Source organism: Poecile atricapillus, chromosome 3 (assembly GCF_030490865.1).
Source record: "Poecile atricapillus isolate bPoeAtr1 chromosome 3, bPoeAtr1.hap1, whole genome shotgun sequence".
Taxonomy (NCBI): domain Eukaryota; kingdom Metazoa; phylum Chordata; class Aves; order Passeriformes; family Paridae; genus Poecile; species Poecile atricapillus.
Window position 1 is genome coordinate 101,859,687 of NC_081251.1, and position 60,948 is coordinate 101,920,634.

Genomic DNA, 60,948 nt, shown 5'->3' on the forward strand with positions numbered 1-60,948 from the left:
GTAGGTAGAAATCATGAAAGGCAAAGCAAAAAGTCAATGCATTTCATTGCATGACACTTAACACAAGGATGTCTGACTTACAGAGCCTCATTCTAAAAACCACTTTATATAGATGAAAGTTTGGTTTGTTTTTTTTTTTTCATTTCTCCATAGGTTATTCTTGTTCATCTTCCTCATAATGATTGTCTCCTTCAATTTCCATTGTGTGGCACATGATGTGGTTCTTGGGGGTACCCTGTGCAGGGCCAGGAGTTGGACTATGATTCTGTGATTTTATGTATTGCTATTTTCGATTCAAGTGAAACAATTTTGTACCGTGAGGTCACAGAAACAAATTTACAGCTGCTATATTTTGCCTCTTCCTCATTTCCTCCAGCACAGCTATGTACAGTGATAGCTTGGGGTCTGACTTCTTGTGTGGTTTTCTTAAAGCATATTACATTAAAAAAATCCATCAAGTGTAAGTCTAAACACAGCAGCAAATTGTTCATTAGGGGCTTTGGAGATAAGTAGCTTTCAACAACCTATGCTATTAATACAACTTAGAATCACCTTTGTGCAGTTCTGTCATCAATAAATGCAGAAGGAAAACCAGTTTCCAGTCAATTTTTCATGTACAGAAACACCTGAGTTCAAAATTATGAAACTGTGATTTTACATATACAAATGCCAGTGGTTTTATCTGAAAGTGCCAATATTACATATTAATATCAGGATATAAATGATACTTTTACTTACTAGCTTTAGAAGGATTAATGCTCCTGATGATGTTTTGTTTTCTGAGATACAGAATTGAGGGAGTTCAGTAGCTATTTTTCAGACATAAGCACTCTGGTTGAAGTTGATTAGTTCAGCACTTAGAACAAACGGTCTTAACATTGCCCTAATTTTGTGTGCACCTTGTGTTAGAGAAGTTGCTGATCAACAGCTGATAGTGCAGCCACCATATCAACACGTCTGATCTTGCTCCCCCAGAAAATAAATGGACATTTTTTTCTTCAGTGGTTAGAAGCAGCCCAAATCTCCTGTTTTCCCACACTTCAATGTCTTGCTCTGCTTCTATGTGGGGGGAGAACCTCTTACCAGTGTGACTTTTGTGCACTCTTAAGAGTGTCTTAGCCTTCAGTTTCTCTTATTTGCAGTCACATCTTGTACATGTAGCAATTACAGCCATGGCTTATTCTGTAGAAAGTATGTTGGGGAGGTGTGTAATTTCTGACACTATAAATATGGGGAGAACCTTACCATGATCAGATGATCAGCTCCTCAAGGGTTATGAGCCACAACAGAGTTTAACAATTTTGTATCCATGGTACTTTACATGCTTTTTTCTGGAGACTGTATGAATGTCATTTTTCATCTTTAAAGAATTTTTACTTTGAAGTTAGTTGCATTAAGATAGCAGATGTCAAAAGCTGTGCACAGTGAGCTATGGCTTCACTTGCTCCCTTCCTTTTTTTGAGGAGGGTGATGTCTTTCCTTCTACAGAACAGGGAAGACTCAACACAAGGCAGAACCCGGGGAGAAATGCATAGCCAGAATAACTGTAACTAATACCAAGCTTAGCATTTGGCCTCTGCTGAACAACCCCTCTTCTCAGGCTTCCTAAGCCAGACCTTGCCTGTTGGTGGACCAGCAGCAGGATTTGGACCCATTGGACCCAGAGGAAGGAGTGAAGAGGAGTGGTACAGGGGGTGACAGCAGCAGGTGACAGCCCCATGTACCAGCAGCTTCTCGCCTCTGTTCATTTCTGCTCCTCTGGCCAGCTTCCAAATGGGTCAACCCCAGCACTGGGGTGGATTTCAATAGCACTGTTACCTAGAAACTACGTCTGTCTCTTCCTTCCACCGCTCACTGACTGAAGGCTCAAGGGTGAAAGTTTTGCATGCGTTAAAAAAAACAACTGAAGAAACAAGAGAGAGAGAGAGGAAGCTTGGTTAGCATTCCTAGACCACTGATAGTGCTGTCAACTGGCCTGCAAGCTACAAGGGGCCCCAAAATCTCCACTTGAGCAAATGTGGGCACTGCAAGACACTGATAGCTAGTATTTGAGTCAGCACTTCCCAGTGTGTCCCGCTTGTCCTCTCTTCCAATGAAACACATACTGAAATATGAGACCTAGATGTCTCCTTTCCTGGTCTGAAGCAGGGCAGAATACTCTCATTGACTTGCATCTGTGACAAGATCTGCACGGTGGCTGACAGCCACGACAGCAAGTGCTATTTGCCTTTTTGTTGGTGTCAGCAGTGTTAACTCTTAATGAGCACAAAAAATCCTGTTCTCTTCCAGTATACACATCTCCCTGCCTCACTGCTGCCAAGTGAGCCATGGTACCTATTGCTATGAGCAATCCTGGCTGTGCTTCAGCTGCTCTTCAGCTGCAGCTCAGCAGCAAAACCTTTAAAGGGTGTTTTCTTTCAGACTGAAGGTGTTTGCTGCAGTTCTTTCCTCTTAAAGGTAGATTAGAAGCCGTAGTGCCTATGGTTACTTTAAACAGTGCCATTTATAGGTCAGGTCTGGGGAAGGAGGGGTAGCTTTGGTCACAGTCTGTCCTCTGGCAGCAATCTGATTTTGTAAGGTGGGATTAGGTCACATGAATATTTTAAAATAGCTGTTTACTACATCCTGTGGTCCAAGGGTTTGTGCGTATGTGTAAGAACTTTATTTCTAATAACCATGGCAGTTTATATGTGCATTCTGAACAGCTTGGTATGCCTGGCACAGTTTAACATGGCTTAAGTCTGTCCACAGCTGGCCTGTTGCTCGGTGCTTCCTTATACTGGAAAATAGAAGGAAATTATTTTCCTCTCTGTGGCAGTGCATGTCGTTAATTATCCAGAAATCATCTGAGAAATCTGAACTCAGAGAGACACAGTTTGATGTATGTGTGCTGGAAACAACAGAGCTTCTGCAGAGACACTTAGCATTTATGGAAAATCCATTATGGTCAATACATATTCTTCTAATTATATCATCAGGAGCCTGTGAAAAGTGAAAGTTCCCCATCTGGTTCAGTTAGAGATGCTTTTTCTATTTTTTTTTTTAATTTCTTTTTTTTTTTAACCTTGCTGCTATTCAATTTTCTGTTTATTTTCTCCCAGCTGGACTCCTGTTTCCCTTTGCTGTTCCATTCCATGTCGGCTTGCTTCCCACCTTTTATTCCTTCCACAGTTACAGGAGGCTCTGTCCTGCAGGTCTTGCACTGGCTTCTGACATGTGCTGACACCCATGTCTCTCCTCCAGGAGCTCTCCCTTTTCTGACCTGTTCCTGTGCCCATGCCCTCAGCTGGCCTCGAGCACTGACCTGCCTTTAAAATTGTATATTGTTTCCCTGGGTTCATTTTCCTTTTATTTTTTTTTTTTTTTGTTGTTGACTCAGTCATGATGGAGTAATGAGCAAAGTTTAAGGATGCAGTTCCAGAATTCTTAATTTAGTTCCTTGATTTCTTAATTCTTATAGGTTTTAAATTATTTTTTTTTTGCTATGCTTTGGATTTTATGGCTGACAACAGTGTTGAAACAAGTGAGGTGTTATAAATTTTGTTAAGCCCTCACAGCATTTTGAGAGTAGCTCAGGAATCATGAGACTGTTTTTAAGAGATTAGAGCTCTTTTTATTTTGTCTGGGTTTTTAAGAAGTCCTTTGGCTATATTTGGGTCACATTTTCAAGCTTTGTTCTGCAACCATGAAGGCTAAAACTTTATATTTTATAATAAAATTAGAATTTAAAGGGGGCATCACTTCAAACAACCAAATACTGCAAGACATATAATTTGAGAGATGCCAGTTCTTCTGATATTCTCCCAAAATGTGTTTTTACTGTGACCCCTTCACTGCATTGGAGGTTTCTGTGTTTTTATTTATTCAAGCCACTGTTTTTTATTTGTTTTCATCAGTAGCTTTTGAACACAGCACATATATACAACCTGGAACAACTGTCAATTTCGTGATGGATTGGGAGTAAATATTTCCATACTTAACAAGAACTGTTTCTTGAATTGACATTTCACCTCCCTTCCCTGGGCTATAGGATCTTTCCCAAATCCTCTCTGTGTGCAGCTGATTTAAATGGTATGTAATCCTTTTGATGCAGTTTGGTTCACTCTGAATCAGCAGAGCACTTTGTGTGTTTTTAACCTCCATACTGCAGCCACACCTGTAGGAGGGCTGCTAATCTAATTTTGATTCACAGTGGTGGCAACAAACAGGTCACTTATGGAGTTAATGTCAGCTGCTCCACTAATTACTGCAGGAAAGTGATCCCATCATCCCGGATGAAAATGTCTAACTCCAGCCTACAAAGCACTTTCAGTGCACTAATTCTGTTAATGCTCCATTACTGCTGCATTTGAGCTGTGTAGTCCATCTCCCAAAGTGAGGTAGTAAATCCCCAACCGGTTCCAGAGCTGGGAAAGTGTACAGACTAAAACAGCATTGATGACATTATTGGGCATTGTTTTCTGTTGGGCACTTCTTGAAGTTTATCTAGACAGATCTTCCCTGCTAACTATTAGGTTTTGTAGCCTTCATCCTCCACTTTACCTTGAAGGGAGTTGGATGCCAAAAAATACCCTGTGGTCATGGATCTGTTCTCTCTGCTCCTTAGATACTGAAATATGAAATGAGAATATAAAGCCACACAATTGCAATACCTTAAAGACTATTGAGGTCTCAGGAAACCTGACTGTGGGAGGTTTATATATATATATATACATATATATATATATATACACACACATCAACCCCCTCAACACTGAAATAAAGAATGCCTTGAATTCTTGAATCTGGGTAGGTATCCTTGGGCTTGAGAACTTGCTTCTCTTGGTGTGAAAAGCTCCACAGCAGTCTCAGTCCATGAGAAATAACCTGGGCACTGTACCATAGCAAATGTTATAAGAACAGCAGAGACAGGACCTTATGGTGCCCTTCACCCAAAGCCCCCACTAAAGACATAGCTATGTACAAAGGGTGTTATCTTCCTAAGTTTGGAAGGCTTTAATATTCTTTTTTCTTAAGTAAGTGGGGATCCTCACTCTGGCATCTTTAGAGATTCCTTAGGTTTCTTCCAATCATCCTCACTGTCATTCCTCCTCCTGAAGCCCACTTGTATGTCTCCTTTGAGATATACAAATTGCTTTGGAATTTGTTGTCAAGCAAAGTGCTTCTGAAGAGCAGAAGAAAATGTGTTGTGCTGGCTTGCTTTTGAAAGGAGCTCTAAATGAGGTGTGTTTACAGCGACAGATCAATAAATATGCCCAGATGCCTGAGCTGCCTTTAGGCATTCCCTGTTCACTTCTCAGATGAACTGCAAAGACCCCTGAAAACTTTCTTGGCAGTTGTAAGTGAAAGGCAAAGTGAAATCTGTTGAGCTCATTGTAGCTCATGGGATAGCAAGGATTGGATGATGGTGGTTCCTGCAGGTACTTCTTGTCTGATACTCCCTGCATGCTCCATCCCTGGGATGTCTGTTAGTCAAAATTCCCTTGCACTGAGTCTTACAGAGTTCATGCCTCAGAAGTAACTGTTCCTCTTGTTTTGAATGGATGAGCTATATAAAAGTATTATAAATTGTGATATCATGACTTAACCATATTGCACATCCTGCAGTGAGCAGAACCTAATGCTCAGAGCTCACTAATCCTGTATATAGGAAGAAACGTTTCTTCAGCCCATTTTAAGTTTTAAAAAAACCCCCATGGTTCTAAATAGAAGCCAAATATAAAAAATTGCTGCCTGAGAGGAACTTTTTTGTCAATGCTTAGGAACCAGCGAAGTGAATGGTTACGGATGAGGTTGGAATGTATGACAGGATGGATTAATGACAGGATATGCTGATGTGCATTATCTTGCTATGAAGTGGGTTTATTTGTACAGATACAGTTAAAGCACCTCATGTGAGAAGGCGAGTGATTGTCAGAGGAAATCCTGTGATTTGGTCTGAAGGTGTGACTACATCTTGTTTGGCTTGATTATGTCTAACACAAGGTGTTCAGTGTCTCCCGGAACTCAGACTGCGACTAACGCAAACTTGGAAAACTGCATCTCTGTTCCCCATAGGGCACAACCAGCCTGGCTGGTACACCTGCACCAGCCCAGCAGATGACACATCTTCAAGGAGCCAAGGCTGACAGGGAGAGCGTGGCACGAAGCTGTGCCCCCTCCTGCTGAACAAGGGCTCATGCCTTTATTTCCCACCGTTTCCCAGGGCTCCTTGGCTCTGCTCTGCTCTGCCAGGGGCAGATGGCTGATTTCCATAACGAGGGGCCGGGCTGTAGTGGCCACTGTGTGCACACCCCGTAACCAGGCACAGCGCAGCTGTAGCTAAGCACGTGAGAAACGCATTCGTCTCCCCACTGACGCCGGCTCTGACCTTTCCTGAGGAAAACTGGTGGTGTGACTTGGAGCAGATGGTGAACAGGAGCTTGGTAAAACATCTGTGGTGTTATTTCTGAAGAGTCCTGTCAGGCTGTTTGAGGACTGGGGCTGTGGAAGCAGGATATCGCTGTTTCTCCTCATTCCAGAGGTGAGCTGCTGCTAAGGGCAGCACCCCTGACGTGGGATGGGAAATGTGATGGTGCTTCCATACAATAAATTGCCAGCATTCCTTGTGATGTCCCAAGCTAGGTGAAATATAGACTGTCATCTTCCACAGTGCTGGACCTGGCCAAATTATCCGGCCAAAAATGTTCAAAGCACAGTGGTTGTGAGGGACCTGTTGGACACACTCAGGCAAGAGGCTGCAAGTGTGGGTTACTCACTGACCGTGGAACAGCTGCAAATGGAATTCTGACAAACCCACACTTGTCAGCACTGCAGCCATTCTCAGGAGCCTTTGAAATCCATTGTGTTGTATTTAACTCAATATTCAGCAAATTCAGCCTGACTGAAGAACCAGTGTTGGTTCTTCTATTTAATCTGCCAGAGGTAGGAGGGGAAGATATCTAAAGAGAAAATGGCCATGACTCTGTGATGGGCTGGGGAATCTGGGAATCACAGCTGATGGGGTATGAGCCATTGCTGTGAAAACTGCTGTGTTAACCACTGTGTCACCCATACCTGTTCAAGGACATTTCTGTGCACGTCTGAGGTGGGTCCTGGCTGTATCAAGGCCCACAAAAGTAAGTGGTGGCAAGGGCTGATTTAGGCAGGTAATGGGACCTTTCTCTGCTCCAAAGGGAAAGGGATGGGAGACATCATAGAAACAGATTGCCCAGAGAAGCTGATGATGCCCTGTCTCTGGAAGTGTTCAAGGCCAGCTTAGATGGAGCTCTGAGCAACCTGGGCTAGTAAAAGGTGTCCCTAGCCATCACAGGGTGGTTGAAACAAGATGTTCTTTAAGGTTCCTTCCAATCCAAACCATTCTATGATTCTGTGAAACTTTGAGCAACAGGAATGGCTGAGGGGAGTGTTTAGAAGGGTTATGAGGAAAGACTGAAACCAATGGGAAGTTTTGATCAGGGCAGAGTGTCTCACGTTGCTGGGATAACTAAGCCATGTGAGAGAAAACAATCTGTGTGCTCAACATCCCTAGACACTAGAACAGGCACTGTGAATTACCAGGGCCAACACAGCCTTAGATTTAGGGAGTTTGTGCTTCTGCTAGTGCTTTCTCAGCCTGCATTGATTTCCCGGTTGTGTGAGCTGGTTGGCATGTTGTTTGCACCTGAAATACAGTTTGTGAAGTGTCAAGCCTCTTTCAGGCAGCTCAGATGCTCTGGGTAATCACTTCTACCAACAATCTGACGTCCTCCAATATTTCCTGGTAACCTGACAGATTCCTGGAAATCTTGGCTTCCAAAACAAGAGTGCCTTCTCATTTTGTGTGTGGTGAACGGGGCATGCTGGGGGTGCACATGAGATGGACAATGCTTTATAGATGCAGAAGCATTCCTGTGCACTTGCAGTGGGTGCTGCTTTTTTGTGTGCAGATTTTAAGAGTTATGCCATAGGTGGGTGCCTGGAAGAGACCCAGTTTCAACTTCAGAGAATACTTTGGGACTGAACTATCTCTATCTGAGGGAAGTGGTGACAGATAGGCTTGTCACCAGCAAGTGTCCTGACAGGAACAGTGTTGGCAAGGGCAGGTATTCCTCCCAGCAAACCATGTGAGAGGCTGAGGAAGAGCCAAACAAAAGCATGAGGTAGTTGTTATTCCTGTTATCTGGTTTATTTCTCAGTGTAACAACCCCATGTTTACCAGTGATGTCTACACAGCACCTCTGTGTGTTTCATTGTGGCAACAAAAAAGTAACATGGGGACGTGTCCCTTTTCCGCTTCCCTTAGGCATAAAGGGAAATCAAAGCTGGCAAACAGGTCCCAGTTGCCTAAGGGGTACTCCTTCCCTTCAGTGGCTCCCTGGAACTGGCCCAGGTCAAATATACGCATGGCTGTAAAAATATGAATGGAAAGAAGTGAAGCACGGTGACAGTAACTCAAACCCTGAATTGTCTCTGTGAAGAGTGGGATAAAGGATGACTGGCTGGTTTGGGTAATACCAGCTGCCTGCAGCAGTGGGAATGGGATTGCAATGGGGTTAGTTCACTGAGTGAATCGCACATTCCCAGAGAACTGGGTGGATCCTCCCAATGGATAGCGTGAGCATCCATGACAGTTTATTCTCTTTGGGATCTCTGAGAATTGCTCTCATAGCAAAAGCACCTTTCTCATACATTGGTGGTCCTTCTGCTGCCTTCTTCAGTGGGGACTGCTTTGAGTCCCCCAAGAAACCACAACATGTGCCAAGGACCTTGCCTGGGCCCAAGTTCTCACATGCCCAAGCCTGCACCTAAACTGCCATGTTCCCTTTGCAGCGTCTGTCTGCCCCATATTTGCTTCTCTCTTCTGTGTCTGGTGCCACTTGGCTTCTCCACAGTCATGGGATGTCTGGCCCTAAAAACACTGAGCCCTAAAACCTGCTGGAACAGTTAAAAAACAACACTGGAACACCATGCTCAGCACACTACTGCTTTTGCCTGTTTTGTTCTTCATCACCGGTTCTGCTGTGTGCCTTTAGGAAAGAGCTGTTTGTCTCTTCAGTGTTAACTGTGGCTGTTAAACACTATCCTTACAGTACTCAATTAGCTTGACAAATTCTTGTCCTTAAGATGAGCTGGCCATAGCAGGGTCTGCAGAGCACAACCCCACCAGCAACAGGCACTGCTGGGAGCTGCTGCTGCTCCAAGTGACGCAGGTACTCTACAGGCGATACTCGGAAGTGATTATTTTGTTATCAAATATAAGGTATCCAGACTGACTGTTAAGTTTCATCTGATCACAAGGCAGGCTTTTATTAATCCCTTATCAATGTAGTGCTTTTGATTGAAATCTGTCTCTCTCTTTCTGTCTCCTCCCCCCTTTTCCTTGCAGGACATAAAAGACAATGGAAGGGATAGGGCCAAACTGCTCTTCTGCAGACAAGAAGCCAATTGTCTGAAAACAACACGTCATTCAAGACCACGGGAGACTGAGGACAGTGGCAGGAGCATGAATATACAAAAGTGTCTACTGTTAAAGCCACAGCTTTAAGTGTTTAAATTCAAATCACATTTCCATTTGAGGTTCGAATTTATGGCAAGAACGTACACACAAGGGTTGCAGTGTTCTAAATAAATCTCATCTGACTTCTCAGGGTATTCCTCATGGCAGCACATCAGAGCTGAGTGCAAGGCAGACTCGCTTTCTTTGCTCTATGAAGCAAAAATATCGAAGTAGGTTATTTTGGTTTGGTTTGGGTTTGTGTGCTCTGTGTTAGTAAATAAGGCAGCCTGTCATATCTAGGCTCTGGTTTTCTGATTGTGAGGTTAGTCTTTGGCTCGAAATGCTATTGTTCTTGGACCTTTGCCTTGAGCTGGAGGGCTCATATGTGTGGAGGAAGAGGAGGAACCGAGCTAAAAATAAAGTGGGACAAAACACTGCTTATTGCCATGGAGTAGATAATGTTTTCCTAGATGTCTCGGCAGCCCTGTCCTTGCAGGCAGTGTGGACTGGCACAGTCTGCTTTCATCACATGCGAGGTGTGATTATCTGTATCCCATATCACCTTCCTCATACTCTGCTCTGTGCTCTATCTCATATTTTGCTCATGCTGGTCACAGCAACAGCAAGAGAAACAGGCTCCACTTTCCATTACACATCAAGCAAGGAGCATTTGCATTGCAGATGTAAGAGGCAGGTCGAGTTCCTTCGCTCCTTCGTGTCCCTCAGCGTGACCCTGTAGTGTCTGCTCTTGCCACAGCCCTGAGCTGATGGAAGATGTTGAGAGCTGCAGGGACTGCAGCACAAAATACCTGTGTTTTCACAGATCCTGGACCAAAAGCACTCTCTGCCTCCCTTTGTGGGGAAGCACCGAAGGCAGAGAAGGAGGGACTTCTGCACCAAGGGCCACAGCACTCTCTGTGACAGGACTTGGTACATGCAGGAGCTGAGCAGATGTTAGATTGCTTATGGGAGCAATGAGAATATCCCCAATTACCTCAGTTGAGCTGCAAACTAAATGTGAAAAAACTGCCATTGGTCAGGATTTAGAAGAAAGCTTCTGTTGGACTGGACATTCCCTTCTTGCCCACTTTCAGGCATTGAGTACATGACCCTAAGCCCTCACCCATGAAACCCTGTTGGTGCTGGGTGCTTGGTTAAAAGCACAGGATTGACTCAGTGCACAAATTGCCTTGTTCAGTATAGATGCCAGAGAGGCAGGTAAAATATTCAGATGTTCAAATATTTTCCATTAAAATCTCCCAGCTGAGGTTATCTTTGACCAGCTTATCAACATTCACCATCACACAGATAAACAGTGACCAAAGAAAGATCACAGAGGCCACATCATCCTCTGCTTGTCCAGCCATGCTCCTCTTGCACTGATAAAACATTCCTGCAGCCTTACAAGTTCAAAGGAATGGATAAAGGGTTTCTATCAGCAATGTGGTTTTAATCAGATTGTTGTGAATATGCACATTACAGTTTATGCACGAGGTGCTCAGCTTCTGAAATATTGGTACAAGCAGAATATCATTTAAAATTGGGGTGTCTCAGTACTGAGGCACGGTGCATTTTTAGACATTTTAGAAACCAATCCATAATAACATTTCTCTGTGTGAGTAAAACACAGAGCACTGGTGATGCCTCTGGTGTCCTTTCCCAGCACGTACTGCCTGTGCTCAGTGGGCCAGTGGCTGTCTCTTGAGGATCAAACCAGGGTATCTGCATGGAAAATTCCCAGGTCTGGCATTCAAGTTTGGTTATATTATTAGCACACCCTGTTTCTCCTTTTAGGGCAGCTAACTGAGAAGCTGCAGCAGAGCTGTCTTTTCCTGAATCCCCAAAACCATGGAGGTCCCTTTTCCCTTTGCAGCAGTAAATGAGAACATGTAGCTGGATTGCCTCTGGGAGTGGTGAGTTATTAAAAATCAGGCAATTGAGTACCAGTTTTGTGAGCTGGAATGATGGTAAGGGGAAGACAGACAAATCCCTTCTGCAGAAGCTTCAGGCAGGTCATGACCTGTTGCCAAAGGCAGCTGTGTGGTGCTTCAAGTGTCTTATTCTAAAGCCTTTTTCATGCCTAGGAAAGGGGTTTGTGCACCCAAAGTGATGGGTAATTTTCTTCCCGTGTGGGCAATTAGTTGCTTTAGTCAAAGATGTAATCTCTTCTTACAAACTTTGTTTCATTTAGTGGGAAAAACTCAACAGTAATTTTAGTGTTGTGGGTTGTAAAGTGCAGGAATTGTCCATCTGCATCCCAGTCCTGTGTCTATGCCTTACCCCTCCACGTATGTGGGTGCTGAAAAAAAAGACCCTGCCTCCACCATCAGTTTTTGCAACAATTAAGGCATTCTTTCTTTCTCTTCCTAGTACATTGGGTGCCTCACAGATTACTAAACTTTAAACCTTTTCCTCCCCTTGGCTGCTGTGCATTTTATCCATGCTGGTTGCAGTAGGAGAGGGGTGGCCAGGTGGAGCTCCCATGTCAGCCCCATCCCTGCAGCCACTGGAAATTCAGGTTGTGTAGACAGTATCATCATAGAATTATGGAATGTTCTGAGTTGGAAGGGACCCACGAGGACCATTGAGTCCAACTCTGGCCCTACACAGGACAGCCCCAAGAGTCACTCCATGTGCCTGAGCATGTTCAAATGCTTCTTGAACTCTGTCGAGCTTGGTGCTGTGACACTGCCCTGGGGAGTCTGTTCCAGTGCCCAACCACCCTCTGAGTGAAAAACCTTTTCCTGATATCCAACCTGAACCTCCCCAGACACAGCTTCAGGCCATTCCCTCAGGTCCTGTCACTGGTCACCAGAGAGAAGAGACCAGTGTGTGCTCCTCTGCTTCCCCTCGTGAGGAAGTTATGTTGTTTGCACATGGCCTGGGACAACTCTCCAAAGACTCATCTGGATGCAGGACAAGGATGTGGCCTGTGCCCCAGCCTTGCTCCCCACTGCTGACAGGTTGAAGTGACTCATTCTTCCAGCCCATCACTACAACAGAGCTGGGTTTTGGTTAGTCCTCACCTTGTCATTTGAGGGTTTTGGAAAAAAAAAAGAAAACATCAGCAAGGCTGCCTGGTAGTGCCATCTGTGCTGAACGCTTGCCACTCCTCACTGGCTGGGATCTGCAATACAATCTGCAGCCAGCATCTGCTGGGGAAGCTTGTGAGCTCCAACTTCAGTATTAAGGGGAGCTAATTACTATTGGAAGGAAAAATCCTGTATCAAAGTAGCCTCAAATCCAGAACAGGAAACAGGGTGTCACCTGAGGCTGAGTGGGCTGGACATAAAACATCCAAGATGAATGGATGGAAGCTGGCAACTCTGCCTTTTTTTGTGCTAGCTGAAGGTCTTGCCTTGTCTCCCAAAAATACAGATCCCTCCAGCTCAAAGTCTCCAAAATGTGACTCTAGAAAAATAAAGGCAGCAGACTTTGTTCCTTCTGTGAAGTGTCTTCATGGCACCTCTGGAGGTACAGCATGGATGAAGTTGGCTCTTTTGCTTAAAGTCTTCACCTTGCCATTAAGATTGTTATAAATCTCAGTGCTAAATTAAGTGTTGTGTTACTCTTATTCTAATTCTGTTTCCTTCAATGGCCATTTATTTAAAAAAAAAAATAAAATAAATTTGTTCAATTCTCCTTGCTCACCATTCACACACTGCACCAGATCCAGCTCGTTCCTCTGGTTATATTACTGAGCACCACTACAGGAAGTTTTTGAGGGTTTTTTTAACTGTCAGCTACAGAAGTATCACTTTAATTGCATGAAATGTGTAATGGATATTGAGAACACATTCAAACAGTTGTTTGCCTTGTTTGATTTGTGTTGCACCATTAATGTAATACCATCTTTACAAATTACCTTAATTATGACTTCCCCTGTGTTATGGAAACAGAATGGAGAGCTTTTTCAAAATATAACAACCACACTTTCTCATGTCCCATACTTTGCAATATTCAAACCAATAATCCCATCAGTAATAACATGAAAAACAGTTTCACTGTTACAGTCATAATTGAGAATACATGGCTGTAGTTGTTGAAAATTTGCTATCTGCATCTACATACATCTTAGTGAGTGCCAAAAGACTTTACTTAAAAGGATCTTGTCTTTTTCAAACAACCACAATGTTACAAAGAACCACAGTGGTGATAAACAAATGTACTTGCTTCTGTTGTCATGGCTCAAATTGCTCTTTCAAGATGTATGTCTGAATATTATCAGATTGATACAGATTTTAAATCTGTATTGTCATAAGTGTGAATAAGGTTTGCCTCAGCAGCTGGGAAAACATATTTAAAGCTGTGAATAAATTAATATGAATAAGAGGATGTGTGGGGAGCTGTTTAATACTGCTGGGAGCAGAAAGACCATGTTTTTTCAGTTAATTCAAACAGAATACTTGCATCCACATCTTAAGATGCAGACCCAGGAGTGACTGAAGTCTGCTGTAGGGATGTTTTTGTTGGTAGGATTTTGTCAGCAAAGATTACAGTAGAGACAGCACCTTTAATGGTAAAACTTCTTCCTGGAGCGATAAAAAACCCCCAATCAATGTGATTAATACAGAAAAAAAGACTCTATTGCTGCTGTCGGTTCTGCATGTGCTGATGGCTTATTTTGCCACTGTTGCTTCATCAGAGGAAGAGCATTTTTCTTATCCTTGTGGTTCCATTTTTGGTTTCAAACTGTGGCTTTGGCCATGGATGGAAGCCTTCACCAGAGCAGCCAGGAGGTGGCTGTGGGGAGTGCTTGTATGGTCACACAGCTGAGAGGAAAATATCACTGCCCTGAGTCTGCAACATTATTTCACATTCAATGAAGCATTAAGCCCTGTTCAGTTATAAAACTTAATGAAACACTGCTATAGAGGTGTTTCAGGAGCCCTGCTGGCTTCCCTTGCTCTTCATAAAGTTGCTAAACAACCTTTTGCTGTGTTTTGGTTTAATTCTCATGGGAAAATGTTACACTTTTGTTTCTTTGTAGCTCACTAAACATTGACAGCCAGCATCACATTGTGCAAGACATGGGAAAAGGGAAAAAGAAAGGAGGGAAAACTCAGAAGAAACATTACAGAGGATGTGCCCACAAAGGTAATCAGAAAGCAGCTCTAAGTAGCAAAATAATGTGACTTGCATCAGCCTGGTGTTTCGTGGATAAATAAAATGAAGCTGATTTACACTGATGAATTAATTGCACTTCTGCAGAGTCCAGCTGCAAAGTTCCCACTTGCCATCAAGTTCAGCATCTTGGAGTTGTACATGTGACATCCCCAGAAGAGAGGGACTCGGATGAGGCACAGCAAGGTCAGCCTTGTTTCTCTTGGTGAGCTGCCAGCCTGTTGTTTCCCACCACGCTCCCAGTGGTGCTGGCGAGGCTGTGGTGGCTCAGGGGTGCTGAAAGCAGGCCCGATGCACATCGATAGTGTTGATGCTACGCCTGGTTTGTCACACACACAAGTGACTCTGCCCTGCCTGTCCCTGCATCAAAACAGTCTCTTAGAGTGACATTCCGGGGCTCTTTTTCAGACCCCTTCATCCATGGAAGGAGTAAGCAAAGGAAGCTGGGAGACAGATGTGCAGCTGATGCAAACACAAATCCTCCTAATGAGCTCAGTGGAGCTGAACCAGTTCCATCAACAGAAGAAATTTCCCTTTTTCCCCAGGTGACCTGCAGCCTGGCTCACTCATACTGAGCCTGAGCGCTGTCATTTTCTCCCAGGACCCTGCTTCCTGTATGTTCTGAAAGGGATGGTGAAGGCCCAAGGGAAGAGCTGAGGGCACAGAGCTGGAGCACCAAAGACAGTGTTGTTGATTAACCACCCTGGTGGCTGCTGGGTTTCTTCTTGGGTGGCTCAGTTTGGTGGAGTGTGAGGCACTGACCTGGTGTCCTTCTGCATGGCAAGGATGCATTCTATCAGCCAGCAAAAACCTGGATATGTGTAATCCTTTACAGCTCGCCCACCCTCTCCTTAGCAGACACTTTGCTTTTTTATTATAGGGGGTAATAAATAAATAAATTAATATTTTTTCATAATCAGCAACAACAAAGCTTTAGGGACTTCCTGAGAATCTGAAAATTTGATTGTAAAAACAAGCAAAAAGACATCTCCAGCATTTAAAACTCAGGGCTGTGCTTTGAACTTTTGCCACGTTTTTTAAACAAAGTCATCAGCTGTGATTGCATCCAGTTTGAGATCATTGCCGTAATTAATTTTAATTAAAGTATACTTAACTTAAATCTTATGAAGGTTTCTTTCATGTCCCTGTATAGCACCAATATTCACGTATGATAGGACATCATTCACATGCAATTTTGCAGTTCGATGTTGACTCACACAGCACCTGCCAGCTTAGCCATGCTTTGAAAATTCAAAATATGTTTCTGCAAGCAGGTTGTAGTGAATGCCAATACGATGATTACATAAACAGAGGAATCTACTGTCATGCATAACCACAATTTTGTAAATACCATATCACACGTGTCCTCGCACGTGCCGATAGGTTTTTATAGCATACAGGGGATTGATTTTGCTGTGCCCTCATCAATCTATTCCATGTGTTGATCTCAGTTTGAGGTGATGATGTGCTGTGGACAGGGATTTGATCCACACTTTCAAAATCTCTGTAACTCTGGTGGTTTGACTGACAAATTAATCTCCTGCTCCCCCAAACTAGAGCCAGCCCCAGCTGCTGTGTTGTTCACTTTTGGGAAACTGTGAAAAACAGTGAGTGTAGCTACAACTGACTTGAGAGTCAGAAATGTTTGGTATGGATATAAAAGTGTTCCTGGGAGAACAGGAGAGGCCATCTAAATACCTAATTGGCTTTATTCTCACTATACATTCCTTTGGCAACCGCCTGCTGGGTCAAAGCAAGTGATATAATTCCCTTCAGACCTCAAATAAAGACATTCTGACACAGAAATCAGAAAACCAGCAAGTATATAAAGGTGGGATATTATTCATTAGCTTATGAAAATATAATTTAGATTTAGTAGAAAATTAACAGAAGTATTTCTTTCATATATTTGAAACAAATGTATGGAGAACGTAAATTATTTACCATACAAATCTCCGTATAAGCAGGTCCCCAAGTTTAGGTAAGGCTGGAAATAGTATTAATTGAAAAGGTGTTGATTGAAAATTGCTTGTCTTCCTGAGATTTACTGCCACCTTGAATTAGTATTCCTCATGGTAAGTGCTTGTCAAGCACATGGCCAATAAATAATGCGGTTGGTATAAACACAGCTATGTGATCAGGAAGTTAAAAAATGTTTGCTAATGCCTTTTGGGGGGTCTTCCTGTTTCCCAGATGAAGAGTTTTCCTGCCCAGAACATTCTCAGATATCTGTATGAGCCCGTGCTGGCTCAGCCAACAGTTCACCTCTGTTCTGCAGATTCTAGCCACAGGAATCGTTTCCAGTTCCGCTTCCCCATTGCCTCGTGTTCTCAAAGGGGAGCGGGTGCAATCAGGAATACCCAGCGTTACTATTGTTGTTGCTAAACCAAATGAGAATAAAGTGGAAAAAACTCTTGAATGGCCTCCTGGAAGCCAGTGTTTAACTCCTGGTGCTGGGATGAAAAACACAGGTTTTTCTATACCCTGGGAAGCATCCAACACTAGCCTGCATCAGAATTGCTGAACAGACTGGACTTTGAGATTGAGCCAGGAGATTAATTCCTACTTTCCTGTCACAGCCTTTTTCCTCTGGAAAACAAGCCAGAAACCCCTAAAGCAGTGTGTCTGGCCTTTGCTGTTGGCTGCCAGGGCCCTGAGTGCCCCCGTTGTCTGGTTCCTGGGATCCCCATGCACCCATTCCCACACTTGGCTGCTCCTCATGTGCCTGCTGGATGTCCCCATCTGGTCATGGACCCAGCACGAGGTCACCTCAGCTGCCACCAAGCTGCTCCCTGGCATGGGCACCTGCCTCCATCTCTTGGGCAATCCATCCATCCATCCCTCCTAACTCTCCTCTGTTAAGGGACAAAAGCTGTTTCTGGAGCTGGCCAGCCTTTGTCACACAGAGATGGTCTTTACCAAGAGAGATATTGGAATTTCACACAGGGAACGGGGTGACCTCTCCTGCTGCCAAATTATAGGGAGGCAAACAAGTAAACCAGGATCAGGACAAAAGGAGGTGGCGCTCCATGGAAGCAGTGGTGGAGCTTAGGACCTCAGGAAGTCTTTCCCAAAGGGTGGTGTTTGGATGGTGTTTCATGAGTTCAAAGGGAAGATGGCAAAGTGCCTGGGGGAGAGGCCCTTTGATTACTGAATGACAAAGTGCAGCAGGCTCTGGAAGCCCCAGAGCTGAACATTAGGAGGTGCTGGGAGAATATTAGGGACAGAAGGATAATGTTACATTTGTGCTGCTCCTGCCCCCACTTCCCTGTCCACCTCTGGCCATGGCTGGGCACAGAATGATGGGCCAGAAGGGTCCTTGTCTGGAGTGACCGTGGCCACTTTGTCATCTCATTGGTGGCTTTCAGGAACAGAACACAGCCTCTGAACGATGGCTCACAGAGATCACCTCTTGCTGAGGTCCTGCCTCTGCAGAGGGACAATTATTGCATTTTTGTAATTAATGATTTAGTCTTCAGAACAGGAGGGTTTGGGGCAGCACTACTGCCTTCTTGTGTGGATCCTTGGCAACATGAAGTGCTTTTATGGTGATCAATTTGGATGGATTTCCATATTGGTGTCTCAAACCTGTGGGCACAGGAACAGTAAATACCACTAAAAATTAGTTCTAACATTATTTGACTGACTTTTTTTTTTCTTAAACATTAAGTAAATTCATCATCTTAATTAATTAGATGTGGTCTTTCAAAGTTAACAGAGCAAAATCACTTATTGCTGGTAGGCATAGTTATAGATCTGTGTCTAAGGTCCTACATGGAAGCCTAGCCCTACATTCATTTTAATTGTACTCGTGCAACGTTTCTCTAGGTTAGAAGTTATACAATATAAACTTGGTTTGTCTAACTTACCTTTCATGAGTTCTTACAATAATCAAATGAGCCCCCAAGTAAGGAGTAGCAGTTTCCATGCTTCATTCTGATCCATTGAAGCTCTAAAATCCAAGCTGCAGTAAAGAGGAAAAAACAACAGCGTGGTTTCATACTACCTCAGACATGCCAGTGGAATAATTAATTTGGTCCTCTTGATGATCTTCTTCCATGTTTCCAAGTCAAAACTGATTTGAGCAAGACATCAGTTCAGAGAGAATTAAATGCAATTTTTGCTCATTGTGATAATTAAAAAAGCCTGTTTTTCTCTCAGTCTCCTGAGTTTGTCTGATGTTTTTTTTCTCAGACAAAGGGGTCAGTGCCAAAACGGATGTCAAACAACGTAACATGAAACATTAACGATGATTTGCATTTTATTTTGTTTCTCATAATGTTTCTCATCAGGTTCCTGTCTCCCCACTGACTCTCTCAGGATGAGTGTGCTTTCCTCAGCCCCCAGGTTTTTGCTAAGGCACCTGCAATGTCTGGAGGTTGTGGGCTTTCTCAAGAAAGGCAAACAATGCAATTTTGTTCATACAACATCCTTTATGTGTAGATTAAACAGAAATAGATGGATCCTCAGCTGTTGCAGAGGCTATCCCCATGCAGATGCCAGAATGTATGAGTCCACTGGACAGCTGTAATCAGGTCCAGGCAGTAATCTCTGCCAGCTGTTGCACAGATGTGCACATCAGAAGCATTTATAGCTCAGGAAGCTTAACAGGAACCACCTAAGAAAGCCCTCTTTTCCCACAGCACAACCCCTTCAGTGGGCTGTAGTACCAAGGTCTGTTGATTTCAAATTAACTATCCAAATCATTTGAATCTAAAGATTTCTGGTGATAAATTGTAATTGTCTATGGCAGTGAATAGCTGGTGCACACCTCAGAGCCTGATTTTGATCTAATTTACCCTGTCCAAGTTATGCTGCTGTAAATCAGGGGTGGCTTTCAGAAGAGAGATACAAAAGAGAAATGAGGCAGGAAACAATGCTCTGAACAGGCAGAGCTTGCAGGTTTGCCAGCAGGATTGCCAGGAAGTGCAGGTGATCTGCAGAGTGGGGTCACAGTGGCAGCTGCTTCTCTGCAGATGAGTTACAATGGGTTTTATAGCAACTACAGCTCCAGTCCCAGGGGAAAAAGTCATCTAGAAGGTTATCCTGTAACCATCCTGGGACCACAAGCCTAGGATGACTGGGAGAAAAGGTGCTGGAGCCTGACCTCTGGTCCCTTCTGCCTCCTTGGAAGGAGCGGGGAAAGCTCCTCCTGTTGCATTGGCAGAGGCATTCCCTATCAAATATGGAAAATAGGTGTGCAGAAGGTGCTTTTGACTTTGTGCACCCAACTGGAGATGTTCCCACAGACTCCAGAAAGGAAAAAAAATTGCTCTCAGGCAGATTCTGTCATTCCAAATCAAGCAAAATGCCCAGGAAAATCCCAGGAAATTGACTCAAATGAGGATAACTGTGTTTGAGCCATTTGTCACCACTCTTCTTCACCTTATTGTAATCCCAGATGTTCTAACCTGAACATAGCCCATCCTTTTGCTGAAAGGATGCACATGCACATCTGTAACAAAGTGGATTTATCTTGAATATTTAGTATAATCTTACAGTTCAATTATGTGTACACAAAATACACATATATTCACACATATGAATAAAATACATATATACACACATATATATGCAGTAATTTCAGCTTCAAAAGACAAAGAAAACGTAGAGGTAGAATACAACCAATAACTCATACTGTTTCTGAAAGCCTTTTATGAGGTAACCCTGAATAAATTAAACAGTCCAGTTCAGGAACACCAGCTTGGATATTTTCAGGGGCATATGGAGAAAATTCCTTGCGATGATTACAGAGCTGTAAACTGCTGCTGAGTGGTAACCAATGCTACATGCAAATACGGAAATTGCTTGTTAAGTGTAGTGTTCAGTGATAAGTGCTTTGATTACAGTCGTTTTAGGGAAATCTGATATATGGCAGCAGCAAGATCGAAGGAATATTAATTCCACCTTGGATCATCTCAAGCCTTGGGACTAGCGGAAGATAGAGAAATTTTTTCTCTCCTTGATAGCTTTAAGTTTTAGACAGCTCTGAATTATTAGGGTTTTTACAGGTGAGAGAAAGATCATGACATCAAGGTTGTTATAGTCTGTCAAAGTCAGAGTGCAGAACCACCCCACTGACAGTCACAGAAGACACACCACCAGTGCTCCAAAACTCATCAGGCAGCTTCATTGGCCAAAACCTAATCTTGCACTGGAAAAAGAAAAGGAAATCCTGGTCATGAAACCACAACTTTTTCCCAAGGACGTAGGAATAATATTTGTCATGAAACTAATTTTTTTTCTGAAGACATTGGAAATAAGATGTGGAGAAATGCCTTCTGGTGAGGGGCTGCATAGCTCAGAGACCAAGTTCACTGGGACAAGGTGTTGGATCTTCCAACCCAGCATCAACTCTGTGCAAAGTGGCCTCTTAAAACTGGCTCTGCTTATAGATCATGCCCTTGAGGACAGCCTATGTCTCTTCCCACCCTATTCCCTCTCTAACCTTGGATTTGGGCTTCGGAGCCCCTCATCAGGCATATCCACGTTATCAGATGCATTTGCATCTGCGCTCTAATTTTTTTTATTTTTCTTTGATCTCTGATTCAATCCTCTTCTTTTTTTCCCTGACAGATTCATATGAGGGAAAAACATTTAATTTTTGAAAAGTACAAATAAAAAATAAGTAACAGAATGTGGGGAATATATGCTGCTAATTCCTGACATTTTAATGAACTCTGTGGTCTCGTTCTGGCACCGAGCACCTCTGGTCAAAGCAGCTCCCTTAAGGCAATGACAGGCTCATAAATGAATCTCAGAGAGAATTTTTGTAGATTTTCTCCATTGCATATTCAACACAGACTTGTGCTTGGTGAACAAAACAAACAGTTTGAGGACTATCTTTAACTGGACACCAAAATTTTGTTTGTCCCAAAAGAGAGCCAACAATAATAACCTGGGGAAGGAGAGGCAGGATGACTATTCTTTGGTTCCTGACCAAAACCAGCATCAGGTGGGGATCAGGACATTTTCTAGACATACATGTGCAGACACACAATTTTGCAAAGCATTGCTTTTTGTCCTTCCAACATTTAGCCCATCCACTATTTTATCTGCTTTCTATCAGTTTGTAAATTCCCATTCAAAAAGGGAAACATCCCTGGGGAGCTTCCATTGTCTGCTTGCAGCTGGGTGCCATGGTGATATGAGTCTGAGAGGTGCTGTGCTGTGCTGAGAGGGACCTGCCAGCCCTGCTTGGGCTGTGGCAGCTGCCAAAGCCACCCAGCTGAAGGGCTGGAGCATGTCAAGGGCCATTCCCCAGCAGGATGTGTCAGGCTGTGTAGAGGTCTACACCCCCAGCCATTATTGGCACAACTGCTTCAGATACCTGGCAGATCCATGACCCACAGGCTTCATGTTGGCAAGCCAGCTGTTGGCACTTTGATAGTGAAGTGGATTAAAACCTTGATAATCTGTGAGTGATGGGTATTGTGAATGTGCCTAAAAGGACTGGCTTGCAGAGAAAAGGCTTCCTACACTCAACCCGGACCATTAGCGACATACGGTTTGCTGGCTGCAGTAAGTACATGAATATATCAACCAAACAAAATTCTGCAGGATCATTATGCTGCCCTTAATCAACTGGAAAGCACCTTCCTGAATGAAGAAATGCACCAGCTGCTGTTGAATAGGCTTTCTTCCCTCCAACTAAGACCATAACCAACAGGACATCTGAGTCTGGATCGTTTTCCAGCACCTCATCCACCTCCTGCTCTGACTCATGAGATTACACCCAGCATCAGTGCACTGAAGAGGACAAATTTTATTCCACAGCCAGGAGTTTCAACACAGTTGATCCTTTTTCCCAGCACATCCTGCACAGGCAATGAGAGAATGAAATAGTATTTTTTGTCTACAGAATAAAGAAACCATTTCAATCACCCTTCTCTCCCGTGCCTTTTATCCTCTGAGTGATGGCAATGTCACAGGTCAGTATCTTTATCTACTTGGTATGCCTTCATCCCATTTCTCCCAAGTCAGCCGCTCAGAAATAGCCAGCAGGAGCCATACCAGCTCCCAGCATGTGGGGATAAAGGTTTCAGTGTTCATCCTGAAAAAGAATGTTTAACGAAAGTGTGGTTTTGACTGTCAGAGACCGTGCAGCAACCAGAGACAAGGTCCTTGACCATTATCTTTCTAACATTTCCAGACAGGGAGCCTGTCTGAAATCATTGACTGGAACAGGCTGTGACTTTGCACTTTATGATAGAATATGATCCATGTGAGAGTGAATTTCTTAGCTTGCTTGAAAAATTCATTGGGAATTGGTTTGTACCAAACCAGCCATTGCTATTTGCCTCACACAAGGATCACATTTCCTGAGTTTCTCTTTTATGGAGAGATTATCAAGCAACTTCAGGAATGGGAGTTGATTCAGACAAAGGGTAAATTCCCTGCTAAACCAGGCTGCAAACCCACAATTTTCAATGTACCTGGAGTCTGAAACCATGTTGGCCAGTAAACAGGAAGGATCAGAACTCCACACTACTCTTCTTATGAGCTCATATCATATCATATCATATCATATCATATCATATCATATCATTAAGTCACTGGAACTAGTAGATTGTGCTGCCTGAGTCAATGCTTCGATACCACTGATGCCATACCCTATATAAATCTCTTCACATTAAAGCTTTGGTTGTGGATTAAGCCCAGCTGGACGTTAAGCCACTCTCACACAGCTGCTCTCTCAATCCCCTTCTCTCCCCCCTCCCCACCCCAGTGGAATGGGGAGAAGAATCAAAGTAAACCTCGTAGGTTAGAGAGATAGAGAACAGTTTAGTAGAGAGATAGGAACAGCTTAATAATGGAAAACAAAGTAAAATTCAGTAATTATGGTGAATAATAATGATAATTGAAAGGGAAAAAAACAAGTGGTGCACAACACAATTGCTCCCCACCTGCTGGCAGACGCCACACCCCACTTCCTGAACCCAAATCCCCTCTTCCAGGTAACTCCCCCTAGTTTATATACTGGGCATAATCTTCTATAGTGTGAAATATACCTTTGGTCAGTTCGGGTCACCTGTCCCAGCTGGCTCCCCCTCAGATTTTTTGGGTATCTCCTCACTGGCAGAATGTGAGACCAGGAAAAAGTCCTTGACTTAGGATAAACCTGACTTAGCAAAACCCAAAATATTAGTGTGCTATCAACACCACTCTTATTCCAAATCCAAAACACAGCACTGCAACTGCTACTGAGAATAAATGAACTCTGTCCCAGTGGAAACCATTGCACAAAGTACCCAGGAAGACACAAGGAGTTGGTAGGCTGATCATTGCCTTGCTTTGTGTCGTGCCAGGTGCTCCTCAGTTTATAAGTGCCATGTGCAAAGGGGATATTCGGACAGCATGTCCCAAACCTGTCCTCCCACACCTGGAAAGCTTGTGCATTCCTCTTGCTGAACATGAGGATGGCATCACCTGTAACATGAGTCCAAAGCCATCCGACAGCACAGATCTTCTGTGCTGCTCCTAATTCAGCCAAAACACATCCTGATGGCAGGAGGAAAGCAAATTTCTCTGGGGATTATTTCAGAGATGCTGAACCCCAGCCCACCACTGTAGAATGGTGAGATGCTGTTCCCCTCCCAGTCCCATCTCTCCCACCCCACCCCGTATGAACTCGTCTGTATTAGAGGAGATTATAGCAACCAGCTGCCTCAGTTGGTGTTTTGAAGCTAAGCACTTGTAAATGCTTGAAGATATTTGTATTAAAGATAGGCTAAGCAAAAGCTGGCATGAGAAGTAAAGCTTATAATGTGCAGGAAGATTGGGGGTTAGCTTTCAGGTTTTTCACTGGGCTTTAAGTCATATCTTTTCTTTTGAATAATAATGTAAAACCATAAAACTTTGTTATTGAGAGGCATATAATGAATACTTTGCATTGAAATCAAAATAGTTTATTTTAAAAATACTCAAGCTCTCTTCAAACTACCAAGTCCTTAGTCAGATATTTAACCTCAAATCAGAAATTGAACTACTGCCATTTATCTTAACATATTAAGCATTAGCATCAAAATAAACCACAAGTAAATTAATTTCAAGTACTGCTGAATACAAGTTGAAAGCCAATTGTTAAACAAGCAACAACTCTTCTAATCACAACAAAAAGAGAGTGCCATAACACAAGGTGAAAATAAGCAGAAAGCAAACAGAACACACCATTGATTGAGTCCTTCATTATCTAGGATAGCTTTTAATGGAGGAACCTGCCTGTGTGTCACTGCTCTTATCTCTCCAAAGGCAGTATGCACACACTGTAAAAATCAGTCTCTTCATTTTCTGCTTGAAAAGATCATTGTGAAAAAAAGTGTCAGGGAGTGTAGGTCATGCTGATTTATTGGCAATTAAACCTGCAGGATTTCTGAGCTCTTTTCAAAACAAAGTATCTCCGGGTAATTCAGCCTGGCATGTTACATAGTGGGCTAGATACTAAAAGGAATCTTTTTGTTTGTGCACAACAAAAACAACTGACTTGGTCTTATTTAGGAAATTGCTATTATTTTTTGTAAGGTATTTGTATTGCCCGTAAAGAGACAGAGGTAAGTTACTTCTTGACAATGCATGATTCTTTCCAATAGGGAAGATGCTGATTTTATTCCTCATCTTTTGTTGAGGATAGCAAGTCTACAAACTTCTCCTGCTTAAGAGTAAATAGATTACAATGCTAAATATATGACATCTTGCTAAGGTAGACCACATTTGCTTTGGTCCATGACTGATTTGTCCATTCTTGAGTAAGTTCTTCTGCTCAAGCTTTCAAACGAGACTGCATCTTGTATGATCTCCTTGTGTGTATTTTCCAGCTGTATTATTTAGAAGATTAAAGAAAAAAGCCACCCTCAGATTGCAAGGCTAAACTGGAAAAATATTCACTATTCGGTTTTTGCAGAACCATCACATGCAGGTTTAGGCTCACATCATTTACTGAGTCAGCATAAGCTATACCACACAAACAGGTGCTATTAGGATTGATAGTCCCACTCAAAGTGTTTCCCAGAGTAGCAATATTCCCAAATTCTTTCTAATAAAGGTAACTTCTTAGTCTGCAAGCATTTTTGGAGATCCGGTATTGAAAAGTCCTAATGTTTTGATGCTAATTCAATACATTCAATTCAGTTCTTGGACATATGACATGGGAGGAATATTGCAACCAACACTGCACATTTTTCCAATCGGTGGTTGTATGGTTGAGAAATCATCTAAATATTAGTTTTTACAGTCAACATTACCCCTATAACTTCCTTTATAGTTTACCTGCTTGTCTGAGGTCTGGATCTACACTGGTGAGATGTTCATGGAAAGGTGTATCTCAGCAGATGTTAACAGACCCTGAGTCCTAGGGGGAGCAGCTAAGGGGAAAAGGAAAAAGCTGAGGGCATATTCAGTCCCTAAAATGAGTGACTGGACTTGTCTGTATACAGCTACAACAAGAACAAGAAGAACTTCAGCACTGACTCCCAATCAAGACATAGAAAGAGTTGAGAGACAGCAAGCATGGCAGGCAGCTGGGTGGTGGAAGTAGAAATGCTATGAACCACAAGCTGCACAATGTCCCTTGTGGCTTTGCCTAGGGCGAGGGAAGAGATCAAATGCTAAACTAGGCTGGTGGTAGGAGACAGCAAAGCAGGAGATATTGCCAGGTAGAAACCGCAAGCAGAAAGTTACGGTGTGGGAGCTGAATAGGCAGACGCACCAACCTGGAGTAATAGGAAGTCCCTTTGAAGTTATTACTTCAAACGGGGCTGTCAATGTAAATCAGAGATGCTGCTTGCAACAAGAATTCCTAGAAGAAGCAGGTGTCTGACCAGTGCTGGGCCAGCATTTCTCTCATAGCATCCCTGAGCAAAAGAAAAGTTAGCCAGAGCCATGAACAGCAGCCTGGTTTGCTCCCATGGAGGAGACAATTCTCTTCCCAAATGGATTAACCTGTTAACTCTTATGCCAGGTATTTGTAGGGTGATACACCAGGTGTGGATCACCAGGATCAAAGGGCTTGTGGTTTCATGAGGAGAAGTGCTGAGACACTACGAAGCCTGGCTGACTGTTCACGTATGTGGCAGAAATCCCAGCACAGAAACTGGGGCTCGCTGGCTCTCGTGGCACACACCCATGGCATTGCACCTCCAGCACCTGCCCCTCTGCTTTGCAGCAGTTCCCTTCTTTCCCTTCCCTGCTCCCCAAGCTCTCAGTGCACGTTCAGTGTGACCTAGGAGTCCTGAACATGCACTGAGCTTTAGATGACAGCTTGAGCGAGGAGGTGATTTCATGGCGATGGGTGGCACAGGACAGCGGATACATCCCTTGGAGGATCCCCAATGTGCTCTCTCCTCTCAGGAGGAGGAAATTGCAGCTGCCAGGAGGCAGGTATTATCTTCCCAGTGGGCTTGTCCTCCACATAACAGATTTGGATGACTGTTCTCTGTGCTCAGAGGGTCTTCTCCCAGGATACCCTTCCCCATCTCTATCTTGCATTGCAATGAGTGGAGATCTGAGGATATTGACCCTGACACGGGAGAGGTGGAAGGCCCGATTTTCTGCCCATAGCAGAAAGCAACCCAAACAACAAAAATGATTTGTGTTTTTCGAAGTTTTTTTTTGCATTCAACCACCTGTGGTGATGGCAAATCACCCAGAAGTATGGCTGTGCCCTGAAGGGGAGAGGACAGCCAGCCTCTGGTAGAATCCACACAGGAGGCAGGAAGGATGGCTGCAGTAATGACAGCTGCCTTGGCAAAGCAGGCACGGCTGTCCTTCAGTGGGCAGAACATTCAAGGACAGCCTGGAGCTGGGCCAGGAGGCACCAGCAGCCTCTTGGCTGAGTCTGTCTTGGCTCAAAGCAGGAGGTGACAAGGGTATGGTGGAGGGCACCTCCTCCCACCTCCTCAGCACCCTGACTTGGCCTCTGCAGCCCATCTTCCCCATACCTCCTGCTTCAGAGGGGCTGGGGGAGATGCTGCATGGACATCCTGGGGAGCTGGGCAGAGACCCACAGGGAGTACCATGACTAATGTCTGTCCCACCTATTTTAAAGTTCTGTGCTGGAAAAGAGCACCATGCCATTGTCATATTTATTGGATGAGTTCTGCTTTGCGTGGTTGCTGTCTTACTGTAGGTTTCCCACTGTAGCTCTGAGTAGAAAACTAAGATGGCACAAGAGGGAGACCAAGGAGGTGTGTGGGCTCAGACAGCCAGCAGCCACACTATGGGACAGGGGACATTGCAGGAAAAAAAAGAGTTAATGCCTTCAGGCTGAAATGTGGGAGCAAGCAGCTTTCAGGGATTCTGCCCAAAGCCTTGGCAGGGCATCTTCCACACTGTGGCTCTCCAGCTTCTTGGAGGTGATCTAACGCATGGCAGGACCACACCGGTAGCCTTGGCTCTGTCCAATGCCATTGCTCCCAGCCCTCCACCACCTGCTCCCTCTTGCTCTCACTAAGCACATTCAGAATTCAGTCAGGAAAATGGATCATGGTGAGGAAGCACGGATCAAATGTGGTGTGGACACTGAGCAGAGACAAACACAGTTCCCTTGATCATCTGGTTGCTGTCTGAGCACTAAGTGAGGCACCCTGATGCTGACTGAGGCTGCCAGGCAGGAATCAGTACAGGCAGGGACAAACATCAGGAGAGGTGTGAGTGTAGACCTGATAACCCAAAAGTTCTCTGCACCCCACTAGGCCAGGCCAGCTACAGTTCCTCTAAACCTGCTCAGACAAGCTGTTACAGCACTGCAACTGTACATGGGTGGCTGGGAGGCTTAGCTCTGCCTACTGAGCCTTATGGAGATGAGTAGGATATGAGGCAGAAAGTTTGAGTCTCTCTGAGAGGCTGGACTTTCTTTTGTGCCCTGTCCTAGATGCACTGCTGCAGCCGCCAGTGAGTTCACAGGCTGCCGAAGAGTGAAGGTGACTGTGGCTGGACCTGGAGATAAGGGGGAGATGCAGAAGACCCTTCAGAAAACCTCAGAACTTGGTCTTTAGTGATGAAAAATTGGTGATTTGGAAAACATAGTACGATTTAAAGCCAAAAAGACCTAGCACGGATATGCTGAGGAGTAGAGAGGACTGAGGAAGATGAAGGTGACAATGTTTTTCAGGAGATGTAAAAACACTTTATTTCATTTGAAGTGTTGTGCTCCAAGTTGGTTTAAATAAAATGCCAGTTCAAAGGCCAAGTTTTGTTTCTTTGAGGGGGTGTCAACTTCAGGGCACTTACAGATTTTATCTTTTTAATTCTTGCTTGGCATTGCGGTGTTTTTTTTCCACTAAACTCTAAAGGGGGAGAGAACGTGTGTTCCTGGTGAACTAAGTTGCCTTTTTAAGGGGTAAGTGGAAAAAAACTGTGAGCAGCCACACTTTAAAGGCCAGGGTGTAAACGTAATCAAAAGTTGAGAATAGACACCACTGTTGGTGGCCCAAACTGAACCTTCCACAAAATAAATTGAAGCTGGAGGGATCCTGGATTCAAACGTCTCTCTTTCAGGTTGCCATCTCGCAGGGCAAAAGTCAGAGCAACACACCCCGATCCCAAGGGGCAAACAATGCTCCCTCGGCTGAGCCCTGCTCCTCCCTCTGCCAAGGCAGCTGAGGTGCGGAGGGCACACAAGGCACGCTGATGTGCACTTTCAGAGGGATAGGGATTAAGGCAAAACAGTCCCTTATGGGCAAAGCATTGCTGGTACCAGCAGTGCTAGGTCTATTTTTAATGATTTGGGAATGGAGGATGCTTTCACCAATACATAATTAATACAGAAGTGCACTTTTGTTGCCTGCTGAGAGGGTAGGAAGGCTCTGGCTAACTTCTGAGGCTGTAAAAGGAAAAAGAAAAGGTTGAATGAATCATAACACATTCCATCAGTGGAAAATAGGTAGGAACTATATGAAAGTTGCTTAGAATAATTGATTCTGATCAGAACTCTGTGGTTGGGCTCTGTTTCTGAAGCTGGTCATGCTTCATGGTGCAGCGGAAGGAGCCTCCCTGTCACTGGATTCAACCCTCTGCCCTTGGGAGAATATTCTGCCTGCTATAAAACCCTGAGCCTGATCTATCTCTACTCTTAAAAAAGCCAAGAGGTTGTTCTCTGAAACTGTTTCAAACAAAAAAAGGAAACAACCCAACCACTGGTTCCTCCTAACGTGGAGTGGGGGAATTTCCCTAAAACGCATTCCCACCGATCCTTAGAAATAAAACTACCAGAAGACATCACGAGGCAGGCTTCAGGTGTATCCTTCAGAAGGTGAGGAAACCTTGGGAAAGTGATTAAACTTTTTTTTTTGTTGCAGTGGAAGATCGTCTCCGAAACAAGACTTCTTCCTGCAAGCGACTTCCCGAGGTCCTCCTTATGATGTTGTAAAACTAAAAGTGTGCGTAAGGCTGTCCAACACGGGTGAGCAAAGAGTTCTTGCCCTGGGAAGGTGGAAGCCAAAAGCATGACAATGCGCTACAAGGTAGGGCAAACACGGCAGCGGCGTTTTTGTCAAGAGGGTAAAAAAAAGAAAAAAAAAAAAAGAAAAAAAAAGTGTATATATGTATATATGAAGAAGGTGAGGAAAGAGAAGTGAAACTAAAAGGAGGGTTTACCCATTTCTATTTTCAAATTTTTAAAATTTAGTAAGTATGGCATTTCTGGGGGGGAAAGGGGAGCTTTTCCGAGGCGGCGCGGATGCTGTGGGCGGGACGCGGAGCCCGGGCGCCGCTCACAGCCCTCAGGCAGGGCCCCGGCGGGCGCGGGGCGGCGGCGCTGCCGCGGGCGGCGGAGGGCGGCAGCGAGGAGGGACGCGGCCGGGAAGGAGGAGGCGGCGGCGGGGGGCCGAGCCTGCTCGCGGTTGCCATGGGGAGCGGGAGGGCGGCGCCGCCGCCGCTGCGCAGGGAGCAGCTGCTCCCTGACACATCCCCCCGCTGCCATATTGTGTCCGCCGCCGGCCGCGCGGCTTCATGACCGCGGTGAGTGCCGCCCCCGCGCCCGCTCGGGCTGCTCCCGCGCCTTTTTTTTTTTTTTTTTAGTTTAGCTTTCGGCTCCTCCGTGGGTTTGGGGTGGGGGGGGTGAGGTTTTTTTTTGTTTGCGGCGCTCCGCGAGGGTTTCCGTGGGGGAAGGGGGAAAGCGCGGGGAGTGTGGCGGAGGGTCCCGCCGGTGCCGGGCGGCGGGGGGGGTGGTGCGGCCGGTGTCGCCTCATTCCCCGCGTGGGGACGAGGCGCGGGGGCGGCGCTTCCTCTCCAGCCGCTCTCGGTGGCGATGCGTGGCAAGGGGGGCTCCCCACGCACCCGCTCCCCGCGGGGCCGTGCGCCCGCGGCTCCTCCTCCCGGCGCGGCTCCCGGCGGAGCTTCCGCCCGCGGGGCTGGCGCGGGTGACCTCCCCCCTTCACCCGCTCCCCCGGCCGGGCAAGCCCGCGCTTCCTGCGCGCTTCCGAGCCGGGATGATGGAAAACGCGGCCGGCCGGGACCTGGGAGCGCGGCCCCGACGTGCCCCTCACCGCCGGGTCACCCCCATCAAAGTCAGGCGCTTCCTCTGGTGAAATAAAGACGCTTTCTGCCTTGTGCCGCCGCGTCCCGTTGTCCCCGAGGCGGCGGGGAGCCCCCAGGGATGTGCAGAGCGTCTGTGGCTCGCAGAGGCGGGGGCAGTGCGGGAGAGGCGCTCCGGGGTTCCCGCGTTTTGGGGTAAAATCCAGGAAGCGGCTGGCGAAGTGCTCGAGGTCAGGCTGGGATCTGCACGTGGCCCTTCGGAGTTTTTCCATCTTTTTCGGGATTTTTTGGTGAAGTTGGGCGATGCGTTGGTGGCGGCAGCGGAGCAGCATCCCACTACCTTCCTGCCTTACTCCTGCTTGGACACACCGGCGTGCTTGGTGCTCAGGTTCTGTGGGAGCGGAAACTGGCTTTTGTTGGTAAGGGTTTGGATTATGACAAGGCCCAAACAAAGAGTAAAAGGAACAAAGAAATAAAATAAACCTTGAAGAAGACTCAATAAACTCATGTTCCCGCCGTAGTGGCTGCCTGTGGATGGATGCTGTCTGCTAAATGTGGAGTTAAACATGCTGAATTATGGTGGACTTAAATGCTGAGAAAGCAGTTTGATCAGCTTTGTGCCTAATCTATGAAATCAAGATAATTTTATATAAAATTTACCATGTATATAGGCACACATACACTCTGCAAATCTTGTTATTGGTGGGCTTACATTTAGACAAATTTAGTAATAGATGGATTGTAATATATTGGCATGTGAATAATTTGACTTCAATTGTGTTTCTTCGATTGGGGTCTTTTATCCTCTCCATAAAGTCTGGTGTGATGCTACATCTATGCAAGAAAAATTCAGCTGGCGTTATGCCAGGAAACTTGAACTAGTTTGAAGGTTCCTGTTTTTTTTTTTTTTTCTTGGCAGGTGCCAACTCACATTTCCCAAGCTCTGCAGAAGGTAGTTGGACACAAGTCTGAACTGAAAGCTCAATAGTAGCAATTAGTGCAGCACAGGGCTTGAGCTGATGAACTTAGCCGGGTGCCAGGGTGTGTTATCTCTGAGCTCAGCCGCGTGCTGCTGCAGCGGATCAGCTTCTGCTGGGGGCTCGCTTGTGTCCAGCTGTGCCACTTTTGTAGAAATAGAGAGGAGGTGGTGATTCTCACTTTGTGTCTTTGAGTTGCCTGAAATACGTATAGGACTTTTCTGTGCTTTTAGTATTTTTTTTTTTTTGTTAGCAGATGTGCCCATAAACTGAGCAGTGCTGCTGTACATGGTGTTTACACTTGCAGAGTGTGGTGGAGATGCTGTGTTGGCTGCCCTGCAGGTCCTGAAGGGAGCTGGAGGCACTGGTCCTGTATCAATCCAGGCATGTGGCCCTGAGCACCCTCAGGGACCTTGCTGGGGTAAAACTTGGTTGATGTCTTTGTTGGCAGTGTCTAGACCAGAGGATGAAGTTGTGACCTGCTTTGGGTACTGCTGCTGGGGCTGTGCTGAAGGACCTTCTCAGGGATTTTTCAGGCCAGAAGTAAGATAATTTTGTCTAAAAGGGGCACCAAACGAGGAGTGTGTTGCCTTAACAGCTCCAGCTTCCACAGAATTTCTGCTTGAGGGGCCTTTTAGTGTCCTCTAGAGAGATCAGGATTGAAGGCACCAGCATTGCCAGCAACTCTCTGTGTCAGGATGTGCCAGTCCAGTAAGTAATGGAGCAGATAGAGGTGTGTGTAATGGTCCTGCTGAATGAGAAGTACTGCCTGGCAAGTGAGTGGAGTGTCTTGGAAAGAAGACAGAGGCTTAGGGATGTGTCAGGTTGATTTCTGCCGTCTTTATTAACCACGGGCTCTGTTCCAGTCAGTACAATAGGCTTGAAAACCTGACATATTGAGCAAAAGCAAACTCTTCTGGTGAAAGAGATAGTTTGGCATCTGAAGATGCTGTACATGGTTTGAACTGGTGAGAAGGCTATGCAGTTCTCATGCAGAGCTGTTGGTTCCTGTAACGGCAGCGGAAGTTTCTATGTTGGCTTCACTAGAGTTCTAATTCCACCTTCCTGCCCTGCCATCTCTCCTTGCCTACTCATTGTTGGGGTTAAAAGGAGCTGGAATTTATGAGAGGAAGTACCCGGGGCACTCAGAATACTTTTTCCATGTGCAGGTTTGTGATACCTTATCAGAAGGAGCTGCACAGAGGGATTATAGCCAGCGAGGTGGCAGAAAGGATGGGCGTTGGGAGGAGTGATAGTGTGCCCACAGCCACCGCTGCCATGCATCTCCTGGTGCTGTTCCCTGCTTTGGGATAGTCTTACTGCACTACTGTGGTGCAAAACAAGCTGTGGGAACAAATGGCTGAAAAGCAGCCTCTAGTCCCCATAAGTAAATGGATGTCAGCAGTCTGGATGAATGCTCTCTATCTGGTAGAAAGAGATGCAACTTCTGGGTTACTCCCTTTGGCTCCTTGAACATTTGCAGTTCCTCCCCTCCCGGTAAACGAGTGCATTTTGTGTAAGTTCATCTGTAGGATGTCACTGCACTGATGGCAATTTTTCCTGAGGGAAGTAGGGTAACTTTTCCCGAGGGAAGTAGATGGAGGCAGTGAATGCCTCATCCCAGTGTGTGTGTGTGTTGCTGCTCCACAACTGAAGTGGTGTTGGGCAACTTCCTGCGCTGCGTCGCGGCTCGGGGTGACTCACGGTGGAGCCTGGCTCTGCTCTCCACAAGTGCTCACTAGCAAACCCTGTCCACACGGGGAGGCTCCCTGTGGCTGCATGTGGGGTGTCTCTTTCCAGATCCAACAGCTGCCTTGTGTCGCAGAGAGGACACAAGAAACCGCTGAGATGCTGCTTCATTTTTTTCCTGGCTTGATCTTCAAGTGTGATAGGCGTGTGTTTGTTCCCTGTCACATTACACCTGCTGATTTGGTGTTCATGCTGGGTGATGGTGAGCTCTCCATCTCGTCCTCTCCATGCTGGGTAAAAGCATGCAGTGATGTTCTGTGGTGCTTCCAAAATACAATTTAGGTCAGCAAGAAGAGACAGCTCGCCATGCTTGGGCAATAAATTACGTGGAATGGAAGAAGTATTGCCTGATGCCAGCCAGCATCTTTATGACCCCTGGTACTCTGCCTGCTCCCTGTAAAACATGATGGCTGTGGAAGCATGAGAGCTGGGTCACTCCCTGCTGGGAGGGTGCTGCTGAGTGCTCAGTGCTGGGAAACATGGCAGCTGTGTTTGGGCCAGGAATACCCATTTTACTGAGTGATTGCTCAGGGACCATTTTAAGAGAAGCCTGGAATTTGTGCAGATAGGAATACTTATGCTGAAAGTCAAGGATGTGGATTTTGACTTTTTTTTTTCCCTGAGTGCATTCAAGTTTTTTTTCCCATTATGTTCAGACTAGACTTAGCGCTCCCTACTTTTTCCTCAAGGGTTAGAGAATATTAGAGACTCCATTATTGGAGTCCCTAAATTGACTCCTGCAGGCATCATCACCCACCCCTACTCTTCTGTACACTCAGTCTTTGTGTCTTCTCTCAGGTTATTTTCAGTGCATTCCTATCTTGCACTTTTAGTTTCCCAGTTTAAATGTGGTCCTGTGCTTGCTTTTTTTCCAACAGTATCACTGGGTTTTGTTGTGCTTAGATTTGGGGCAAGTACATGGTTGCCTAAAAGCCGAGTGCTGGGTATAAAGAGAGCTCAGCACCTGGAAGGGTTCCATGAAGTAGAGCTGAAGGAGTGGGAGCTGGGAAGCTTGCTGCTCAGCAGCAGCCACTCATCCCTCTGTTCTGTGAGCATCATCCCCAGACCAGTTATCAGCCAGTTGAGTTCGGTTTAGGGATGTCAAGTAGCCAAAAGTAGGAGGGTTTTTTGTTTGCTTGCTTGTTTGTTAAAACAGAAAGCCAAATTCCACACTGGTGGAATAAAATTAAAAGCAAGTTGGCCAGGGAGGTCAGCACAGCAGAGAGCATTGCTTTGCCTTCCCTGGGCTCTGGAGGAAAACTTGCCCTTTAGGAGCAGGAGCTGGGAAGCAGCAAGTGGGGACGGCTCTGGTATCACTAGCTGTATTGGTAATGTGGTTTTGTGGTACAGCTCCAATGGTACTTTCCAGTTTAAGTTGTTGGTTTTCCACTGGAAATCAAGAGTTTTGGTACTTCTAAGGCTGAAGGAGGCAGAAAAGCTGTATGCAAAAGATAGCTTTATGTTTTCTAGTGTTGGTAAATTGGTACTGACACCAGCTGAAAAGTAGCTATGTCCACTTCTGTTTCAGGAGGATGGTAGAGATGGGTTACCTTGGAAAGGGAATTAGCATCAGAATTCTTTTGCAAGTCATTTGCTCAAGTGCCTTGTGAACATATCAGTGGTTTACATTTTTTGTGCATTTAGTCCACTTAGCAAGCACAGTATTGAATTTAAGGAAGATGACCCATAAGTCTCTCTTGAAAAGCTATTGGCTTTAAAGCATTTTTCTTGAAAGCAATTATTTCCCTCCCTTTCCCTTTTTGTGTCTCACCGAAGGTTTTTCTTAATAGTTTAGATTTCACTGCTTGTTTAGGTTGTTGGTTTTTTTTTTTAATTATTATTTTCATATCCAAATTTCTCTGTTAGACTGTTTTTATGTGAATGTTTTAAATCTGATGCATAGGGAACCAAGTCCAATAGTGACTGCAGCCTTTGGAAAAGCTTCAGGTTTGCAAAGTCTCTGAAGGCAGCAGTGGAATAAATGTCCCAGAGGCTCTGGGCCATGTACAGGATCTGGATTGGGGTCAGGGCATGTCTGAGCTCACGTATCATTTTCCTTTCAGATACTTGCTTGAAACACAAACCCACTTATGTGTGTGTATATGTGTGTATTTAATAAAAAAAATGCAAACTTTTATGGAAAAAGTTAGATAAAATCTTCCTCTTGCTCCCTACCCTTTCCTGGGCTATGATCCCTTCTGTATTGCAGAATTTCTTAACTTTTCTTAATATTGCACCTTTGAATTGGTTTTCATTACTTTTTCCCCCACTTTGCCTTTAATTGTATCACAGGGTGGGAGAGAACATTGACATGAGAGAGGTTTGGAAGTATTTCCAAACAAATCTCTGGAAAACCTCTCTTTCCCTTTGACCCCACCAATGCCAAGGTTCAAATTAAACCCCTGAGCTTACGGCTTGTCCAGTCCTTTGGTTGGTTGGTTTTATTTCTGAGCTGGATTTGAGAAGGTGATAAGTGCCTTTTTAATGTTTTTTAAAGCCATTATTTCTAATTTTTCTCTGCTTTGCAAGCCAGGAGGAGTGGGAAGGGCCCTGCCTGCTCTAGGTGCTGCCCCAGGGAGCATCTCTGCATGTCCTTTGTCACCCAGGGGTTCATCTCTTCCACAGACACTGGGACCCAGCTTGCTGAAATCTGTGGCTGGGAGGTGGTTTTGTCCTCAGAAGACTGTAATGCCTTCAGTTGTCTTGGATACATGACATCATATAGTGTTATAATCAAATATAGGCCTTTCTCAGGGCTGGGGGCAGATCTCAGCTGACCTCCAGCAGGGCTGTGAGGTGTGCAGGGCAAGGGCAGCCCGAGACAAGGAGATGAGTGGGGGGAAAGGTTGAGTTGGTAGGGAGCAAAATGGTTTGGTGTCATCCTTTTAATGCTCCTGGTCAGGCAGGCAGATGAGTGCTTTTTATTGATGGGTTTACATTAGTTGTGTGGAATCTCTTTGTTGTTGTTGCTCTTCCATCCAACATGCAAAGACTTGTAGCTGGTCCTGTGCTATGTGCACCATGACTTGGAAGTTTATCCCCAGCTTGGGTAGGTGAGCAATGACAGTTATTCATTTGTCTAATTCTTGGGCTGTTTTGACAACACACACTGATGTATTTAAGTCAGGACAAGCCCTTCTGCTTCTTGTATATGCAAGGGAATATGAAAAATCAATAGAGGAGTTTGCTATTGGTGTAGTTGTTTGCATGCAAAAGCACGTACCAATAGTCTTAAATTTTCTAACAGGGCCTGTTTGTGCCAGGATAGAAATTGTGTGTAAAGCACAACTGCCTGGCTCTGTAACTAAGGCTGCACTCCCTGAGGTTGTTGTGGAAAGAGTGGGTGCACAGGTGCTGTCATTAAGTGTGATATGGCTGAAAATCCTTTTTCCTGGATTAAAATTATGTTCTACTCCTTGGGCAATGCATGCTAAGATTACATAAATATATATATATATATATATTTGATATATATTTGGGGTTGTTTTGTTTTGGTTTTTTTTTGTTTGTTTGTTTGGGTGGTTTTTTTTGGTTTTTTTAAACCTGGAGGGAAATCACTGTGCTGTTGGCAGGCTCCAGATCTTCCCTCTATTAGCAGAGGTGACCTAGTTGCTTGGCTGGTCCTGCAGAAATAAAAAGGTGCATTTAGTTGTGGAGAAGGTTGTCCTAACCTGAGGCACTGATGCTGTGCAGGTGCCAAAAGGGCACCTTTCATCCGGTGCCACTGTAAAGAAGGATCAAGCAGAAAGAGCAGCTCTGTTCTCATGCTAATTTGGCATGGACAAGGCTGTGGCATCTTCTGACAAAAAGGCTGAATTTTTTCTTGCCAGTTCACTGAGTCCAAGTGTGGTGGCCATTGAAATGATGCCTGTACGCTTACACCTGCAATGCTGCTGAGTTTGGAGTCAGTCACCTTTGGTGGGATGGTGGCATCTGCCACAGCTTTGTCCTTTGGGCCTGGATTCTGCTGGAGCTGAGACTTCTTCCAAGAAGGGCTGCTACAAAGCTTCTCTGCTTACCTGAGGATATATGCTCAAGTGGACTTCCAGTTTTATTAAATGGTTGGCCTTTATTAAACCAACTTTGTCTTCATTAAATGCTCACACATCAAAGCATTTGCTCCTATGGCAGAACATAGTAGTGCTCAAGGTCTTCCATCAAAGTTCAGTCATAGCTGGGGGTGTTTGTGGGGGCACACAAACCTGGTTTAACCCAGATGTGCTCTGCTAGGCTGAGGACCTTTCAGTGCTCGTACCCTTTCCCAAACTCTCCAGTGAGTTTGAGAGAAGGCTGCAAAAAATATTGCCTTGTCTTGAGACATTGAGTCTCCTCTGATCTGTTTGTGCTTCTCTGGAGCTGACTGCTGCCTTGATACACCTGCAGCCTTAATCAGCACCTTTGGACCTGGGCTCTGCTGCTTGGGTTGTGAGTGCTCTGGAAGAGCAGGTCTTCACTGGGATTTGGGTGCTGGACTGACATGGATTAGCAGGGAGATCTGCTCCTGGCTTTTATGAGACACCAAAAATCAGACTCCTGGAAGAAAGTTGTTTCTCTCACCTCTTTTCTGATGCATCCTAACTTTTATTGGAGCAGCCTCAGTTGACTTGGCAGCCTTTTAATCTTCTCAGCCTGGAATCATAGTCCTCTGTCTGTAATTACCATGGAAAAAGATGTGCACCTCCATTGTGATACTTTTAGGGGTAAATGCTTTGGTTGGCCTTTCTTTTGAAGCTACTAACAGGAGATAGATCCTCGAGTTCCTTGGGATTTGGATGCATGAGGCTCTTGCTTCCAGTTGGAAGTGTTAATACCAGTGAACAGCAGCGTGCTGTGGTCACTCTGTACTCATTGGTAGGGTAAAGCACATGGGCAGAGCATAAACTCTTCCATATATTTCAGAGGTGTGCTTAAAGCATGTTCTTTTTGCATTTGCCTGGCTAGAGGCTGCCTTCTGGCTCTGCTTACAGGGCCGGGGCTGTCCCCATGGGAATTATCAAGACATCTGCACTGGAGAGCTACTTCTGTGCTCTTTCCTTCTCACACTTTGCTCCCCTTGCACTGTGTTTTTTCTGCTGGGTCGTCCCCGGGCACAAAACCCTGCCAAGCTTACAGCAAAGATGGCTCTGGTGAATCCTATGACCCTTATGTAAAACATTAAACTCCAAATATTGGGAGTAGCAATCTTGAAAATGACAGCTTGGAAGCTGTGTTCTCACAGTTGTGTTTGTTTACAGGGAACCAGAACACACATGGAGAAAAAAATTGTAGATTTTGGATGCTATTAAGGGTCTGTGTGAATGAAAAGGGGTTCTAGAGAGCACACAAGCTGACCACTTGCATGCCTTCAGATATGCTTCAGTGGCATTGATGTCACTCCTGTGATTTCATTTTTTCTTATTTATTAGTTGATAATAGTATAATATGGACTTTATACCTTTCTAGAGAAAATAAATTGGTTTCTGATATGTTCATGTAGAAGGTGTGTGAGGTGGCGAACTAGGTGTGTGAAGGTAATGAGATGTGGATTTTTGTAATGTATCTACTAGGAGAAATGTGACACTAACCTATATTATTTACTGTAAATGTGTTACCTGCAAATAATTTTTATTTTCATGTAGGGCATTAAATATGTTAATGATTCTCTGCTAAAACGTAGCAGCACACAAACAAATAGTGCATTGACACTGCAAAGTCTACCTGATTATAAGTTTAATCAGCTTAATAAGTTGTTATATTTTTTTCCTTATTTTTTTGAGAAGACTGAGCGTGCCCAGGCCATTTTTGTGTTGAAAACAGACTTTATTGCCCCCTTTCCCCTAAGAAATGAATACAGTGACCTCAGACTTGCATGTGTGTGTAAGCATGTGCATGTTCTTGATCTGCCTTGCTGGCGGAAGATTTGTAAAGGGAGATTTCGTGCAACATGAACCGAGAGCTAAAATTACCAAAACATGGCTGTGAGGTGTAAGCTCCTGTGTAGCTGCCTAAAGAGGTGCTGAACAAGGGGGCAAAGTTAATCATTATAAAGAGAACAGAGCAGCTCACGTTGCAGCTGAGTTGGGGTTTGTCTCACTGTATGAATTTTATCACTAGCTCTTTGTTTGTTTTGTTTTTTAGTTTAAGAAAGGATTGAAGAAGTGACATGAGCATATGTATATATGGCTGTGTTTAAAGCCAGCCATCTCTGACTGCCAATATAAATCTGCTCTGGTGCCTTGGGGGAGAAGTAAATTGTAGGGAGAGCAAAGCTATTTTTGACCAGCTATTTGAGCAGCTCACTTTGCTTTAATTTTTTTCTTTTTTTAATACTGACTGAGCTGGTAGTTAATCATACCCATCCCAGCTCTTACTAGAAATAAGAAACAGAAAATAAAAAAATTATGGATGTTTTCTAGCACTGCTACTGGTAAGCAGAAGTGCAGGTGCTTTTGTCAACACAGCTTTGCACTAGCTGGTGCAAGAGCGTATGAGGAGACGGAAAGGAACAAAAATTGCTGGTGGGGAAACACGGTGTGTGTCCTGGGGGAGGCGCAAATTCTGCACCTCATGACTGCCTGGTACCAGGCAGGGGCTGGCAGGAGTGGGGAGCATAAAATGGATTATCCTGTTGCCTTTGTGTGTCACCACGTCCCTCCTGCATTGCGCATATTGCTCCCCTTCTCCAGAGTAAGGAGGCCGGGCAGTGTGACAGGGACATGGTGAGGCTGCTGGGGTAGAGCTGGCTGGCTCTGGGGGTGGCACAGCCAGGCAGTGGCCACTTGGCAGGAGAAGATGCAGGTGCAAGGAGACAAGTGTTTACTGCAAACTGGTGTAAGAAAACATCCAGTAACTGCATAGGGCTGTCTGGTGAGATGTGATACGGAAACTGTCCTCATCTTGAGCTCTGGCACTGGAAGCTGGAGCATGGAACCAGAATGATAGTGCTTACAGGGAACTGGGTTGGGGTTTGGGTTGTTCTTTGGTTGTTTCGTTGGATCTTTTTACAGTTAATACAAACCTCAGCTTTGCTCTATGTTATTTACAACTATGAGCTGCATCCATAGTTGGAGTGTCTCATGTCTGGTGTACATGTGTGTGTACCCCCTACACACATCTGTACAGTGCTCACATCAGCAGGAAAGAAACAGCTGTTCCCATAACACAGTTTGCTAGAAGACCCCTTTTAAAACTTGACAAGCAAGGTGGTTTCTGTTGGTGTAATGTTTCTGAAGCATGGCTAGCCTGTTAAACCATGCATTGAGTGGCAGCGTTTTATAAATAATAATGTTATGATTAGGGTTTTAATGTTTCGTTGTTTTGGGCTTTTTTTATCTAAGTGGTGAGCCATTATTCCTGCTGTTCTGAGCTGCCACCCCAGTGGTTGGTCCCTTCCTGTTGAGAACTGATCCCAGCACATTCTGCTCTGCAGGGAAGCCCAGGTTAGGGCTGAAAGCCCTTGCATGAGGGGAAAAAGATCTTTTGGACCCAGGCAACTCTGTGGGACCCTGGTGATGAGCAGACAGGCTGGCCAGATCTTCCCCTAGCAGAAACAGGCAGCAGCACTTGGGAATGATTGTGACTTGTAGGGGGTTATAAAGATTTCGTTTGCACTGAGACTGCAAATAGACTTTATGTGATTTAAGTTTTGCAATTCCTTTTTCAGTCTTTGGACACCAAAGGCAAATACTTCTAAACAGGGTCAGTTTACAATATAATGAGTAACTTAAAAAGAGTTAATGTGAGAGCTGAATTGATCCTACCTGTTAAGGTTTTTTCTAGGTTTCAGGTGTTGACATGAAAATAACTGTTATTTCTGTGTCTGAATTGGTGTTTCTAGATAGATACAGCAGCTTCCAAGTGCTTCCCATAAGCTCTGCTTATAAACCAGGGGGAGTTAACACATGCTCATGAGTTTACTGGGAGGCTGCTGCTGGACCCCTGCTCTCACCAGTGGCTTCAGTGTTTGTGCACAGCATGGGGCTGGTGCAGCCCTGCACTTGGGTTTGGTGGGCTCCTGCTGAATGTGGTTGTGGTAGTTTGCAGTGATTTCTGACCCTCTCCTTTGTTGCAGACCAATCAAGCTAAATGGGTCCAGTCACTGGAATGACTCCGGATAAGAAAGCTGAAACGCCCGGAGCAGAAAAAGCCTCAGGACTACGGCAGTGCCATGGGATGGGCAGCCTGCCCGACGCGGGCGACGCCGGCAAGCCAAAGGCCACCGTGGTGGACAGAGATTCAGCAGATGATGAGCTCACAAATTTGAACTGGCTGCACGAAAGTACTAACCTGCTAACAAACTTCAGCCTCGGCAGCGAGGGCCTTCCAATTGTTAGCCCCTTGTATGACATCGAGGGTGACAGCGTGCCATCCTTCTCACCATCCTGCTACCAGAACCCTGAGAAAAAATCCTCCACTTCCAAACCCCCTTACTCTTTCAGCCTTCTCATTTACATGGCGATTGAGCAGTCCCCCAACAAGAGCTTGCCAGTCAAAGAAATCTACAGCTGGATCCTGGACCGCTTCCCCTACTTCGCCACGGCCCCCACTGGCTGGAAGAACTCGGTCCGGCACAACCTCTCCTTGAACAAATGTTTCCGAAAGGTGGAGAAAAGCCATGGCAAGGTGAGACCTGGCAGGGGGAGGTGGAGCAAGTTTGAAGTTCAGGGAGAAATGGAGAAGGTTCTGTTGTTCTTAAGCACGTTTTGTTTGGGTTGTTTTCCCCCCACCATGTCTTCTTAATTTGCAGATGGAGGTGGTTTGGAAGTGCTGCTTCTGTGAAATCACAGGATGACAAAAGTCACCAGGTTTTGTTATTTACTGCTGACCTGGGTACACCCAGCTCTGGTGCATCTTTTTTAAATCTGGCACACATGTGATTGCAAAGGACTCTTGTTTCCATTTACTTCCAATTTTGTTATCCTAACCAGCCTGAAATTTCAGATAACTCTCCTAGGATTTGTTCTTGATGAAGCCTCTTAAACTAGTGGTTTCTTTAATTTCCAGTGCTGAAATTCTGGGAGTATGTTCCTCCTTCCCGGCTTTTCCAGCATGGCCATGGCTACAATTGCACTGGCAAGCAGAGGAGATCATGGGATGCCAACCAGCTTCCCTGCTTGGCTAGCAGAGATGTTGCCCCTCTGGGTGCAGCTGTGGTCTCCTGCAAGGTGCCCTTGCTTGTGGGGATGCTGGATGTGTGTGGTTGAGTGTTCCTCAGTCCAACAGCTTTCTCAAATATTAAATTGACTCTTCCACTTGTGATCTCCTATTACACTTAGCACAGCTATCCAACAGCTATCCAATAACCATATTAATTCCTTCATTTAATGGACTGTAATGCTTTAACATGTCATAAGATGTGTGTCTCTGTGTGGTGCAGACACACGTCTTAAAGTCAAGAATACTCTTTTCTATACAAGTTCTTCTAATTTACATGATTTTTCTAGTGACTTTCTTCCTCCCTCTCTCATTTCCCATCTTGTTCCTCAAAAAGCTGTCCCTAACTTAGATAAAATAACAAACCACATACTTAAAGTCAACAAACAAGTCTTGTGCTTGGAGGTGAGACTCAGTGGTAGCAGGCTTGTTATCATAAATGCCTGCAATGCTTAGAGTGCTTGACAGCCTCTCACTGTAGAGAGGGGTCCTGGAGCTGAATGGGCACTGGGGAGAGCTGCCTTGTACTGATAGGACTGAACACCACTACTTCTCATTAATCCTGCTTTTGCATTAGGGTATTGTTTTAACAAGCAGCAGCTTTGCCCTGAAAAAAAAGAGAGACTTTTTATTGCAATGTGACAAGTCCATTAACTACCCTGTTGCTGAATTCTGAGTGTTAGGATGGGCTCTTAACGTGGCTCAAGGTGCTTTAATGGGGTGAGATGCTCAAGCTGTCCCTGTATGGAGGACTGGATTTGAGCAGGCACCTACACACTGCTCTAGGTGACAGAAATGCTGTTAAAGGCCTGCGTGGCTCTGTCCAAGGAGGGTGACGTGATTTTCAAAAAAATTAAGGCAGGAAAGGGAAACCTAAATTGATGTGAGTTCCTTCTGTCTGTGGATCTGTCCTTAAATGCTCTGATGTTTTCCAGCCTCATGGATTTGGAGTTACCAGTCAAACCTGTTGTCTTGGCATTTGGGTGGCAAGAGCTTGACTCTGCCTGGTCCCCGGCTTACCCTGGCATCTCTATTGAGTATTGCTGCTCGATGTAACATCTCTAGTAGGAAGAGCAAAATGTAGAATATCTCCCACTTTGCTACCAGCAAAGTGATGCTGATGTGCTCTGTCAGGGCTCCAGAAACTGCACAGCTCTGTAATTCTAAAGAACAGAAACTGCGCTTACAAAAAAAAAAAAAAAACCCGCCCCAAAAACTCCCCGCCTGGAATTTTGCAGAAGATTCCTCCTTTCAGCAGTTCAATCTTTACCCTCTGCTCCACTTACAAAAGGACCAGATGAGGGTACTGCTCCAAATTCTTCCTGCAAAATAAGTCTGTGGCAAACAGCAGCATGCCTGGACCCCATGGGAGTTGATCTGGCAGGTGATGGAAATGCTGCAGACCCCTTTGGATGAGCTCCTCAGGTATCACTTCTTGGAGTAAGCAGCAGTTGCTCGCAAGCTCATTTTGCTGATCCTGTTGCATGTAACCATGTGCTAGCCATACCTCTAGGTGCTTCCCTGAAAGGGCAGGATAATTTTGTATTTTTTTCCTTTCTTTTTCTTTGTTAATGGCATTTTGTACTTGAAAGGGAGCACACAATCAGCTTTCTTCTATGCCAAGTGCTTGTGGAAGCAGAAAGGTCCATGGCATGCTCTATCAGAGGATACAACTGTTTTGTAAGAGCTTGTAAGGGCCCGTCCTAACACTCAGTTATTTGGTTTATTTGGTAACATCAAGGTATGAAGGGTTTTAAAGCCTTTGAAATGAATCTGAGCTCTTTTGTTGTAAGAGTCTAAACGTCTCTTAGTAGGGGATGGATGGTCTGTGCCTCTGCATCCCAGGGCAGGCTCTGCTCTCGGACTCCTCCCTGGCTATTGCTGCTGGCCGTCAGCTGTGAAATCATCTCTTTGAGGTCAGGCAGCAAAAGAAGGAAGAATCCATCCTCATCTTTGCCATAATGCTGATATTTTGTTTCTGGTTGGAAGTGCACCTTGAAGGAAAGCTGATTTTTCCCCACTTACCCCCCTGAGCTGGCACTGCAGTGCAGTTTGAGGACATTTGCACTGGACTCATTTTGGCTGGTGCTGACCTGGAAGAATTGCTGTAGGAGCATGCGTACTGTGCCCTGATGGCTCTGGGCATTGTCCACAAGACCCTCCTGGAGCAGATCTGAGCAGAACATCCAAGGCACAAACAGGTGACCCCTCAGCACCAATTTCCTTATTCTGCAGAGCTCTTTCCACCAGACTGTGTCCCATCATGTTGCAGATGTAGCGTGGGATGGTCATAGCTATGGCTGATTGTTCTGTGTGTATATTTGTATCAGCCAGCTAAATACCTGCAGGCGTTCAAGGGTCTAAGCAGCCAACAGATTTGGGGAAGACTGTCCTTGCTTGGACCACTGGAAAAAAATTATATGTTGTGTTGTTTTTTTCAAAATGAGTGGTGCTGAAAGCAAAGCAAGTGCCTTGAGATGTCTCATGAGCCAGCATTGCAGTCAAGAGGAGGAACTTCTTGTGCCATGGGATCAGGATATATGGACATCATCACAGCTTTGCTAAAATACCATTGTCTGCTCTGTGTGCACAAAAGCACACTGCTGCTGTGTCTAAGTGGTGTGTCAAGGTTTACCCCAGGTGACAGACCCATGAGCTGAAATACCCTTTCTTTTTGAGCTGCAGTCAAGAACATGTCTGCAGTCAGCCAGGCAGATGAGATTTCCAGTGGGTTTCTGGTAGTGGTGGTGATGAGCAGAAAGGGAGGGGATGATGCTGGAGCAGTCCCAGGGACACCTGCTTGCCTTCCAGTGTTCGTGCTGTGGCCCTGGTTCCCCTGAAGATGTGGAGGTGTGATTGTGAGTCAGTGATCCTCAGAAGATACAGCCAATGCTCTTTGCATCTTAAACACTGTCATGCTGCCTTGGGGTTGGGGAGAGAGGCATCTACACTGTGACATTTTTTTTTGAGGGAGCAGCATCTGCTCCCCATCACAGGAGGACATGAAGTGAAAAGGGGTTCAGGGCTTAAAGCCATGAAGAGTCTCCCTGCTCTTTGTTTAGACTTGTTTTTATGATTATGGCATTCATTAATTAATTAAATAATGACATATCAATTCATTAGTTGATACTGAGGAGAAGATGTGTGAGGAGGCAGGATCATGATCCACATTAAACATCAATTTGGCTGGCCCCTGCCACTGTTTCCTTTAGAGGCTGGGGGTTACAGGGCTTGAATATCTTCAACAATCCTTTTCTTGGTAAATATGTGATTTAGGGGTTTGTTTGTTTGTGGTTGTTGGGGTTTTTTTATTTGTCAAGAGATCTTGTGTATCTTTTCAAGTATTTCAAGCACACAAAATCTGTGTAGCTTTTCAAGTACTTGGGCAAAGACCAGGCAGGTCCTGTCCATGCCCCTGGAGATAGGAAAGAAATGCTTTTTATGTGGTAAACCTTTGGGTGATTGCATTTTGTACCTCCTTCCACACAGACAGTATTTTCCAGTGGTTCAGCTTGCTCAGGTGGATGCAGCTGGTGCCCACTGTCCACAGCTGATGGAGCCAGGACTGCTGCCCAGGTGTGAAGCTGATGGACAGCTCTCTGCAACACAGGGACGTGTCCCTGCAGTGACCCTGAGCCACCAGAGCTGCTCTGCTTTGGCTGCTCCTTGGGCTTTGCTTACTGGACTGGTGGGGGACTGTGGTGGGGTGGTGGTAAAGGATAAGGCTGGATCATGGGAGGCATTTCATTTCCCACACACATTTCTGTAATCCAGCCCTGAAATGCTGGGGGCTGGAAACTTACTGTCTTTACAAAATAGCTCCAATGCTTCAAAACACAGTCATTCTTTTCCTTTTTTTTTTTTTTTTTTTTTTGTCTAGATAAAATCCTTCAAGTCAAATTAGAAACATTGGAAGGATGCAGAAAAGGTGAAAGACCAAAAACTAATCTCAGAACTATATGATTGCCCCTGTTTTGAGTTGCAGAGTAAGAAGAGCCTGGTGGTCTCTTTTCACTGACTCTGGAGGGATTTTTCTCTAATCTGAAGTAGAAGTTACATCTACATTTCACTCCAACACTCGCCTCACTGTTGCAGTGAAATACTAACCTCCAAAGGCAGTTTAGCATTTTACAGTGTCCTGAATTAGTCCTTGCCAGGAGAAATGGCACAGTCTGTTCTGGCTTGTTTTAGAGCTGGATATTGGTTCTGTGGCATTTCCAGCTCCAGCTGTGGCAGGCTTTCCCCTACCATGTGACATCTGATTTCAGACCTGGGCTGGATTTCTACTGCCTGTCTTTGCTAAGCTGAGGGTGCAGGCAAAGCACAGGAGCAGCCCCATCATCTCTTCAGCTCAATGTCTACTTTTAGTATCTCCAAAGGTGGGTGGAAGTGTGGTTTCACATTACACATGACCCAGAGAAGAAGTCACCCTGTTTACTGCCTGTTGCTTTGGATCTGTCAGTATCTGGATGGCTTCAGGGTGTGCCCGGGTTCAGCTTGCTGTTGCAATACCCACCCAAAATCCTTGTGTTATGTTGTCAGGGCAGCAAACTGGAGGAGTACCTTGCTGGGAAGATCAAAGAGGGAGACTAACCTCCAGCAGCTGAACCGAATGAGGCATGAAGCAAAAGTGCTCACCTAAAGTAGCAGATAAGCAGTGTAGAGGAGTGGTTTGCTGATCAGGGGACTTCCTGCTGCTCCTTGGGGGCAACAGCCTCCAAACTGTGAAAGGGAGGGGGAAAAAAAAGCCAGTTGGGCATGGTTGGGGTACTGGGGAAAGGGGTCTGGGAGAGGTAGGTGCAGGAAAAGGATCAGTGTGTGTTACTGAGATGACAGAGCCAGTTGGGAGAGTGCTCCCTGTTAGTATCTGGATAGCTAATTCATGCTGCCAACCACAATGGCTGTTTATTAATTAAAAGTAAGCTTCTTGATAAGTATCTTACAGGCTGGGCTTGGTTTTAGCATGAAAAGGGAAGTATAAGGAAGATTCAAGTTAAAAAAAATTACTTTGAGAGATGCAGTGGCTCAGAGATCTTTGTTAAGGCAGAGGCTTTAGCTAGCTGCAATTGCAGCTGCCATCTCTTTCTCAGCTGGGGCTCTCCCTGGCTTGATTTTCCTCTGTTGATAGCAAGGTATTTCCTCTTCTCAGAGAACCCCTGTGACTTAAATAGAACCACAGACTTACATGCTTTGTAAGTCCTTTTTACTCTAGAGTAAGTCATGGAGCATCCATCCATAAATTGGTATTTTTGCCCCCTGTGATTCTGGCAGGAGGAGGTCAGCTGGCCACTGTGGGCTCACAGGACCTTCTCCATGAAGCTTGGGTTTCTGCTTTGATATTTAGCCCCCAAAAATCCTTTAGAAGGATCTTACTGTTCAGGTGTACAGCTGCCCCAGCCTTCAGCCTTGTACAGTTCCATTTCTGTAGCATATGTTTTCCCAGAAAAATCTGTTGCTGCTACTTGCAGAGCTTTTAGTTGATCTGTCAGGTCAGTGATTATAGAATTGTTTTAAATTTCCTATTTAATTTTCTTCTTCAAATTGCAAGAGCTGTCAGGCTCAAAGAAAAAAAATATAGGTTCATTATTTAGTAAATTTATGAAGAAAGCTTTGAGACAAGCAAGAGGTGCTTTATCCTTAAGTTTCAATATACCAGATTTAATAACAAGAATGACTAGCACAGGGGTGCTAACATTGTTAGGTGTATCAAAAATACATTCATTAGGTTTTCAGGTTTTGAAAAAGTGGGAATAATCCATTTTTTGTAGCTGGCCATTGAGCAAGATCCTTTTCCAGGGTGATGTAAGGTTTAGTGAGAGTGTGTTTATATCTAAACCAGGGGGAAGGTGCTTTGGTTTCTTACCTAGACACCTGTTAAAGAAAAGATTGCTAATCAGTCTGCTGGTGCCTGGACAGATCCTTAAACTCACAGCTGTGTTTATTGAGTGTTAAAATAGGGTTTACAGCATTAGGGGACATATGGGAATGGGGCTTTAGAGAAGGGGTTTTGGAGATGCTATCCTGACCTGCAAGATGGGTGTTTCCATAGTGTATCATGAGCGTCTTGGGACCATTTCCTCAATTTTGGGACCATCCATGTCACAGGAACTGCCTGTGGATGTTGTGCATCAGCTGTGCAGTGGTGCATGCCTATATGCAGTCATGGCACTGTGCTGCAGCTTGGGGGTGTTAAATTAGAAAGGACTGTACCAGCCTGGTCCTGGATTTTCTAATTTGCTGTGTTTCTTTGTTGCAGGTGAATGGAAAAGGGTCGCTGTGGTGCGTTGACCCAAAATATAAACCTAATCTTGTCCAAGCACTGAAAAAACAGCCTTTTTCCTCAGCACTTGCATTTTATACTCCACCAGCGTCGCCACCCAGGTAGGTGAAAGGACATGGTTATGTTGCTCCAGGTAGCAGGGGGTGTTGAAGTGCTCTTATCTGCTGCCCCCCAAGAGCAGAGTTTGAGTGGACCTTAGGTGAGACCAGCTGGGTGAGATGGGGAGATGCAATGAGCTCAGGCTTCCCAGACAGCACATCTGGGGTGTGTTCAAGTCTCTTATTAACTGTGGGAGAGTTTAAAAGAAGGTCAGGGGTGTCCTGGCTGCTTTCTGGAGAGCCCAATTTCTGCAAGAGGCCTGGGAACTGGAGCAAAATCCTCTTTCAAGCGCCGTCCATCAGGGCTGTTGTAGGGTGGTGCCTGGTGCTGCTCTGTGGAGGAGGTGAATGTCTTCTCCTGTAAGTCACTTGTCTGTATATAAAATGTATCTATTCTGTGCGTTTTGTTGAACAATTAACTTTTCCACAGTCTGAAGTGCTGAGGTGCTATTCTGAGAGGGTTGTTTTTCTCTAAGGCTGTTTAAAAGCATTTTGCAGCAGGGATGGAAAAGATAGCCTTTTCCATATGTAGTCTAAGGTGGGGCATGCAAGATTCTGAAACCAGGACTTCCTTACCAACACAGTTTAAGATTAGGCAATAGATTTTGGAGAATCTAAAGTCAAACTCATGTCTCCTGAGTAGAGGAAGAGGAGCAGCAGCTGGGTCAGCCCATCTCTGGAGGCAGGAGGACAGAATACAGAGCAGCACGTTGGGTGAGCTCAGTTCTGAGGAAGGCATGTAGCTGGTTTGTCTTGTTCAGGAAAGAATTTGGGTGAGATAAGAGGTAATTAAGGTGTCTGTACATTGTCCTATGCCTTAACCTTACTGCAAGGAGTTTCCTTAACAAACAGGAGGAGCTGGGATTCCTGGAACAGGGTGTAAGACTGAGAGCACTGAGCAGATGTTTCTCAGGGTCCAGCAGGACACTGACCCTGGGAGCTGGCCCCCCTGTGCAAGCCTTAGGGGTTCAAGATTTTTTTGTGGCATGGGCTTGTCCAGTGGGGTTTGTTACCCACAAGATAAAACCAGTTGTTTCTGGTCTCTCTCCAACCCAGGGCCATCCTGGGCTGGAACAAGCCAGGCAGAAGTATTCTGTTTTCCAGCTCTCTGTTGGAATTGGAAGCATTACTAAAATAACCCTGAAACATTTAAGTATTAAGAAACCGTCAAATTGGAAACTATGAGTGGTGGTATTGGTTGGGGTTTATGGGAATAAAGATTATTGAAATGACTGTAATTGGGCTCTAGAGGATAATGCTTTAATGTCTCTTTGTAAGGGTATGGACTTCTGGTTTTGGGTACAACTCAAGTGAAGGTTTGGTCCTTGAAAGCTTTAATGCTCTGTCTGTGTTAGTACAGCCAGACTTTAAAATGTAGAGAATAATACAGATGGGAAGAGGTCTCTGGACATTGTCTGACCTGCCAGAGGTGCAGAGGATCAACAGACTCAGCCTAGGGCAGGGTGTTCAGAGCCTTGACCAGTTAAGCTTTTAAAATCTCCAGGGTCTCCAAGATCAGTGCAGCTAAAGCTGTGTTAAGTGTGGTTTACTTAGCATGGATAAATGCAACATACCAACATTAGGTGTGAGGAGGGAGACATTTCATCTGCATGCTTAAGTACTTGGAAGATCAGGATTTCAATTTGAAGCTGTTGTTTTTGGTAACTTTTTTTTTCCCTTTACTGAAGGACTAGTCACACTTGCCAACAATTACAAGGAAATCCTGGATCTATTGAAGCCACATGGCAAAATTCCCACTGACTTCAACACGGGAAGGGTTTTGCAGTGCTTGTATTTATGAGTACAAGAAAATAAGAAACAACATATTAAGATACCAAACTGCTCTCTAATTAAAGCTGGTTTATTTTCTTTCAATTAAAAAAAACATTTATGTGACTTTCCATCGCACACAGAAAAACAGATTTATTTTTTTCCCCTTCCATGCTTAGATTTGATTTAAATTCTGGCCCAATTTAGGGGAAGGGCCCCCAAGGATCTGCCTTGTTGTAGAGAGAGAGGAAGCCCAGAGGTTCAGCTGGAGAGAGTCTGAAATCCTGTCCAAATTTATCTTCAGAGTGATCCTAAAATTCAGCTGTGACAGTCTCCGAGTTTCCCTGTGGGAAGACTGATGTTCATGATTATTTTACCATGTGTTTGTGGGGAGTATGCCTATCATTCAGTGTGATTTTAAAATAAAATTTAAGCTGTTGCTTTGAGCAGAAGCTTTCCAAAACTGTAATCTTTGTCTAGTGACACTGACATTTGTATTATCATAGATGATTGGCATCCTTGATGCATTTTATTTCTGCACAGCTTGTTCAACAAGTTGTTGTGAAGCCCCTGGCTGCATTCAGGTTCCAGTGCTGCATGAATTACAGCCCTGGGGACAGCCACAGTCCTCAACTTGCTCATACCTTATGCATGGCTTGTCTTAGTCAATACCAGGCATTAATTTACTTTGGGGAAGCTCTATGTGGACATGATTTTTGAAGGATCTGAGCTTAGACAAAAGGATCATGTTAAGTATCTCTTTGTACAATGGATCTGAGGACTGCAAAGACAGCCAATTTGGGTTAGACCATTGCTTTCCTTTATTTTTAATTTTTTTTTTCCCCACCCATTTTTGGATCTCTTCTCTTTGTACTCCGTGGCTGCTACAAGAAAAGATACCAGACAGTGAAGCCTAGTTTTGCACATTTTTCCCATTCAGCTGAGGTTTCTCGTGCAGGTTGGGCTTGAAAATTCTGTCATCACCCTTCAGATTGTTCCAGCAGCACTATAGAAGATGCACATTGCTACATTTCATGCAATTTTAATAGTGTGTACTATTTTTGTTGTAGTTACTTCTAACTGCTCACTAATACATTTACAATAAACTTGAGTAATTAGGGCTGGGTGTGTAGCAGGAAAAAGCCAAACATGTAAAAGCTTTAACTTGCCCTTTATTCTGTGAGGGATTTAAGGGTACTTTGTCTGATGCAAAGCTGGTCTGATTATGAAAAACCACCCTGAATAGCGTCAACTTTAAAATCAGCATTCTTGATTTGTTTTGTTTTGTTTTTCTTTAGTTTTTCTCTTCCACAGCTCTTTGACTATTACTTTTTGGTTTTGGTAATTGCCCACCACTGTTTGGAATAGCAAATAATCACAACTGGTCCTTACCTGTCCTCTGAGCATCCCTGCATGAGCTAATGTTTTGTTCATGTGTAGGTTTTATGTAGTAAAAAATAAATATCTGTCACACTGTATTAGAAATGGCGAAAGTAACAACATAGACTCTCTAGCTGGGTTGCACAAGAGAGCAGGTTTTATTTTTCCAGATTTTCTTTTATAGACAGTTCTATAAGAAGGTCCGGAAAGGTAAAACTCTCATTGGTCATGAAACCAACACATCACCATCACTGGACACTTGGGAACACCCCTTGACTGTTTCTTGCAAGTAAACAACAAGGCAACAAACAACAACTGCAAAGGTTGTTTTCCTTCTCTAAGGACTGTTTGGAATCCTCTTTATGATTTCTCAGGCCAGAGTGAGAAAGTTGTGTGACTTAATTTTACACAGGCTCAAGCTGATGCCTGAAGCCTAAAAATCTCTTATTTGACCATTGTCACTTCTCATACATGTCATTGTTTAAAATCCAGCCTTTAGGCAGGTATAGAAAATCTGTAGAAGTCTGTGACTCTTGCCAACAAGATTTTTGCTTAGTGTGTGTATTTGGAGGTGTTTTCCAAATGCTGGTGATGGCTTAAATAGTGCTACACAAACTATAAACCAGTGCTGAGCCATCTACTGAGGGCAGCAGAAATTGCTTGCCTTCCTGGGATGAATAGGGTTGGTTTTGTTTTTAGCCTTCTATGAGCATAATATTGTCTGCTATGCTTTGTACAAATAATTTGCCTGATCAGGGCTTGGCTTTGAGCTGTTAAATTTCTTTTTCAGTAGGTCGTCATCCCCTCACTACCTGACTTCAGTCCTTCAGCAGAATCACAGCCGATCTCTCAAAGGTAAACTTGGAATTTCCTTTCACTCTCCTCCCCTAGTTTTGGTCACAAATATGGAGTGCAGCCCAGCTGCAGATGTTGTCTCTGTCCCTGCTCTGAAGGGTCTGCTAGATGACAAAAAAACCCAGATGTAGTACAATGCACGTGTGTTATATTAGCTACTCGTACTAATTTTAAATCCGTGAGGTGAATTTCAAGGTGTAATCGGGGCCATCTTGTTCTGACAGCAAAATATTCAGCACATGCATCACTCCCAAGTATGACCTACTTAATGAATAGTTCAGTAGAAAATGAATCTGAAAGCTGCACATCTCTTTATCAGTTTTATTGGAGACCAAGAACTGAGAACCAAAGGTAGCAAATATTAGTGTATAAAATTTGTGGTACCAAGAGGGAGCTAGAAGGTGTGCCGGGGGTTGCAGCATTTCTTTTGAAGGAGCCAGTTGAGCACAGCTCTTGCACCTCGCTAATAAAGCTTAATTAGGCTTGTCCTACACAAAAATAATAATAATTTTGTGTTTTAAGTGCTGAAAAGTGAAGAGTACTCAATTATTAAAGGGTTGAATCTAACAAAATGTGTTGCAGAGGAGTGTTATTACAACTCTTTCAGCAGGATAGTGAAAGGCACCGCCCAAGTGGGACCTGAGCAGACACCCAGCTCCCTGATTTTGCAGGCTCAGTAGGCTTAGAGATGAGAAGGTTGCTTTTGGCTTTTGGCCACAAACCAGCAGCTTTGGTTATGCAGCAAAGCCAAAGCTTTTTGGAGGCCAAGCAGCTGCCTGGCCCACAGGTGATGGTCACCATGCACCACCCTGATGGAGGATCTGTGGTGGCGTCTAGGTGGCAAGGAAACATCTCTTGGCTGGCTGGCTGCTGCAGGGCTGCTGGATCTGGGATTCTCAGGGCTTGTTGAAGAACACAAGAAATCCCTCCCCTCCTGAGGATTTTGCAGGCATGTCTTGTGACAGGTTTGGAGGTTGCCTTTTCCATTTAGCTACACCAGAGGTGCCAAAATAATGACAGGTATACGGTATCACTTAGTTTCTGCATGTGGGGGAGCCTGTCCAGCATTTCTCTGGCATTAGAGGCAAGTCATTCATGTTCCTGGGGTGCCATAGGGCAGCTCTTGTGCAGATGAGCAGAATTCCTTGTAGTAAGGAGTTTCCTCAGCCATTCTGCTGGAGAAGTGCAAATTTGGGAAATACTGCACTGTTGAGAAGAGCAATCACAAATGAAGCCAAAGCACATTATCAGTGACACAGAGCACTGCTAAGAAGCCACTGCAGAAGTGCCTCTTCTCATTCTTTGGGAGTATTAGGGTACAGAAATATTCTTTGTAGCTAGTAATCCTGCATTGCATTAGTACCTCTGATTGCTTGTCATTTTTACAAGGTGGTGCTTATATACCAACATCAGACGATAAAATAAAATGTCTGGGATAGCAAGTAAGGAATGGGAATATTTCACTTCCTGATTGCACTACTGGAGCAAAGTAATTCTTCATGCTTTATTTTTCTACTTCTTTTTGTCAGTTGGGTGCATATAACCTATGAATTCAGGGGCTCTGTTTCTGCCAAAGAAAGCCAAAGCAGAAGGAAAAAAAAGTAATCGCATGAGTATAAGGGGGTAGAGCCGAAAGTATGCTGGATTTAAAATTAAAGGCATGGAAAACAAGGGGGTGAAATGTGTATGTTTTATAACCTGTGTTGGAAATGGCAGCTCAGTCCCCTTCCCATGTTGGTACAACATTCCCAATGTGTCATGTTCTTCAAATTTCTCCTTGACCAGGGGTGAAGTTAGGGAGAATTATAAAGACAAGGAAGCCAGGCTGATAACTCTGCAGTCCCCCCTCCCAATACTGTTCTCCTCTTAAATTCAGTAATACAGTTAATGTGTATAATGTGGGGAAGAAAACAAATACCATCAAAAATGACATTGCTGATGTTTTACTTCAACAGTTCCCCCCATAGTTCCAGTTCAGCAGAACGGAGAGCCTGTTCTGCTTGCTGCTGGTGCCTTCCAGCCCTGTTCTCCACTCACTGCTCATACATATGTACATACCTACCTACACCTCAGATGTGAGCTTCTGCTCTCAGACACCCAGGCTCTTGTGAGAGCTCCCTGTCTCTTTGCTCCTGTTCTGCCTGTTTAGTCCACCATACATATTTCTGTCCTATATAAGGAGTATTCATCATCCATTGCAGAAGTGAGCCAAAGAATGGATTGGATTTCCTCTTCTTTAAAGGGCATGGGCATGTCCTGAAATGAGTGGGAAAGGCATGCTTGTTTCATTTCCCTTTCACCTTGTTGTGGTTAGAAATGTCACTCTCTGCCCTGCTATCCTCAAGGTGCCTTTCAGAAATGTAAGCAATCTACTCTGCAAAGGATGGCATTTTGCAGCAGTGCTTCTCACTGTGGCTGACAGTGCCACAATTCACCTCAACCTTTCCTATGTGCCTATTTATTATTTAGATCTCCCTGCTTTCTAGATTGAGCAGTTCAGTGCCCTTTCCCCCTGCATAGTCTCAGTTTCTTCCGTTGGACTTACTAGTGTGGAAAATTCTGCTGGAGGAGGGAGGTGTGCTGAATTAGTGCTGCATTAATGGGCATGGCTGCTCTCAGCCCTGCACGTTCCCAAAGCCAGGGCATGGAGCTGCCGAGGTGCTTTGCTGTGCCATGTGTCTAATCTTTCTCTCCCAACTGGTACAAACAAAAGGCACTTGTTAAGTATAGCAACAGCATTGTCACATGAACGTCTAATTGTGTCACTGATTCTTGGCTTCAGTGAGTGCAACGTGAGATCTCAGCCTTTGAATGTCATAGTTAAGGTATGAGCCTGATCTGGAACAGTATCGGGCTGTACAAGGGTCATACTTTGAGTTTTTACATTCCCCCCACCCTTGCTCTTTGTTGTAGGCCAGTACAGGCAAATATATATATATATATATAAATATACACATATGTCTGTATTCTTTGTATATTGTAGAGACCTCATCTTGTCAGGCTTACCTGAGTTCTAACATTTTGCTGCTTCTGCTTCACAGAATCTGATATTGATGCTGCTACGGCAATGATGCTGTTAAATACTTCCATTCAACAAGGGATGCTGGACTGTAAGCATAAACCACTTTACTCTTGTTTTCCTTCTCTACTCAGTAACTAAATACTTGATAAAATTTCAGGAAACAAGTATGGTCTAGTTTCCAAACAGTAAAAGTAGTCAAGAAGTAATTTTGGTTTAATTATTCTTTCAGCTAGCATTGCAAGCGTTTTACTAGAAGCAGACTTTCTTTTCTTTCCCCAGTTAGTTATGATATTTTTTTTGCAAAGTTCTGCCCTCTCTGAGCTAGATAGTAAGAAGAGTTTCTTGGCTACTTCTGTGTTCCTCTAGCTCTTAGCCGAGATTGGGTGGTGACTGTTGTCCTCTGGGAGTGACAGTAAACGGGCACATTGTGACTTTAAATGCTGGAATTCGGTTTCCCTTGCAGCCAGCCAGGCCCAGCGTGCTCGTGGTGCAGGCGATCTCACCGGGGCATTTGCCTGCTGACACGTCTTGTTTTTCACAGGTGAGAAACCTCAGCCTCTGAAGACACCCAAGAAGAGGAGCTATGGCAGCGCATTCAATCCTCCCAGCTCCATAAACCTGCAGGAGAACGATTCCGCGGCCACCAACATCGATCCCAGCGAGGATCACAACTACAGTGCCAGCAGCATGGGCTCCCAGCGCTGCGCCTCCAGGTCCAGCGTGTCCTCCCTGTCCTCCCTGGACGAGGTGTACGAGTTCATCTCCAAGACCAGCCACGACGGCAGCGAGGGGTTTCACAGCGAGGTGGACACAGACGGGGACTATGAAGACGATCCTCTCGGAGACAGTGGCTATGCATCCCAACCCTGTGTAGATACCTCTAAGGAAAGTCAGCCCAGCAAGAAAGTACTCGAGGAGCTGTGTCAGGAGATCGACGAGGAGCTGAAGGAAGCGGCAGGGTCTCTGCTCCACCTTGCTGGCATCCAAACGTGCTTGAGTTCCTTAATAAGTACTGCAAAGACCCACTGTCACAAGCAAAGGAAAAAATAATATGTTTGTCAGTGTTGAATATATACATATATTTTTTTTAATTGTGGCAATACTCTTCTACTTTTACCCTTCACAAGGGAGATCAAAGCCATAAGAGGACTCACTGCTTTTTTTTTTTTTATTTTTTGGCGCAAACTATACTTTAGCCATTTATTTTTGAATCACCATCTAAAAAGAAAATATTTAATCTTCTCAAATTAGAAGATATGCATGACTTGTGAAAACCCAAAACCATACTTCTTAATGATCACTTTTTAATTATTTTTTTTCTTTACAGTAGTTGACTATTTTTTTCAGAGATGTTTGTTCAGATGCACACTGTGGATCATATTTACATCTCTGCTGGCCCCATCTGCAGAGGTGAATTTTGTTCTGTCTAAGGGCTCTGACTTCCATGTAAAGGATTCAAATTCATTTTGCAATAAGAGAATCTCTTTATAGTTCCTAGACATCCATCAGCCAGAAAGTGTTTTTTGTGGTATGTTGATCTTTATCCCTATTTTTCTTTTAAAATCAGTGGTCATTACTTACATCTTCCTGTAGATGATGCATTTTTTATTTTTTTTTTAAGTTTTCTGTTCAGAAATGGGTAAGCAGTTCTGTTGGAGTGGGTTTTAACAGTACTGTACATACAAGGATGCCTTAAGTATGTTGCAGAATTGTATACAGCTATCCAAGGTCATCTTTCCTGTTGCTGAAAGGTAGCATGATGTGCCATAAACATTCTCACCAACGGGAAGCTACTGCTTCCACCAGGTGTTGGGCAAGCTGGGTGAAAATTAGGAGCAGAGCCACTTAGGAAACCAATGTCCACTGTTGAAAACAGTGCTGGATTCAGCCAAAAGTTAACCTTTCCCTAAGGGAGTATTTTCCTGGCTATTTGAATGCCTTTCTTAGACTAGTGTGGGTTTTTTGCCCTTTTTTTCCTTCTATTTTTTTTTTTTTTTCTTATTCGTCAGTCTCTTCATGAATCCTATCCTAAACTGTCTACTTCCAATGCAAACACAGCCATGCTGCTGAAGGTCTGTTGCTCTGAGGGCCCATCCCAGTGCCTCTTGAAGACAACGGTGGTGCTCCTGCTGACTCAATGGCTGTTGGATCAAGCCTGAAATATTCAAGGTTCTTTGTGTTTTGGAATTTAAAGCACAAACACTAGGAGAGGAAAAAAAAAGTTGGTTTTTGGGGTTTTTTGTGGCTTTTTTTTTCCTTTTTCCAGTTCAGTTTTAAGAGTGATTTGTTTTATTTCTTGAAAGGGAAGGAAAATACTATGCTTCATTCCTGCTCTGTGTGGGCACCTGTTAGCCTACACCTGTAACAGGGCAACGTGTGTGCAGCCACGTGTCTGTTCTGGCTACCATAAGTGCTGCATTAGCCAATTAGATCTGATATTGGATGTGTTACTGATGGGTAGTAGGGGTAAAACTTGCCATTTAAAGGAAAATTAAGTACCAATGCAGTGGTTCTTAGGATTTCAGGAGCTGAAGATGTGAATGCTTGGTGGAACTGCTTCTTCTTGCTCATGGGTTGCTTTTGAACTCTCATGGAAGATTGCGAAGGGCAGAGCTTGTGTCAATGTGAAAAGGAGATAGATACATCTAGATCTCTCAGATACACAGAAATACTGTGAGCAGCCTGAAGTTTTGCTCAGTGCCATGATTTCACTTTGGTACTGTTGAAGAGGGGTGCTGCCAGGCTCCTGCTGAAGTGATTGCAGCTTTGTGTAGCTTCCAGTCAGAGCTGGATCAAGGTCCAGGTATTTTGGAAGCTGTGTTGATAGTCAGCTCCATGGTTTGCTTTGGTTCTGAATTATTTTAGCCTCAGATAAAATTTGCAGAGCTTAATACTGACTGGGAGTGTGGCTGTGCTGCTGCTAACCCTAAAGTTGGTGACAATGACTTCAGCATATCTGAAGGATTGGGATGCTGGCAATGCATTTAATCACCAATGAGAACCAGGTACTTGTCAGCAGTTAGCAGTGAAAGCTGCATGCCATCCATCCTTCCAGCTGGGAGCACTGGAATTGTGGAAGGGGGGAGCAGTCGCAGCCTTTCCCTGGGACACAGTGCGGTGTGGCGGGGCCGTGCTCTTCCTGCTCTTCCTGCTTTGCTGTCTTCCCTCTCTGCTTCCAAAGGGGAAGGCAGATGAGCTGTCCCCCTGCCCTGTCCCACTGCATTGTCCCAGGCCTCTGCCTGCACGTTTGGCAGCAAAGGCCGACAGCTCAGTTGTGGAACACCTGTCCTGGCAGTGGGAGAAGAGCTGCCCTTCCTTTCTCTTACATATCTGTTGGGTTCGGGTTTGTTTGCCACCTCAGTTAGAGACCCTGGTGTATATAGTATAAATGGAGTATAATTAAAAGTTATTTTGATTGTTGGGCTTTGGGTTTTTTTAGTGACATATGTAAAATGTTGATGCCAATGGTTGACTTGGATACATTTTGGCAAGAAAAGTATTAATGAGCCACATTCAGTTCTTTAAATGCAGTGAAGAAGTGTATGAGACCTGTGTTCAGGGGAGGTTGCTCTGTTCAGGGTAAATCTGATGTGATTGCTGTACAAACCTACATTGGCTTTTCAGATTCCAATCCTAAATCACTTATCTGCGGAAGTCACATCAAACGTTTTTAAATCCAGCTGTAAAATGGAAGTTGTCTGGTTTGCAACTTTTCATCAGCCTGAAAAGTACAAGCTTTAATTAAAGCAAAGTATACTCATACACGTTAATAATGGTGTGGTCAAACTATTTATTGAAAAGGAAAGGTAGAATATTTTAAATGTTGCACCTGCTATTTTATCTTAAAGCACATTCTTCACACCTAACTGCCAGTGCCATTATCAAGTCTGTTTTATAAATGTACATTTCTTCAAACTAAAAAGTGCATAATTAAAAGTATTATGTTACTGCCATATAGTGATATAAAACATTTTATAATTGCCAATTCATTGTAACTATTATTTATTTAAAAGTGAATTGTAAGAATGCATTCTGATCAAATGAACCAGAGTTGTTTTTAAACCATTCCCGTTAGCTTGTTTCTAATGTAGCATAAGCAATGTCCTTGGGTTTGTTTAGAATAATTTTGCCAGTAGGTGACCAATTCTAACCCTCTTTCCTCTGGTTTAGTCCTTCTCCCGTTTTAAAGACGATTTACAAAAGTTTAGTTTTTTGTATGCTAATCTCTGTTAATTAAAATGTTTATAAATTTTATTTTTACCAAAGAGATGCAATTCATTATGACAAAATATTGCAGAATAAACTTTGTTTTATAACATTTGTGACTTTTCTGCCCACATTTTTCATTCAGATGATCAAAGGGGCTTTTCTAAAATAAACAGCATTGCAAACAGAAAGCGCTGTGTTCTCTCTTTGTCTGCAGACCCTGGCTCTGGTCTCAGATGGTGCTGAATATTCCACTTCCCATTTAAACTTCTTCCACGAGACTGGACTAGTGTAAAAAGCCCAATGTGTGATTCATTGTGGTTTGGTTAAGATGTTTGCATGCATGTGGAAGTCATCTGTGAAATACCTATCAGTCCATAGCAGGATTTGCTTGCAGTCACATTCAT

General features: G+C 44.4%; 1 protein-coding gene across 4 annotated transcripts; it reads left to right on the forward strand.

The window, feature by feature from the left end:
• Positions 1 to 30,430: 30,430 nt before the first annotated feature.
• FOXN2 (forkhead box N2) lies at positions 30,431 to 60,652 on the forward strand. Of its 4 annotated transcripts, none has more exons than XM_058835580.1 (6): positions 30,431 to 30,556; positions 41,849 to 42,399; positions 49,187 to 49,311; positions 53,249 to 53,313; positions 56,355 to 56,423; positions 56,877 to 60,652. In XM_058835580.1, exons 2-6 carry the CDS (start codon positions 41,863 to 41,865, stop codon positions 57,383 to 57,385), a joined length of 1,305 nt encoding a protein of 434 aa, XP_058691563.1. In that variant the 5' UTR covers positions 30,431 to 30,556; positions 41,849 to 41,862; the 3' UTR covers positions 57,386 to 60,652. The 4 variants fall into 4 exon arrangements, with proteins under 4 accessions (XP_058691563.1, XP_058691566.1, XP_058691564.1 ...); XM_058835583.1 differs by having other exon boundaries at positions 53,252 to 53,313; XM_058835581.1 differs by lacking the exon at positions 30,431 to 30,556 and adding an exon at positions 31,034 to 31,491.
• Positions 60,653 to 60,948: the final 296 nt, after the last annotated feature.

Coding starts and splice junctions, on each gene's coding strand:
- FOXN2 (XM_058835580.1), top strand. CDS start 41,863: ATGGGTCCAGTCACTGGAATGACTCCGGATAAGAAAGCTGAAACGCCC. Junction 42,400..49,186: donor TGGAGAAAAGCCATGGCAAG/GTGAGACCTGGC, acceptor TCTTTGTTGCAG/GTGAATGGAAAAGGGTCGCT. Junction 53,314..56,354: donor TCACAGCCGATCTCTCAAAG/GTAAACTTGGAA, acceptor TCTGCTTCACAG/AATCTGATATTGATGCTGCT.